This window comes from Opisthocomus hoazin, chromosome 6 (genome assembly GCF_030867145.1).
Source record: "Opisthocomus hoazin isolate bOpiHoa1 chromosome 6, bOpiHoa1.hap1, whole genome shotgun sequence".
NCBI lineage: Eukaryota > Metazoa > Chordata > Aves > Opisthocomiformes > Opisthocomidae > Opisthocomus > Opisthocomus hoazin.
In genome coordinates this window covers 73145574-73217662 of record NC_134419.1, presented here as the reverse complement: position 1 = coordinate 73217662, position 72089 = coordinate 73145574, and the positions used below count along the sequence as shown (strand labels likewise).

General features: G+C 38.9%; 1 protein-coding gene across 1 annotated transcript; it reads left to right on the top strand.

The window, feature by feature from the left end:
* The first annotated feature begins 21508 nt into the window (after window positions 1-21508).
* On the top strand, window positions 21509-54835 carry RAB11FIP2 (RAB11 family interacting protein 2). The gene is made up of 5 exons (XM_009937752.2): window positions 21509-22054; window positions 33422-33864; window positions 34557-35019; window positions 46417-46462; window positions 50184-54835. Exons 1-5 carry the CDS (start codon window positions 21702-21704, stop codon window positions 50409-50411), a joined length of 1533 nt encoding a protein of 510 aa, XP_009936054.1. The 5' UTR covers window positions 21509-21701; the 3' UTR covers window positions 50412-54835.
* The last annotated feature ends 17254 nt before the right edge of the window (window positions 54836-72089 follow it).

Here is a 72089-nt window from a genome sequence, read left to right as displayed (position 1 = left end):
TTCTTTTTGCCTTAAAGAATTTGAAAGGTTTATTTACAGCTTTTCAAATGACCCCTAATCTATTTAGAAAAACATAGCATGGCAAATTCATCTCGGGTGTAACTCCATTTGTTGACTTAAGCAGACTTGTGCCAGAAGGGAGCCTGGCCCAGGAGTTTCTCTGCAGAGAAAAACAAAGCATTTGAATACAACGCTTAATTGGCTTGTTGAGTCCCATCACAGACTGTCCTGGAATATATTTATTAACGGCAATTCTCTTATTCTGGTGAGATTGTATCAGTAACTGAAACTCATGGTATAGCTTTAAACCTTGTCTTGTTCCCCAGGCTTTGCTGCTCGAGGCTGATAATTTTCACAGCACCTGACAACATTTAAAGAGACATTGTATTATGTAGTTTAGTGAAATCGAAGACCATAAATAACTGGGAAAGTCGCTTATTCTGTCAAATATCAGCAATATAATTAATTAAACAATCCATCAGAGTCAACATTTGGGAAGGAGTATAAAAAGTTATTTACTGTGGTACTGCAGAATTTAGAGACGTGCTGGGAGCCTGTTGCAAAGGCACACAGAGCCCACAAGTAATACTAAAATAATATCTGCTACAGATAATTTAATCAAAAGATAATTGGTTTGTTTAAATTTACAAATTGCTGGCATTCTCCTCTTGACAAGGTTTATATATCGACTCATTACTTTTTTCAGTGAGTCCCAAACTGTGAATACTTTTATGAACACATGAACCCCAAGAGTGTGGGGCACAAACAGTCCCATTGAAAATGGTCACTGCCGCTTTCCGTGTGATACTGCCCCAAATACACAGCATGAATCCAGCTGTCGGAGCTCTCTCTAGGGGTTGTATACAGAGCAGGGGCACAGGGGGACAGTAGAAGGACGTTGGGAGAGAGGATTGGCAAAAAGGATAAGGAAAAGAGACAAAGAAGAAAGCTGGGAAAAAAATAGGAAGGGGGAAAGATAGAGATGTTTTGAAAAGCAGAAATAAGCAAATGAGATTGGGAGACAGAGACGGGGCCAAATCATCAATGGACACCCAACCCTCTTCCCTGGATAGCTGTTATACCAGTTTATAGGATGAATCCTCCCTGCCCTGTCCCAGGAAACAAGCCCTGACTCACAAACCAGTGATGAAGTCAGTAGAAAACTGGTTAATAGCTTGTGCATATTTTGGAAGAATCAGTTGCTTTGCTTTCATTTGGATGCTAACAATGTTGTGATTGCATTAGGGTAAGCTGGTTTTTGTTTTTCTCAAGTACAAAAAATTTTGTACAATCTCTAATTATTTTACTATGAATAACTTCACTTTAAAGAGTAGCATTTCATGTGGATTTGTAGAAGATTTCCACCCCTTTTTTTCTGACTTTAAAATAGCAGTGTGAGAGTTGGGCTCACAGTACTCTTCTGGCCTTTCACCATGACTTCAGTCACACAGTTCGAGAATTTGTAAGAAAATCCTGAGGGCACAGAGCATATGCAAACACATATCAAGCTGAACTGATGGAGACAGCACCGAGAGGGAAATTTGTTACAAAAATGAAAACGACCTTCCATGTGCAAGCAAAGTGATTTGCAGCAAAAACACGAATAAAGCAGAGTCTTTTAATGAGACATCCAGACAATATTTTTTCAGAAACCAACTTCATGCTAAAGAAGCTCAGTGGGTGTATGCACATGCATTGCTGCATGTGGTAAAACCAATGGTTTTACTACATAAGCTAATAATAGATATGTATTATTGGCAAATACATATGCTAATAATTCAGCCAAGGAAAAAATATTAAAGAAAAAAAGTAATATTCTGTACAAGGCTGGTTTGATATATCCAAGAAACTTCTGAATTAATACACTGCGAGAGAGAAAAAGAACACTTTTTCTCATATGAAACAACAGCAGATAATTTAAAAGCAGCACATATAAACAGTATCAAACCCCAAACAATTCTTTGGAGATAAAGTAAATAAAATGTCCAAATTATTTCTGTATATATATCTGATTCAGTGTCACTGGGATTTTAAAATTGACTTTGTGAGAGCAAGATCAAGCTCTGCAGCAACAATGACATTATAGACTCTATTTTGCTCTAGAATTACAAAATCTGAAAACTTTTGTTTTCGCTCTGGTAAGCTCTCCTGTACGAAGCACATTTACAATCCTTCCAGTGGTTCCAGGTTACAAACGACAAACCTAATCTGAAGAGAAACATTTATACGTTTGATGTTAACTGTAATAACAGCTTTATTCAGTTAGACCTCTTAAACCTTTTAATAAAGCAGATACTTGACACATAGCTTTTATTTTATTTTTATAATAGATGTACGCCCCAAAAGTTTGAAGTGATAAGTAAACTGAATATAAAGTGATATTTCTCAGTATTTTCCATATAGCTTGTACGGATTACTATTGCATAATAAATCGACGTTTTAAATATTTGTTCATAGAGGTCTTTCGTTGAACTTAAGCATAAGTTATCTAAACAGTTGAAAAAAGATTTATAGTTATGAAGAGGCCTATATGTCAAGTAAAGTTTTATGATATGTTCCATAATAAATTAGCAATAAATGGATACAGGTGACTGTGGAATTTATGGCCTTTAATGTTTTAATGCTTCACTAAAGAAAAACCTATTATTAAGGTCCTAAAGGGTAATACAGGAATACCATCTACAAATTGTCAAATTAAATAGTTGTTGCCAGGTATCTGAACAGTGGAACGTTTAGGCTTGACCAGCAGCAGGGGTAGACAGCAAAGAAAGTAACAGAAAACTAGATTGTTTCAGAAGTACAAATGAAGATTTCACCCTGCGAACCCTGCTCATGTGCGTCACCTCTGCTCCAGTCGTACTGAAAACGATGGGCCTGATCCTTTACCATCTCTCATTTGAAAAATCTTTAATAATCCAGGTAATCTAGGTCTACTTGTAGGGCTCTGAAGCAGGGCTCATCCCAGTTTAACAGATGGCTAAAAGCTGGTGAGTGAAGCACTGTGCCCCACTTTGCTTGGTGGAGACCTTTCCAAATGTTTCTAGCCACGTAAAAACTGTTGCTTGAATCAAAGACGTAACACACTGTGGGAAAGAAATGGACTTCACTGTCCTAACACTGTGACCTCAGGTAACACAGGAAATTGCCCTAAAACATTCAGACAAATGCCGAAACCTACCATGGAAGCCTGCGAAGCCTTTCTGCTAACATCTCTTGAGCGGTTAAACCCCATCAAAAGAAAAAAACATGGATAAAGCTGATGAGAATCTGACCAGAAGAGAAACCAAATCTTTGTGTCAAAACAGGGATGGCATTTGGTGGTGTAAAGGGAGAGACATTTATCTTTGAATGGAAATCAGATCTGGCAGTAAGGAGTTAAGATCCCAAAGCCACTTGGCAGCGCCTGCCCGCTCATGGGAAACAGCCCCCCTGCCCTGAGATGTAACACAGACCCAACCCAGCACTCAAGAAAAGACTGGGTCAAAATTACTTTTTAAGATTAGGCATATCCAAGTCATTAGCATGATGTCTGCGCGTTAACACATCAGCACAAAGATAGGGCAAGGGGGAGAGGGAAAGGGTTACGCAAAAGTGCTCTGCGACTGCCATTGGGGCAGTTCATCTCTAAAAGGAAACACATGTTACCCAGCCCTGCGCCGAACAGGCTTGGACAGTAATTAAAAAATATCTTTTATTTGGAGAGCTGGGTCTTGAAACTACCAACTCGCGCCATTAATCTTTTTGATCTACTGCAAAGATCTGCAGCAAGGGTCAGCGAGCAGGGTCTCTGCCATTTGTAAGGGACGAGCACCCTGACAGGACAGTGAACTGTAAACCAGATATAGTTGTTACGTACAGTTATTGATCAACAGTGATTGGGAAAGGGACTGTACGGTAATCATTACCTGATCACATCACCATCTGCTCTCATATCATTGGGCTGCCATTGGTAAATCACTTCAAACACTACCAGCACCTCCTCAGAAACAAAATTTAGTTGAGGCAATTGCACGGGGAAACCTGTTGGATCAAACAAGAAGCAAGAAGAGGGCGCAGGGAAAGGTATCGTTGCCCCCAGGTTGCCTTGTTCCGCTCGCCAGAGATGGCAGAGCAAAACCTACTGCTAGGCTGGAAATCTTGAGATTTGCTCGAGATGTGCACTCCCACACATGAATGTGCAAAATGGGTTGCCTAAACTTCAAGCTCTACCCTGTTAACGGTGCCGTAGAAGTTAAAACAGCAAACCCGCCTCATCTGTCCCATGCTATGTGCTTTCCTCCCAGCGTTCACACAGGTCTGCTCCATCAAATGCTTACATCAATCCGATTTGCCCCAGCTGGGGAACCCTTCTGGTCTAAGGCATCTTGACATCCTCTACCAGTAAAACTAAATCCACAGAGGGGCTACTACCGGTATAACCAGGCAGAGTTTGTGGTTGGAGGAAAAATCTATCCATAACCAGAACAGTCACCAAACAACCATTTCCTAGCAGAGCCTGGAGGGCAGTGTTTTAGCCAGCCTCTATCTCAGAAGACGTCAGCTTAAGCCCTGTTGTCATTCAATTAATCTCCTGCACGGCTTCAGTAAAGAGAGAAGCTCTCCACTCCAGATAGCCAGGATAATTGTTAATTAACCCATTAGTCTTGCTCACTTCACAGCTCCTTTCCTTTCTGTGCTCTACTGTCATGACACCACTAGATGTTTGTCCTTATTTTGACAGGGCTAAGAATCTCTCTTTGTTTTTTTTTTTTATATTTTGGGGTAGTTTTAAAAATAATTCGATGAACACCTGTGATGTCATCTGGAAGTTGTTTTTATCCTCTTGCTGTGAAGAGCTAACTTCCAGATCACCCTCCCGTCCATATGTCTATCAGATGTGTTCATGTTGCGCTGGGTTGGGCGGGGGGGGGGGTTCACTATGAACTATGAGTTGTCTGACCCTTAGCAATGGCTGCTGCAGGTGAGTTGTAAAGCTATCTGCTGTTCAGATAAAACTCAGATACTGTGCTACAGGTATGACCTCTGTTTCCAAGAGCCTTCTGCTGTGCTCTGCCCAGAGGGCCACCAGCTGCTGCTCCCCCAGGAAGGCTCCTTTGCCCCCAGGGAGCCTTACCTGCTACAGTAGAATGGAATATTACAGAAACTCTAAATAATTGCTATGTTTGCTTGTGCTTTTATTTGTTATTCATCACTTGCCCTACAAATTCTGTATCACTGGAAAAGATAGATTATTGAATAAAGATCACACGATTATTTCTTTGAATTCTCTCTCCCGCAGGACAGAAGAAACTGAGACAATTGTGTGAGCAAAGGATTAGTTTAGCTTGAGCAAGTGTCCCCAGATACGGCTCTAGGCTATAATTCCACTTTTCTGTTGCCTCTGAAGTACTTCCACTCAGGAAATACGGGGGAAAAGACACCCTCAGTTACATCTTTTTTTCTTCTTAGACAACAGAAGTTAGCAGACTTAGATCTAATCGTGAACCCCCTTAGGTTAATAGCGGTTTTATGACTGAGTTCAGGTGCTAAGATGAAGAGTCTACATACAGCAATATTCTGGAAAGGTCAGTTCACAAGAACACTCAGCTTCTGGGGACAAGGCAAGTAAAACAACCTTTGTGTAAAGACAGTTGATATCTTCTCCTAAATAAAAAATTACAAAAAAATAGAACTGATTTGCTGGTTCAAGCCAACATTGGTTTAATTTACACATTTAACTAGCATACTTGTGCACTACCACTTTACCGCAGGTAAGGTTCTTAATTATAACTACAGACTTCTGAAATATGGCTTTCAGGCTATTCTGCCTCTCTCTACTATTCCACCATGATAAATTTTTAAACATATTATATAGCTATGTTTCTTGAGATTTCCAATGTATGGGTATTTTAATGGCATCTACAGTAATGTTTAAATGAGTACAAAAGAATAAAATTTATGGATTTCAGATGCTTCTGAGCTTAAAAGCAGACTGAAAAATATGAAAGTGAGGAAGTGATGCAGTATAATGAACCACAATTGCTTTGCATTTGGGATTTTCAAACGTGTTTAAACCATTGGAACCTCTTCTTGCATTCAGACATATTTCAGAGAGCTTTAAAGATTCTTTCTTCATATAGGTGCTGTGCTTTGGGAACAGGTGTGAAGCCCTACTCTGGATGCTCCTGTCCCAGTCTGTGGCTCTGCATCACAACCTCAGCTTTGCAGCTGAGGTCCCTCCCTGTTACGTACAAGATTGCCGATTCTTGTAATACTTCAGGTAAGGAGGCGTTTCGAGTTTGAAAATTATATCTGTGACCTCTGAGGGCCACAGCTGGGAAGGAAGGACTGCTAACCTTCAGTGGCAGCCACCAGACTGCTGCTTGGAGACTGGACTGCAGGAACAGATGATGATTCCAATGACTACCAGTGGAAACTGCAGTATCGCTTCTTATGTCCTGCAAGATATGATTGCTCCTCTGCCTAAGCAGTGTGTACTGAGCTAAAAATCAGTATACACCGAGGTGAGTAGAGACAGAGAAGGTGTGTGGCTTTCATGCCCAGGTTGCTGGAGTCACTGTCAGAGTAAATGGGACTGGAGGGAAAGGGGAGCAAAGTCCACCTCTAGACACAAAAGTAAAGTAAGCTGGATAAAAGCAGGAGGTCTTCTGTCAGAAGGAATGGAGAAGGTGATTGCAGGAGCACAAGACAGAGCCATGTCCGTGTAAATACAAAGAAATTAAAATGGAGATTTTTTTTCTAGGAACAAGACAAGGCTACACAAAATCAGAAATAGCACAGAGAGGTTAAGCCTACCAGAAGGACGGGGTTGCTGTTTGCAAGATATGGAGGAAGATGCTGAGATAAGTGTTTGAAAGAGTTGCTGTAAAAGATGGTACGCGTACCATACTGACAAAAAAAAAAAAAAATAAAAGAAAAAAGGTGTGTGCCAGTTTGTACGATTTTAGATCTTTCAGGAATTACTGTAGAGTCTGCACAGAAAAAAAAGTCCAATTATGTTGAAAGAAAGAAAACTAAAACAAGACAGAAAAGTGAATGAATCAGCCTCAAGATCTATCATGTTGGTGATACTTTCCACATGCTCAGCAGGGGCTTCCTAAAAAGTAGACTGTCTTCTAATGCTGAAAGAGAAACATGTAAGAAAAGCACCAGTAACTACTACTGTATCTCCATCGAATTTAAATGTACACTTGCACATACAGCTTCAATATAAAGCAACAGCCTAAAGGGTTTGTTACTGTCTGACTTCCTGGGTTAATTTATTTATACTCTATTGTTTCATGTTAAATATTTCCAAGTTGGTGATACTAGAGCGTGACGCTTTTTTTTAGTTCTCCTCTCCTGAAGGTATGCAGCAAGCTGAGCTTTCTATCCAAATATATGTGTCTCATTTGAGATTGGCTTAAAGGCTACTTTCACAAATAGAATAATGACTAGCCTCAACGGCATTTCTACTGTGATTTATATAACAACCAAGTTCAGGGCCATTTCTATTTTTGTTCTCTCTGACAATATCTCCTTGTCCTTTTTTTTCTTATTTATTCCAACTTAAGAGGAACTCAGGGGGGGAAAAAAAGTAGAAGTAATGCTAATGAAATTCTGTGTTTCCCTTTTAAAGAATCAAGCATAATCTTTCACTAATATGCTTATTGCAAATTCAAGCACACAGGATCCTAATTCAAAATTATTCTCACTCTCAAAACAAATATGTAAAAATCTCTAGAACACAAATTAAAATCACAGCAGAGAATACCACATCTTGAAATCAATAATCAAGTTCAAATATAAACCTGAAATTCCACCCCTGAAGACACTGCGTGGTGAATCTAGCCCAAGATTTTGTCTGTAGATGCACTTTATCAAACACCCCCACCCCGGGACGGGGAGAATGAGGCAACAGCAGAGAGTCGCCTCTCCAGGAACCAAACCAACTGCAACTTGTCTGGAGTTGAATGTCTGGTTCTGGTTTGATCTCTACAAGGCTGAAGTTAAACTATATATTCTCGCCCTCTGTCACTTGACACAAGAATGTACTCAGCCCCCTAACATTTGCACTGCCTGTCTTGCTGCCATCGTTAAGAGAACCTACTGCCTTGTAAAAATGTAACTACACGTGTTTCATAAAAATGGATATAAAAATAACAACACTGGGGTACTTACATCTTTCTGGAACAATTGAATTCCGAAACAAGCATCTCTGGTTCTTCCTCCCGCGAATGGATCAAATTACATTTCACTAGGTAATAAAGTGTGGTACAATAGCCTGCCCAATCTGTTTTCTTCTTGTCTTCTACAAAGTCTCTGATATACTTGCTCATTATTCAACCTAATGGGCCTGTGTTTGGCGTATATCGAATGCTAGCGCTCTCCTTGGAAGTTGCAGAGGTTAACTGCTCCTAACAGTCTCTTTCCTTCCTCTCTGGGCATGTTTTCACCATGAATAATAGGAACAACACAACTGAATGTCATAATACCCTAGAATGAAGGTGCTGGTACAAACCACAGTGATGAAGTAATGGCAGCAATTTTTTTGTCTTAGTCCCTGATCATCCCAATGGAACCTAATCCATACTTGGAAATATTCTGAAATGTCTTAAGGAAGGAATCTGCTCCTGCCAAAATGCTTGCAGAATTGGAGGTCCACATTATTGAGCATTATTATCATTTTTTATCACTTTATTGTTAGTGTTTGCATGATTGTGGCTACGCTTGAGGAAAAACTTGCTGTCAGAAGGTCAACTGGAGATTTTACACCCTTCATTCAACTATCATTTCAGGAGAGGAAAGAAATCTTTCTAAATACAAATGACCTAGTTTATTGTTAATTATGACCTAAGTCGTGGTCATCGTAGTCCTGCAGGTGGTCCTGCTGCAACAAGTTCAAAACAAAATTACTTTTGAAAGCAGAAGCTTGAAAAATATTTGTATATAATTCACAGGCTCTACAGCAAGGAATTACTCAAATAGCTAATCGCACACAAAAATGAAAAAACTGTTGATACAGTTGAAATGTTTTCTTTGCTCTCATTCTGCATTAGAATATTTTTCTAGTCCCTGCACTCAAAGTAGATACATCACATTTTGATGTAGTTAGGCTCTTTTTAAGGTGTGAAATTGGTAAGTACCAACACCAAAGGAAAAAAAAAATTTAATACTGCGCTGTGCCACTTGAAGCGGTATTACCCTTTGGCTTCGAGCCAGTAAACTCCAGTAAGAAGTATTTTATAGCACATGACAATAATAAAAGATATTTAAACATGGCCTAACAATGGATTAAACTAGTAAGACATAGTTTGTGTTAGATCCCAAGGATGAATATCAAAAATAGAGGCAATAGTTTTGAAACAACAGCCAGCAGTGAAAAGTTTACTTCTAATATAAACCAGACAGTCCCCAAAATAATTTGTGGTTTATTTAATTCTTACCGTTCATCTTGTGTTCTTTTGAGTAAGCTCAAGTAAGACACCCGCCTAAAAACACCAGCTGGTTTAGATTTTGATTCTGGATCTCCAGTGAGCTGAAAAACTGTAATCTGCATCTGCAAGGGTGGGGAGTCACTTCTGTAAACAGGAAAAATCAGGATTTGCATGGGGAGGGGGAAGGGCAGCTTATGAGAAGGTGCATTTTGGGAGAAGAGAGAGAAAACAACCTCGCTAATATATTATAATAAATTACCGCTTTGCCATTATCTGGTTATATTTGCACAAACATCAATTGCATGTGAGCTCTGAAAAAGAATGTCTCATTGCCTTTAATATGCACTGCAGTGTGCACCCATACAAAATCATTACTGTAACAAAACCAGCTGCGTGTAATAGAAAGCAAATGATTTACAATGTTACTATAAGAAACTACTTTATTTCATATTATCATAAAAAGAACAGCACTGAAAATTTGCATGACAAACACAAGAATCCAGGAAATTCCAGATCTAATTCATTTTTAGGTTTTAATAGGTATTAACTTACGAAGGTGAATTGTTAAGAACATTTCTTGAAGAATATTTCCAGCGAGTTTAGCTGCAATATTGGAACTCGTATTTAGTGAAACGTGAACTAGTCCAGTAGATGAAGAAAATGCATAAGCCTTAAATAGTGGGTTCACTGCCGGATCTAAAAAAGCGCGTCTATTTTTGTCACCATCCTATGGCTGAAGGTTCGGGTCTATCAAGGATCTGTCTGAAGTCATTGGGACAGCACTTCCCTGAACAAAGACTGCTGGATTAGATGCTGTTCTTAAAATTTCTGTTCTGTTATCAACCGGCACAGTTGCAGTTTTCAACAATTGCGAAATGATAACAAACAAACATAAGCAGTTTCAGACCCACACTCTGCCTGGTCGTACAGAGTAGCTGGGTTACTCAAGTGATTTAGCAGATTACAAAAGATCAGCTCCCAACTCTCTCTCACCCAAGTCAGGAGGGAAGTTCCTGCTGCATCGCGGAAGGTAAGCCTATTTTATGTAACTATTGAAGGAGATAACAGCTGTTACCAAAAAGGTGGCAGGCATGTAAAACAAAAACTAAAGTCTTGAGCAAACGAAGCTTTATAAGACCCAGGCAGGACTCAAACAAATGTTCAATGAAAGTCACTTTTATGGCTTTACTTTGGTTTATCGCAAAGCAGTAATAAATGTGTCTCATTAAAAGCCAGTAAAAGAACACCACCTACACCACCAATTGCTGTAACTGCAGATATAGGAGATCTGGAATAGTTACCTAAAGACCCTCATTTCCTAGCATTTAATGCTTCCCTGTCCATATAAACTAGCCTTCTATGGATTTAAAGACTGTTGGATGCTAAAAGCAGCAGCTGTTGCTGGGAAAACGACACTTTCAAAGCCCTGTTTCTTTCTCAAGGTGAAGTTAGAGGGAGGTTGAATGAACGTGGAGCTCTCCTTGGCTAAAAAAAATTGCCAGAGGAGGCCATGCCAACAGAAAGACAAGCAATTCCCCCATTCTGGCTAGAGCGTAAGTGTTTTGCCTCAGCTTTATTGCTCAGCGGGTCAAATTCATTCCTGGTGAAATGGCAGTTCCCATGGTGAAGCTGCAAGAAATTCTGAAACCTTCTGGCACCTGTCAAGAAATGGGGCTGTGAAAGTGGGGGGAGGAACTGGCATGTAGAAGCTGGGATTAAGGGTGGGAGCCACCACATAAAAGGTTATTCTTGTTCTAGTTGTTAGAACTTTTTTATTGCGTAGAATTTACATACATGCTTATTAAGTGGTTTAAAAAAGAAGCCTGACAGATATTAAACAGCATGCCACACTCTTTATGCTGCTGCCATACAGATGTGTCCAAAGCATAAACAGACTTACAGTCAGCACTTGGTTGCTCTATGGGAGAGTATCTCTACAGTAAATTTCTCCAAACTTTTCAGGACAATTAACTTGAGAATTGGAAACTCCTCCCCTACCCCCCGATTTGATCCTTTGCTTGATCTCTCACTGCTTTCCAATTATGCAGGGAAAATATATAGCAAGTGTTTTAATACCCTAGATTGAATTTCCTAAACCTAAGCTAGCAGCAGAATTACTGGGCCAGGGATTCTGGCACAAGAAGTACAGCTGTGTGTGAGCTGGTGGGAAAACTACTGGAATATCATGACTAGTCTTGGTGTTCATACTTCAAAGAAGCCATGGAAAATTGAAAATAGATCAGAAAAGAATGATTGCAAGATCTGGAATATCTGTCTTGTAGGGATAGATGTATGCAGCCTAATCTGTTTACTTTATCAAAAAAAGGTTAAGAGACTTGATTGTGATATATTAATACCTACATGTGGAGAAGATTTGTAATAGCTCTGTAATTTAGCATATAAGAATGAATCAAGACCTAGAAGTCGAAAATGGACTAATTCAGATTATGGATAAAGCAGAGAGGATTAATAGCGTGGTTAATTAGTCACCAGGAAAATTTCTACAAAAGGATTGTGTGTTCTTCACCCCAGAAGCTTTTTAGTTGAGACTGGTGGCTCTTTGATGTCAGGAGAAACATTGTGCTTGACTTGTGAACTGGGCTGGGTGCAGGATTCCCAAGTGAAACGCTCTGGCCAGGGCAAGTCTGTTAATCGGGATGATCCCTATGACCAAGGATGTGCTGGGGCAGGTCTCACTCAGTTCAACTAGTTGGCAAAATCAACACCGGTATACGAACCACAGTAAAACTACAATCCGAATGGTCCCCTCTTCAAAGGGTCGCTGACGCTCTGGGAAGCCCTGTCACCCGTGCTTGGCCTGTTGCGCAGCTCCCTCTTTCCTTCCTGGAAAAGGAATGAGGGATGAGCCTGAAAAGGAATGAAGGATGAGCCTGAAAAGTGGTATCTTGGCTGGGATGATATTGAAATTAGCACTTAGAACTGCCTGTGAGTTTTGCTGAGTAAAGGTTATTGGCACAGTAATGTCAGTCTTGTGACCCTTTAGTCAGCACTCTAGGCATCATCATGCCGCTCAAACCAAGCAAAGGTGCAATTATTAATGCCTTACCTAAAAACTTTCCCTGATCCCTTGATATTGTCACTAGAGATGGAAGGACCCCGGTAGTGGCAGGACACTGTGTGAAAGTTCCTGAGATAAATTAATCACCTAGAACATCTAATTGCCAAAGTGAAGCATTTAATTCTGTAGCCTTTTCTGTCACTGTAAATGAAGATAGATATGCTGTTGCAGTCATATCAGGAGAGAAAAAAATGAGATTGAGCAGCAGCAAAGAAACAAAGGAGAAGCTGAAGGCAAGCAAAATATGGAGATGATTTAAATTCACTTATGAGACCTGTGCCTGCTAATGCATTTTTTCAAATGATTATGACTTACGCAAAATACATTCAGACATCTTCTTCTCATTAGAAATACTGAGTTGAAAAAGATATAACGGGGATCCCAGTGTGTTCCTCTTACATGAGCTTTTGAACCACAGCTACGAAGTTGCATCCAACATTGGTACGTCTTAACATCATATGTTGCTGGATGATGAGACATCTGTGTTCTTACATGGACAATCATACTTACTCCAACATCACTGAGAGTGTTTCTAGAGAACAATTGCTGATGTGTTAGCATGGCTTCTATTTTCTATTGAGGCTGGTAGCCTCCATCTTTGATTTGATATTTTTCTAGCAGATGGGAGTTTCAAAAGAGCTGCTATAGACAGACTTTACCATCATTCACGGCTTTTTCACAGTCAGATAGACAACACTGCCAAACATCGATGGAAAAAGAGGGAGCACCATTGGCTTAAGCCATGAAGATGCAGTGAAAACCCTCAGGTAATGACCAAAGTAGGAAAACAAATCACTTTTGCTAACGCTAGGTCCATTGAAAGTGGTGGGTGAGGAAGCTCAGAGGGTGACGAAGCTCAGAGGGTGACTTCTATAGCCTAACACTGTTAGTATTGACTTTTTTAGTGAGGCTCAACCAGAGATAGCTCCGGTGGCAAACTTCCACAGCAATTCCTCTCCTAGAAGCAAAGACAAAGGAGCACGAAGAGAAAAGCTATATATCCAACAAGACATTGTAACAGCAGGTAACTGTTCTCATTTTTGTTTACTCATACTCCAAAAAGAACTAAATCTGACTGCATCACTTAGTTTTCAGGCACAGGTACATTTTCTGAGCACAATTCTAAAGCAATAAGGGACAAGCTGACAGCAGAGACTTGGTAGATTTCTAGTGTAGGGGAATGGGCTTCAGAGCTGCAAATAATAATCAGAGGCTAAATTCTGCTCTCCGTCACAGTGGAGAAAATTCAAAGTAATTACCCCACTGACTTCAGTGGAGTGATCCTAGATTTATTTTACTGTAAGTGACAGCAAAAATTGGACCCAATATAGAAATAATTTATCTAAGGCCCTAAGTATAGTTGCAAAATTCAATCTGTAAATAATGCCACTAATGCACATATGGCGAATTTACATCCAGACTATGAGAACACATCCAGTGCTGATTTCCAGGATGCCTGAAGCACTAGGCAGTGCCAAAATAAATTTGCAGTATTCCCATAGCTCTCACAGTCCTTCCAAGTTTTGGCATTGGGAAGAAGATGCACTACAGACATTTTGGAAAAGTGAAATTTTATATGTTATATGACTGGGTATTGGATAATTCTTACAAAAAAAGGCATAGAAGGCTGTCAAGCAGCACTCCACGTCTACTTGCATGAGCTCTGCAAGCTCTTGCTTCTCAAGAAGTTGTTTTTATCTAATTTGTCTCTTACTGGGAGCAGAATTTTAGGAGCAGCTTGAGTTTTCTAAGAATAGACCATGCTTCAAAGAAAGCAGGGTTGTAAGTACCATTGGAGAAGAGTCCTTGGAGTACATACATTTAACGCACATAAAACTTAACTACAGCAATTTAATTTAGATTCCTTCTCTAATCACATATTTATATTAAGATCTTGCTGAAGCCAAATTGAAATTTATATTGCTAGGAGGCAAGGATAATATAAAACCTGAATTATTCATCAACTCAGCAAGGGAAAAAAAATCTCCCAAAATACCAAAAATTGTTCTGGGCTTTATACCAGCTCTGCACTGTGGGGTGAAGAGTTAGAAAATCCATGTCTTGGTTTATCAGGACTTGAAAGGAGACATGTTAAGTCTAAGTCTAACAAATACATCTACCCTCCTTCCTTCCATCATAAAATATTTTATGTTATGTTATTTTCTTTTTTTTTTTTTCCTATCATCAGGGAAGAAGGGTTCTCTTGTTACCAGCACGCAGGAGGTGTTGAGGCCCTGCAGTTAACTGCAGATCAATCACGGCTGACTCAGTGCTGCAGGTGGATTCCATTAGACCCTTCAACAACAGAAGAGACATGGGGTAGTCCTCTCATAGGAGAAAATCCCTGGGAAGAAATTTTGGGGGCAGCTAAGCCTGGGAAAAAGTCTTGGGAATAAGCAAGAAGTTTAAATGTGCTGTTTTAGTTAAGAGGACTAACTCTGAGGAGGACTTTTCACTCTTTTCAAGGAGCATGCTATGCTTTAAGGTGGGTAGACACTTTATTTGCTTGCTGCAACTGCTAACTTAGTACACAAAGCAATGAAGGAAGTATAACAATTTAATATTCTTGCAAAGGATTCCCTTTTGTCTGCTTTCACCTGGCAGCCTACTGATGCTGAGTGTGTAGGTCCTGTAAAGCGTTTTTAAGTGCTAGGGAGGAAAAAGAAGAAGAGAAGTTCAGAAATTCAATTATTAAAACTTTTTTTAGGACAAAATTTTCTGGTATTTGCTGTGATTCTCCTTAAGAGAGTTGATAACTTTGGATAATTCCTGAGGTAATGGTCTCTGAGATCCTTGGAGACCTATAAAGAGAGAGTAAATGCATGAGTTATTTAAACCCAGGAAAAATACCTCTGAAGAAACCTCATCCTCAGACAACGATAAAAATCTTTCTTTTTTTTGTTTTCCAGCTAGTTCATTAGGAAACCAGAAAGAAGGTCATAATTTTCAAGCCATTTGTTTTTATCGCTAATGTTTCTTAGGTTCTGTCAAGCATGAAAAATTACTCTCTGCAGAGATGGCAAAATTATCCTTGATTCTCTTTATACTACTTCTGTCCATTTCCAATGCATAGAAGTCATTTGTGACCTTCAAGCGTTGGACATGTACTGAAAACAAGAAAAGAAAGTGCATATGTAAGTCTGAAAATAGATGTCATATAGCCCACTTCCATTTCCAATACAACTGTTCAGTTTGAGCCTCTGTTTGTGTTTCTATGAATTTTGAATGGATACTTGTCCAAGGGTCAGTTTTAGGAGAGCCAGCGACAAATCTGAATCTAGCCCTTAGCAGTCAGTTTTAGGAGGAGCTGCATGCGACCGGTCTTGTCCCCCGCGGGGGCGTTGCTGAAGAGAGTCTGGATCCTACCGGGTCCCGGGCAGGGCTATGGCCTTTCGGTGTGCCTGAGGTACCCCACGCTAGTTCTGGCTAGAAGCGCTCAAGGAGTTTGCGTGGTGGGGATGCTTTGACAGAAGAGCGAAATGATTTGCCTGCTTACGATTTCTGCGAAAGCTGCTGAGAGCTAGGTGTCTTCATGTCTTTAAAAGACTGAGCTGAAATCTAACCCAGACACCTGACGAACATCTTGAGACACGGGCAGTTTGGGTCAAATCTGGATGACTGGCAAGTTTAATTATAGCGTTTGATGACTGTTTTACAGCATTTAAGACTCTTTGAACTTCACAATGGATGATAGTGTTGAAAGGCTGTGAAACAAGTTCAGCTAAAAATGAGCAAAAAATATGATGCTTCCAACACTTTCAGTGGTACCTGGTGCTTATTTGAAGTCTGATAAGGCACAAAATTCTAGTCTATCGGTGACACCAGGTTTCTGGTTGAAAAGTACCAGATTTCTATCAAAACAATGGACAATTCCATGGGTGTCTGCCTGATTTCAAGCCCCCGCTCCCCTCTTTAGTGACACATTTCCTTTGAAGTTTGTTGTATGATCCTGTTTTGTTGCCATAATGCAAGAAAGCCAGCAAAGAATGAGGCAGGGGAGACACAAATTGCCTGCTAAGCACAGTGGAAGATAAACCCGTACCTGGCTGGAGAGAACAACAGCAAAGAAGCGATGACAGTGGCAGTACCTGAAGACTCAGTACCAGTGAGGTGTGTGTAGGGCTGTCAAGAGCTATTGGAGAGGATTCAGCCCCACTGTTGAGGCCAAAGACAGCTGCAGGATGAGATCGTAATTCTGAGGAAACGTTCCATAAGAGTGAATGTAAAAGGTAAAAGAAAACACACAGAGCAGGACAGTGCCTAGCTCACTCAGCCTCAGAAAATCATGAACACTCAGGGGTGCAAAATTTGGGTTCAGGACAGAAAGGTGATGAACATTCATCTAGCTTTTACTATTTACATCAAAATACTTCCACTTAATGAATTCTTCTCAAACCAAGAGAGCAGACAAAAACAGTAGCCTGAGAAAAACGTTCCAATCCACAGTGGTGGGTTTGAGCCCAGCTATTTGATTTCTGCAATCAATTAATTCTAGTGAACTCCTGAAGAAGTCACTAATTGAAAAAATAACAGCAGCTAAGATAAAGTTAACAAACAATGTTCAGTCTCAAAATTTGCATAGCCTTTCCTGAAATTGTGCAGTCTGGACAGTTGCAACAGCTACTGAAAGTCAGAGTCCGCTAGGCAGAAAGCAGAAGCTCGTGACCTGTCTAGACAAAACCTGTGCCTCAACTACAGAACGTTCAAAGCAAACACATTGCTCGAGATCTGCCAACAAAGAATTATTTAGCAAATTATTTCAAAGAAGAGAGAGCATTTTCATAAAAAATAACAAAATGCTTCCTACTTCATAAACAGAAATTGAGGAGAAATTAAACCACCGAATTATCTGCTACAGTTTCCCACTGTAAGCACAACTGCTCTGATCTTCTTTAGCAAGTACACAGCTGGAAATGAGAAGCAGAAGATGGAACTGTCTCAGCAGCACAGGCAAAAAGATTTTCTGGAGTTTTCTTTCGCAAGGGCAGCCCGAATATCAAGCCTGATGTTTAATCAGAAGTACCATTGGCTCAGGAAGAAGAACTGAGAGGGCATTTCAAATTACTGAAATTGAAAAAAATCCACCATAACTCTTGGAATTCCCCCTTTAAAAAACAATGTCGATTTCCTGGGCCAGAAGTGCCTGGAAAAGCGTATAATAAAGATAGATGGTACATGTGAGGATTAAGGTTCCATGTTAAACACACCATAGATATCCCCTGTTGTTCTGTGATAAGCAATCATTTTTAAAACTTGCTCTCATCGCTGTATCATGTTTTCTGTCCAAGTCCACTCACTCTGAGGATGTTCTATGACGGATTCACCAGTTCTTGGTTTTGTTTCTTTTAGAGGATTTTGAGCTCAAAATGTTATGTTTGGAGCTTGCACTCAAAAGTAGCTCCCTTGAGCTCTATATTGTGGTAAAAAGGATTTCTCTCCGAGGATGGTAGCTCCTGTGTTGCTCGCTGCCTTGTCCCTTTTCGCTGTCCTCCCACCACCTGCGTAGGGTTGGAGAAAGGCAGCTGAGAAAAGCAAGCCCGGAATTCTTGCTGCTGAAGAAAAAACCATCAAAGCTGGAACATCTGGCCCCAGAAAACAGAGTCTATGTTTCTGATCTGCACTCTCTGTACTAAGCTCCTGGTGGCTGCTCCAATGCCCCCTCTCCTTGTACATAATGTGCCTCTCAGCTCTCAGGTTGTTAGCCCACTTAGCTCTACCTTCGTAAATAAACTACTCAAACTTCTGAGATTAAGGAGCATTTTGATGATGTGAGCTATCTAGAAGGAATATGGTGACCTTGATATGTAAAAAGCCGTGAGTCCTTCTCACAGAGAAAGCATGAATTACAGATCTTGACAAAACCCAATCTAAGAAAAATTCCGCCCTTTACCCATGAGACATCAGAGTTTTAATTATCTCTTTCAGAGTCCCTAGACTTTCCTTCTCTTGTATCTATTCTTGTCTGCTTATTCTAATCAGCGAAGAGACAGTGAAAACAGAATTTGTCCATCACTTCTGTCAGCTTCACGGTATCCTTCCCCACGTGAACTGTTGTTGGCTAGTGCCCACTTCAAATTCAGGCAGAAAAAATGGTTTCTCAAAGATTAGTCATCCTCATTAGCATTCCCACTGTACTGCTAAGGCAAAGTATTTAATATTAATGACCACTGATATTCCTGCACTGTTTGTCCTGCATTCATAGTGCCTGGTCTCAACATAGGGAGAAAAAGCAAAGGAACAGCACGGTCTCATAACCAAAATGGTGCACAGAAAACAAAATGGATTTTCTAATACAATATTCACTAAATCATGGAGAGTGATGAGCAAAACCTACAGTGCATGCAGCCACTGAGCAGTGGCAGTGGTTTAGTAAGCGGGAATCTGAGTCATTTCTGGATTAATGCTCTGACATAGTGCCAGGGGACACTGTGTTGCTGGAGATACCATTATTTCTCTGAGATGTTTTGTCATCTATATCGCATGTTACACTCAACGAGACAACAATGTCCCCATCCCAGAGAGAACGAAATCAAAAGGCCGGATTGCAACTTGACCCTAGAGGGGTATAAAAGGGAATAAAATATATCTGGTGCCCCTTTGAGCAGAATTCACTTCAAGCGCAGGGGTGGGGGAGTTGAGAGGGCATCTCCCCAGTGCCTGCTCCACCAGCTAAGCAGAGAGGAAAGACATGAGAAAGGCTCCACTTGCCTCTGCTCACATGCCAGAGTGTGCAGAAGGAATAGAGGACGAATAATCTGCTTATTTTTGACAGCAGGAAAGGCAGACTGGGTATTGTATGGCTATATTGTATGCGGAGGTACAAAAGTTCTTCCACCTTCCTGTGTTCAGCTGCATGCGTATGTATTCCAGGCAGAACCCATTTAGAAAGAGACAATAAGAAATGATAGAACACTTATAAAAGACAAAGAAAAAGCACAAATCCTGCCTAAGAACCCACAAAACTTTTCCTAAGACACAGCATGCAAGACATCATGTTTGACTTAAATTTCTGATTAAATAAATACATTCTGCCTACCTAAAATTAATCTCTTGTTTTGATTTGATGAATGCATCACTCTTGGTTTTGATTTGGTGCAATGAAGAAGATTCTATTAAAACAGAATTTGTATGTGGTAAAATTCATTTAAGAAATAATGAGATGTATGTGTGTCTCCCTAGTTTCCAAGAAGAAACCCGTGGCTTTACCCCTACGGCCTAAGCCTCCTGCAGAAGGCTGTTACCGTAATCCTGCCTGGCTCTTCCAGCCTGAAATGCTGCTACTCTTTCCCCAAGCACAGCAGTTCACCGCGGGAGCTCACTCAACAGCTGCTTGCGAAGCCTTCGGGAAGGACACCTGAGGATGTGGGGCACTGGCAGCTGGAGGGGCGGGGAACTGGTTTTCAGGTGAGGGGGATGGCGATTTATGCCAAAGAATTGGCGTGCAGCCTTACTTTGACCATTCGTATCTCACCAATACAAACCAAGGCAGATAATTGCAGCATTTATAACTCTTCAAGAAATTACTACCCTAGATAATCCATTTACATGCTTTTGTTTCAATATGATCTGAAGACACGTTCAGAAGTTATCACTTCCAGCTGGACCACCTATTTTCCAACATCAACAAAAATCAGACACAATGTGGAAGAGGAAAGAAGTGCCAGCGCTGCGTTCGATGTCATAGCACGCAGACAAGTATTGTTCCCAGTCAAAACTTCAGGGTCATTTAAGTAGTTATTTAAATTGCGTACAGAGATAACGTGAGCTGGGAGTCAGACTGATGACTATGTGTAGACTGGTGATCCCCAGCCTTTTCTGACCTTGGACAATAACTCGCTCAGCGTTAAGCGTTGTGGGCAGAATCATACTTTACTCTCACTAATGGCTTTCAGCTTTAACTTTTTAATTTCCTGTAGGTCTCAGCAGCACGAGAAGGTCTCCCAAGCTTTATGTTGCTCACTAACCCGTGAGCCGTGGACCGGGGACTCATGAGTGAGGGGTGGTGGATGAAGTATTACCCGAGTTGGCTGCTGATTTCCCTGCTTGTTATGGTTTTGGGGGGCGGGATACGGAGCCTTCCAATCCTAACTGCGTGTGGGCTTCTCTTCTTCGTGGAAACAACATTAATACTTATGAGCCTGCTTACAGGTGCGCACGTACACGCACACACAGCCTCCAGGTGTACCGCTGACAAAATTACGCGTCCTCGGAACATCTGACCGTTATTTCTGCTTTCTCATTTAAATCCAACAACATTGCCAGGATGGGGTGGAACGTGAAGAAGTTCCCGAAGCAGAACGGGCCAGCTGAGAGCCTCCCCCAGAGCAGCACGAGTCCGCGGCCACCCCCGAGCCCTAACAGAGAATATTAAATAATAATAACAACAACAAATGTCTGTAGAAGTTCCCTCCTGCCCGCAGCTCCAGCGGAGTTCCCTCTCCCCTCTAGAAATAAACACAGAGGTGAATTAAGGGGGGCGGGGGGGGGCGGCGGGCCCAGGTCTCCGTTACCCCCGGGGGGACCCCGGCCGCTCCCCGCCCTGCCCTCGGGCAGGCCCGCCGGGCTCGGGGGGGCCCCCTCAGCGGGAAGGGGAGGGGAAGGGAAGGGAGGAGAGGCCGGCGGCGGGGAGGGGGCGAACCCTGCCCTCTGCCCTCTGACCGCCGCGCAGGCCGCCGCCGCTGGCAGCATGGGGAAGGCGGAAGCGGCGGAGCCGGCCCGTCAGGCCGGGCGGCGGCGCGGGGGGAGCGCGGCGAGAGGCTGAGGCGGGCGGCAGCGGGGGAGAGCGGCGCCGTGAGGGCCCGACAGCGAGCCCCCCCCCGCCGCCCCGAGGCACCGCGTCGTGAGGGGCAGGGGGAGGCCGCCGGCGGCCTGCGGGGTCCGCGCCGGGCCGGGCCGCGCTGAGGGGCCGCGCCGGGCCGGGCGGCGGAGGGGCCCTGCCCGGGGGATGCCCTGGGGGAGGCGGGGAGCAGCGGCGGGAGGGGAGCAGCGTGGGTGCGGCGGGGGGACCCGGCAGCCCCCCGGCATGGAGCCGCGGGTCGGGCTGCGCGGGGAGGGGGGAACCTGAGGCCCGGTGAGCGGCGGCCGCGGCGGGGAGCGCGGGAGGAAGGGCCGCGCCGAGCCCCTGGCAGGTGCCTCCGCCGCCAGTGCCCCGAGGCAGCGGCTCGCAGGCTTCGTGTTTGTCATTGCTGCCGCCGCGACCTCCGGAGATGATGTTGGCAGAGCAAGCCCAGAAGTGGTTCCCGACTCACGTGCAGGTGACGGTCCTTCAAGCCAAAGGTCTGAAGCCGAAAGGTAAAAATGGCAGCAACGACGCCTACACCATCATCCAGCTGGGCAAGGAGAAGTACTCCACCTCGGTGGCCGAGAAGACCCTGGATCCCGTCTGGAAAGAAGAGGCCTCCTTCGAGCTCCCTGGATTGCTCATGCAGGAGAACCCGGAGAAGTACATCCTGTACCTGATCGTCATGCACAGGTCGCTGGTGGGGCTGGACCGGTTCCTGGGGCAGGTGGCGATCAGCCTGAATGACGTCTTTGAGGACAAGCAAAGAAGGAAAACAGAGTAAGTGACGGTTGGTTTTTTTGGTTATAGTTTGCGCTCTCGGTATGCTTGGTGGGGGGGGAATAGTAGCCTGATTATCAACATACTTTTAAATCAAATTGGTGTGTTTCTTTCTGCAGTGGTGTGCTCAAAGCCCCTAACGTGCACAGTTATGTCACTGCAGCCTGACCTCTTCCAGAGAGAAGTTTACTGTACTCACATTAGTCGCTCTGCACAGGGAAGGGCTGTCAATAACGTTAACATGGCTTTTTGACAAATTCTCGTGTGCAACATGAACTCGTTACCGTCTGTTTTTATAAACATTTTTCTTCTTTCTGCTCAGGGCCATGTCCCCGTTCAGCTCCTGCCTCAACTCGAACCGTGTATGAGACTCAGACCCCCTTAAGTCTGGTGTCGTTCTCTTTAAAAACGTTTTCCTTCTCTTGCTGCAACCAAGCGTCTTTAAATATTTTATATTTATGTGTTAGCGGTCAATGAACTGTGACTTAATGAAGGCTTACCAGGGCAGCACAGTACTTTTGTGATCCTGATTAGTCTTAGGCCGCGATCCCGCAGGCTGCTCTGTACAGCAGGCCTCAACAGGGGAGACTGAAGAGAAATTTCTGCTGCTGTAGCCTCCATCATTACCTGCATAAGCCTTTGGCAATGCAAATGCCATTGCCAGCAAATTCTGGCACTGGAACACAAAAAAAAACAAAAAAGAAAGAAAAAAAAAGAAAAATATAAGCATCACAGCAGTTTATTAGGCTGAACTGTAAACGTATCTAACTCTCTGGGTTTTTCAACTAAATTGTTTATAATTTCTAGTTAGGTCATGATTGCACAAAGATGTCTGGTACCAGTTTAATTTATCCTCCAAAGTGTATGGGAATAAGCTGTAGGTGCAAGTGTACTGCAGGCATGCCTGTGACTACGATTTGTGTTGGTTTTAGCTATGCTTGTCCCACAGAAGTAGTCCGAGAACAGCATGGAGACCTCCAAGCTAGCTGTATGTAGGCAACGATGTATCGGCGCTGACAGATCTTTCTGCAGTGGTTAAAAAGGTCCTGCCCCAGGTGCTTTTCCTCCTCTAGTGTGTCTTCGATAGAGAGGCTCCTGTGCCCAAATCTCAGCTGTTACAGGCTGGTATTTCTGCTGTTAGTGATGGTGGGTCTAGGGTAAGATGCTGGACTTTGCGTCGAAGTGGCTAAGGGTCTGGCATGATTTGTCTGTTACGGACTGTGCTGGGGAGGTGTGAACCTCCAGCAGAGCCGGGGTGGACAGTCAGAGGTGGAAATCAGTACAGCAACACCAGCCAGGTCTTGTTGGTCAGACAATTGCTTCTGGAGAAACCATCTCAGATCCTGGTCTTGCTTATGTGCAGGGGCTGAGGTTGAAGGAGCACCAAAAACAAGTCAAAGCTGCCTTTGCCCTGGTGTTTGGAGGGTTTTTTTGCAAATTAAATTTTCAGCAAAACAGTATGTTCACCAGCCATATAATAGGGAACAACGTGTCCACGCAGAATCTCTTGTGGGTTTGTGGTCTGAACTGTTATACTTTTTAATTGCTTATCTTTTTCAGGACAAACCACTTACCTTGATGCAATGCATGGTAATGCCTGTAGCCTTAGGGTCTTAATTTCTGCTTACACCCGATTCAAGAAGTTTCAGTGCTTTTTAGACATGCATCTTAAATATTCTTTAATCATCAGTTGTAATTATCTTGCAAGTCATAGGCAACTACTTTAGTTTAAACACCTTCTTCTGTTCTGCAGAAACGCTGCTGACTGTAAAAGCTGTGTAAGTCTAGGTAGAAATATGTATTCAGAAACTGGAGAATATATGTAAGTTACTCATGTATCACTGGGAGTAACAAAACCTCTTTTCCCTTTGGGGAACCATGCACTTTTGCAGCAATTTTAGCAAAAGTAGTGTTGGAGTCTTACAAAATTATTGCAAAAATTTGTAAGTGGGGTAATTAACATAGTCCTTGTGATAGTTAAATAAACATTCAGTTCTCTTCAGTGTATTTATGTGAAGCTGTGCTTAGCAGGGCTTGATAGGCGTTCTTTATTTTTTCGTTTCTTTCTCTGAAGTGTGAGAGAGGAACTCGCGCTGTGTAACCGTGCAGTGGTGCTTCCCTGGACCACCGCGGAAATTAGCAGGGCTCCCCGAGAAATCTGCGCTCTGCCTGCGAGCTCTGCTGCATAAGGTGGGGGCCTGTGGGGAAATTGTTACAAACAGCCCAAGTCCTACTTTCAGAAGTTACTTGAGCATTTAGGATTGCAAATCTTATTAAAAGTTGATGGGCGTAAGGCTTCTAGAGCCGAACAGCCCTACTTGTAAAAGTCTTCCATACGTGTAAAAGTGCTGACGGGCAGTTAGTGGGAAATTTGGCAGCACACGCTCACTTAATGTCGACTTAAATTCTTACGAGATAGGAGCCACTGGAAGTCCAGTTTTCCTGTCGGTGTGTGTAGGTGCTTAGAAACCTAGAAAATGTCCTTTTTGAAACTCACTTTTGAAAAAATAGTTCAGAGTCCTTAAGCCTTTAGATGTTTTCGGAAAGTTACCAGGGTTGTCTGCTTGTACGCCTTAGTGGAGTGCGTGTGTCTTGTTGCTGTCTCCGTTAAGCCTTAGGTGGAGATGTGGATGCAATATTTGTACGTGTATGTGGGAGGAGGGCAAACTTTCAAGAATAAATTTGCAAATGCGATCTCAAACAAAACGCTCTTTCTTATTCTCATTTTATTAAATCCTTTCTGATACAAAATATTCCTGGTCCTGTGTTGGCAGTAAACTAAGGGTGATATATTTGGACCCGAAGACCTTCTAGCTGTGACTATGGTGTGGGAACTGAGATACCCAGTGCCTTTCAAGACCAAGTCCAATGTCTTTATTACCAAAGCATTCTGATGGTTGAAAGCTATATTCATTGTTTCAGAAACACTAATCTGTTTTATTAAGCAATGTTTTTGCTTTCAAATATGTTCAACAGGCTTGTGGTGTTATTAAATCCAGAGTTATTTTCTCATGTTGATGTAACCTTAACATTTCTTGCTTTGTTTGGGGATGAATGAGATCCAGTTATTTGATGAAGTGTCTATTGGTAATATTTCTACTTTTTAATATATTTAATAGCTTCCTCTTTCCAACACAGCTGTACATATGGTGCTGTAAGAGACAGACTCAAGAGTCACCAGGGTATTGCAAAAAAGATATTTAATATTCTGCACAATGCTGAACCCTGTCAGCAATTCCCTGGTGCTTTTTTAGTAAGGAGGTATGAGAAGTGAAGGCTACCAGCTGATTTTGAATTCCTAGGAAGACCGTGGGGTGTGTGACATTCAGCTTTTTGTATTTTTTTTTAATTTAATATTTTTTAATTTGGAAGAAATAATTTAAAAAATACACTGCAGCTTCAGAAACATAATGTTAGGGAAAAATGATCCTTTTTTTCTGTATAGCTTTTTTTGTTGCTTGTCAAAGCTTATGAAAAATACTCTCTGCAGTGAAGTTTTCGGGCAGAGGCCTCATGATAGGATTTGCATGTCTTGTGTTCTAATAAACTTGATTTCACACAATATTTAATGAAACAAAGCAGTATAATTACTGTAACTTGATAGTGAAAAATTTGTACACGCTGTCACGCAATATCTTTTTTCTTTCTTTCTGAAACTGATGATTTTTCGAATTCTTACAAGTGAAAATTCCTGGAACGGTTAGATCCAGATGTGGCTCAGATGGTCTCTTACTAGGTCTCTTCCCGAAACCTCAGCCAAAGCATCTGCAGGATCCTAGTTCATTTTCTTTCTGTATTGGTGCAGAAGTGCCCATCACGCCGTGCTGGCTTTGTAAATTTGTGTCTCTGGCATCTCTGCTGTAGCTGGAAAGGGACAGGCTCCTTTTACTTCTTCCGTTCTTTTCTCCAGAGTGGAAGATGAGGCTCCAGATGCTGAGAGAGGTTTTACTGAGGTTTTTTAGCAGTTCAGAAAGCTTGGGAGATACTGCTTTACTGGAAGCATATTTAGCATAACTTTTCAGATCTTGGATTTCTGACATGGTTTTTTTTTTTTTGGCGGTAAAATCCTGTGGGGTGTTTTTTGACTCCTCCTGAGAAATATGTGACTTTTTTTTTTGGTCTACTGTTGCAGAATAAATATACCTCTTTTGCTCTTGCAATGTAAATGTAAATGATGATAAGTGAAAGTGTTGTTTTAAAGGATATATACATTTTTGTAATAATTCCAGTTCAGTTATAATTCAGTTGCCTTATTACTATTGATGATCTGATGTGTAACACCAAAACAGATTTTTGAATTATCATGGAGTAAAAAAATACTCATTTACTGACATGTCTTACTTTACTGAAGTATTTTCAGTAGTTTTTCCTTAATGACTGTGCTTAGTTTTTTTTTCCTTTGACCTAAATGAACAGAGCAATAGAAGAACAAATTTCCGTTAGCTTTCACCATGATGTTACTTATTTTATCGGCATTTGCTTCATCCTTGTTGTTCTCTAATTCTGCACTATTTATTGTCTATTGCTTTATTAGCTTTCTTGGAGAGCTAGTTTTATTAGATGTTCAGCTAATTTAATATGCAACACTTGTCTGGAATGTTACGAATTTGAGGGGGGCAGGCGGTAGTAGAGTTATTATTTCTTACAGAAATTTTGTTGGAGGAGACATTTTTTTATATGTAACGTAATTCACCTTCTCTCTGGTTTCTATAATACCTCAACACCCCACCCGAGCCACAAATTGCAGCAGTGTTGTAAAAAAATGCTTATTTGGGTATTATACAGTGAAGGAATCTTGGCCGTATCTAAGATATTTCTCCTCTGCTGCCATTGATGATATAAAATAGTCAGAAACAGCTTCTCAGCAAACAAACAGACAAAAAGAATTAACAATTGACCACAATCAGTACCCCTGTGTTTTAAGCACTTATTCTTTAGTGGTGCTGATCTTTCTGAAAGATACAAAAATTGTGTGACTTCCTCCAAATTAATGAGAATTCCTTCTTGGCAGCATTACTCTTGGACGTGGACAGGTTCCCCCTTCGCCTGCCTCTGCCGTGTCCTCTCTCTTGTCTGTAGCAGCATAGGCAAGAGGCAGGCGCTCGAGTAGGTGGCTTCAAATACACCCTAAATTATGAACAAGCAAACAACTACTAGTGACTGGATAGTGTGATTGTTGGGGACTCGGTGCTTGTTAACAGATAGTGCCCTTTTAAAAAGAATTCTACATAACATTTTATAAATATTATGTACTAATTTTGAGTCTTAAATTTAGTTTAAACCGGAAAAATGCATTTTAGATGATAAAACTCAATAGCAGTGGAAATGGCAGGCTGTAACAGAAGTTATCAAAATGTTGTGGTTAAAGTAAGAAAAAACCCTTGTTCCACGCTAGTCAAAAGTGGGAAGAGTAGTAACTGATAAATTTGTCAAAGGGACAGAAAGAACGAGCAGCCTGGAGGATCCATACGGATCTGAGCTGTTGCTTTCATAGTACCACTCAGTAAATGTAAAAAAAAAAATGAAGGAATGCTAGTAGTGAGGAACAGAAGAGAAAGACGGTTGAGGGGGAAAGAAAAACTTGAGGCCCGTTGTAGCTTTATGGGAGTATAGCAATATTTTTAAATTATCCAATAATATTCCCAGCATTTACATTTTGACAAGAAATGCAAACACTGACATGCAACAAGTTGTAATTCTCAGTCAGAGTCTGAGTGCCATCTGGATTGAAATACTTTTCCATTTTCTGTGCATACACACATGCTTATATACACACTCAGCTGAAACAACTGGCCTTAATTCTCATACCTTCAGTTACTTTGTTTCTAAAATAAAAGTTTTCACACATAGTCGTTAGCCAAAATAATAAGTAAGCTAAGACCATTTAATTACTTTGATTCCAGTTGATGTTAGCCTACCCCTTAGTAAGGGTGTTGTGATATGTGCCAGTTCCCATATGTTTTGTGGTGTTACGATGTCACTCTGTAGTATTTATTTTTAAACTCTGCTTTGTATGTCTCATTTCAGTTGGCTTCCAGAAAGCAATGATATTCATCTTTGTGAATGTCATCACTTATTTTAATAAATAATCTGGTTTCTTCCACATTTCCCCTCATACACGATGTAGTCTGCGCTCCACTCCTTGCCTTCATTTTCCTGCTTACTGATTTTTGGGGCAGTCTCTCGGTATGGTATCCAAGTGATTTATAACAAAACGTACTTCTGCATTTTTCAGAGTGCATTTGCTGCTAATGAAAAAGTTAGATAGTTCTGGACGTTCAATGTTTTTTTTTATCTGTTAGCTGTGGATGTTTACGCTAGTGAGATTTTGTGAAGCAAGTTTCTTCAGTGTATCTAGCTTGAACATAGTAGTCTAAGATGAAGAAGTACTGCTTCCCTGTAACAGCTGACGGACATGTTCTCTTACTGAAATTTTGACCATCTTTTTAGGGGTAATTCTCTAAGTACCTGCTGGCATAGAAAATTCTTCTCATCACTGGATAGCAGGCTGAAGTTGCTTAGCAGATCAGGATGCTGATTTTACCTGTAAAACAAGGTTAGAAGCCTTGTGGATGCTGTGATTGTGTGGCTTTTTGCAGAATTCCTTCAATACTTTCTGAATTAAAATCAAGATTTTGCAAAAATCTTTGGGTGCAATCTAATTATTTCAGCAAAGGGAAATTAGATCACCTCAATAGATATTTACTGGTCGAGTGAAGGCAGAGTGGCATATTGGAGAAGCAGCAAGATGAGTGGGAAAATTCCTCGAGTAGTTTCCATATTCGGCAATGGCAAGAAGACAGAGTCAGAAGGTCACCTGTCATGCCCAGGTTGAATGTGCTGGCTAGAAGACTTCGAATTCCTGTAGAAATTGGTAGACAAGTATCCTGGGGGTTTTGAAGGCTGTTAAAGTTTTTAGTATATAATTAAAATGTAATCAAAATTACATAGTGGCTTTTCTTAGCCATATTATTATTTTTCTTATCCATACTGTCAACCTGTCTGCTTAGTGTTACATGGTGAGCAGAATAGCTTGAGTGACGCTTCTTCAAAGAGAGAGGGCTAAGACTTGGAACTGTCAAATTCTGTGGCAGATTTGGAGGACAAGACACCACAACATCAGCTTCCTGCTATTAGGAGAAGAGAAACAAGATACTGTTTTCAAAATATTTGTTGATTGCAGGATGAAGGGTGCAATGACAGTAGCGTAGATAAGCAAAAGTGAGTTGGAAAATGAAGTTCATAGGAAACGAATGAAATCAGAAGAAGGGAAGGAAAGAACAGTTGAAGAAATTGCGTTGAAAATGTGTTTGTAGACCACTAGCTATTTAGATGGAGTCGGCAAGCCAGAGTTTTGTAACATGTTCGTTTATAGTTACTTAAGTTTTCTCCATCAGTTTTCCTGTCTACCTTTTCTAAGCTAAAAGGTTCAGTACTGCTAGTAGTGCACAATTTAATAGTATGCAGAAGATGGCTACTGTCTGTCTTAGAAATAAAGGAGTTTGCTTTTTCCATCCCTAATTGTGGGTGTGGCCAAAATTGAGTAATTTTGTCATGGCTAGAAAATAGCCCTGTTTCTTCAGACAGGGATTTAGTTTTTCAGGGCTGACTGGACAGCAGGATTTTTCCTATTCAGCCTTGAATCTTGATCTTCTCTTAATGTGTTCAAAAAAATTGTCAGCATACAGAGTGGCAATTTATGTAATACAAAATAAAAATGAACAGAAACCTGTGCAAGACAGGCCAAGCCCTTTAGCGCACTCAGAAACAGATGACAGAAAGAAGCAAGGGTTGTGCAGATGGAAACCACAGGGGAAAAGTCGAAATTAGAGGGTGTGTGGAGGACGTTGTCCTACAGAACATTTGAAGGTGAGAGCAAGAAGTATGAATGTGATTCAGAAGGCAATAGGGCTTCCTTTGAAGTTGGGAAAATTTGCCAGACTTTGTACAAGGTGTGTTTAAATAAAGACTGTCTGCAAGACTGGATGTAATATTTGGTTATTAAATAAAAGGGCATCTGCTCTCATAAAAGCCACCCTGTTTTGTTCGTATATGTTATTGGCTATTTTCCTACTTTGTACAGGCTTTCTATAGAATAAGCTCATGGCAGCCTGACAAATGGAGCATTTATTGTGGCTAAAAGTACTGTAAACAAAACCAAAATAGCAAGTTTTATTGGCTTTTATAATACATTACAATTTTTTAAATTTGCAGTGGTGTAGTGGAATTTAGCATTTTAGAACCCAAATGTTGTTATCTGAAAACAGTGGACTTCATTTTCCAATTCTTTTTTTCTATTATATACAGCACTGTTTTTTCTATTTGTTGCTCACACCCATGTGTTGTAAAAGCAGATTCTAATAAGAAACATTTACAGACTCAGTTGCTTGTTCACATGCAGCTCCACACAAATACGTTGCCTGCATTTGTTCTCATCTGTTTAAAAAAGTAATTATTTGCCTTTGAATTTGAAGAAAATCATGATTTGAGTCTGCTTCGCATATTGTCTTTTTATGAGCTGAAGCACGTGGAACTTTCATTATAACTAAAACAAGATAAAGTCTCCAAGGTAGCAAAGAAATCTCCTTGAAATGCCTATGAAGATTAAATATCTGTGTTTTATACAAAGATTTGATCCAGCAATCATTATTCAAGTGGGAATTCCACTGAAGTCCCAAGGAATTTTGCTGGAGTAAAGAGTTTATGATTAAATTCTGTTGGAATCGGTGGCAGTGTTGAACCTGGTCCCAGCAGGTATTAGATCCAGTCCCTTGTGCCATTATGTTCTCTTCTTAGGGTGAGAAGAGTTTCTTTGTTTTCCCAGCTGAACTTATTTTTTTTATCAAGTTCTCCAAAGTCTACTTTGAAAACAAAAGTACAAGCTGCAAAGGCAGTCTGTTAGTTGTGTGCTGGAATTCTCTCCTTCAGACCTGGCGAATGTCAAAATAATGCAGAGGTGCGCCCGTAGCAGGTGAGTGCTGGTAGTGACACAGAGTAGTTGTTGATTCATGATAAGTATGTCAATAATTGAGTTAAGTTTTGAAAGAAAAGGCTTTCTTCCACTCAGCAAAAGCTTAAGTATTTATGTCCATTATGTAAAACAAATTAGCAAGTTTTATCCATCAGTTTAAAGTTTCACTAATTCCCTAGTAGTAACATATGAAAATTCAGCAATCTTAGCAGTCTTACCAGAGATACAGTATTAATGTTTGGGATCTGTGAGGGGAGAGAAAGAGGGAGAAGGGGAATATGTTTTCTTACAGTGTAGGCTGAGCCATTAAATTTGAATGTCAAAAAGTCAAGTCCTCTCTGCCTACTAAGCCTCTTAAATCACTCATAAGCCTTATTTATATTGATGTTTATGTTTAGTGTCTGTCTAAGAAATCATGGTGAAGACTTTCTCAGTTTCAGGGTGGTTTTTGGTTTAGGTTTGTTTTTTTTTCTGCACAGGCAAGATATGTCTGAGCAAGGGCTTGTTCATTATGGCTGTGTATTTTAATTTTTTTTTAAGAGAATATATGAACATATTTGCTTTTAAAGAAGAGTTTTAAAGAAAGTAGGCTATCTAGGTCTTCCAGTTTTTGCGTATTACATATGACAAAAACAATTTACTCTTCTGTTGTGTGTTTTCTGTAACGACTCTATAGATGACTTAAAAGTGTTTCTGGAATTGGTTACAAGGAAGTGAAACATTATTAACTAGAATGAAAAATGATCCATCTTCTTCAGACGCATAACGTATTTCAGGTTTTACATTTCATTTAAAATACATAAATGAAGTTACCTCACAACAGAAGAAAAACTTTCTTCCTAGAGGATTAATTGTCCTCCTACCAGTTTGAACTTCTATATCTACTGGTCTGGATTTATGTTGTCCACTGCCAGGACAGAGGAGGTTTGATATTTCTTAATTATTCTGGTTTAGTACAAGATATAAAAGCTTTTAGACATCACAAAGGAACAAAAAAAAAAGTCATAATACTCTTTATCCTTTCGTTATTCCTTTGGTGGGTCACTTTTAGAAGTATTTTCTCAACTCAAAAAGTAGTATCTCTGCCTGAAAATTTAATTGAAACTGTCACCTTTAAAAATATTTATGAAATCTGAAAGGAAATTGCGGGTTATTTTTCTCCTTTCCTGACCTTGTTTTCTGTATTTGGTCTTATTGAATAATGCATGTATAACTGTGTAATCAATTTTGCATCTGTGCTGATAGGCAATTTAATTTCTTAGCGTCCAGTTCAAAAGTTACTTCATCGTGATACTCTGCTGTGGTGTTAGCACGTCTGCCTGCATTCCTCCTGACAGTGAGTTTAGAGCACCTCTTTCAAGGTGACGGATCTGAAATATGCCCTTGTGCCCTTTTTAAGTAGGAAAAGGCTATTGATGATGGGTATGGAGAAGGGATTGTCTGTCAGTCGTTCATTTAGGTGAAGGAAGATTAAGCCATAATTCTGCAGATGCTTCCGTGGCACAATGGAGCAGTCAGGGATGAGTAAGACACTTGGATAATGATGAAGCCTTTATTGGACCTGGCAAAGAAGCACACTTGGCTTTTTAAAACAGATGATCACATCTTTGATCTCTTTTCAAGGAGTAGGGCTTTATGTCGTGGTTCCAAAGCCTGTGGAAGTATTTCTGAAGTTAATCCTGCTAATGACCCGCAAAAGAAGGGACGGCTGCTAGATCCACCTATGCGCCCGCTGTTCTGCCACCAGTGCTTGTGGGGTTGCCATCAACATTAGCAGGTGTTGCAGTTGCAGAACTGAAATGATGGTTGACTTTTCAGGAGTCTTAGATACTTATTTCTTTGCTATTGCAGTTGATGTAAAGCTTAACCACTGATTAGAAGGAGGGGACAGAGGGGAAAAAAGTTTGCTAGCCTATAAACCTGACCAAACTCAAAGGAGAAAAGGTTACTAGAGGAAATATTTGCCACAGAGCATACATTCAGTTAATATACATCACTGCTAAATAAAGGCCACTTGAAAAATACCAAGTGTTCTTTTAAGTAGGAAAATAAAATCTGTTTGTATTTGTAATTAGCATTAGAAACAATTTCTCCTTTGTAAGCAGATATGAGGCCTTTAGCTTTGATAAACTTTAGTAAGCTTCCACAGAGTTGACTTTGGTTCTTAAAGCAGGTGAACAGTGCAAAGAGCTTTGTGCTTGCTTAGTTTTTAAGTTTTCTCTTCAAAAACAAATACAGACCAGAAAGTTTTTCAGTACAGGAATGTTTCAATTTTTGGTATGGAATTTGGTTTTCATGTTTTAAATTATACCAGCCAGATACATTAACCGACTAACCAGAGTTTAATGACTAGCCTCCAGAAAACGCGACTTAACGTGCTCTTTTTCTCCTTTAAGGTGGTTTCACCTAGAGTCCAGACAAGGGAAGAGAACTAAAGACAGAGGAGAAATAAAGGTCAATATTCAGTTTATGAGGAATAACATGACAGCAAGTATGTTTGATTTGTCAATGAAGGACAAAACCAAATCCCCTTTTGCTAAACTAAAAGACAAAATGAAGGGTCGAAAAAATGATGGGACGTTTTCAGATACATCCTCTGCAATCATCCCAAGTACTCACATACCTGATGCAAATGTAGAGGTATGCAGTGGTGAAGTACAAATGAAATCAAAACCAAAAAAACCTTTCCTTTTGGGACCTCAGCGGCTATCCTCAGCTCATTCGATGTCAGACTTAACGGGATCGCATGTCTCCTCGGAAAAAATGAAATCCAGCACAGTTGGCTACTCTCACCTTTTCAGGCGTCAGCTGGAATCTTTTGGTTCTGTTGATGAAGGTGGTAAGTAAAACTCATGACTTATAATTACAGTTCACTGCTATTAGAGCATTCAGAAGTCTGTTTCTTCAGTGTAGGAAGCAATTACGAGGCCAAAAAGTTAAGAATTATGGCTGGGCTATTTTTTTTTTCACTGCCATTAGTTAGTGGTAACTCATAATTGCTGTTTCTGGATGTATGAAATAACTTATGTTGGTCATAATGTATGGCAATTTGGCATTTTTTTTCTTATGTCCTCGTTTGAGAGTGTGTTGTAGTGAAGCATTGCATTCTAGAAGGAACTCTGGGCAAAATAGCATCTTGTGAAAAATAAAAGTCTGTTTAAAAAGCTGAAAATGATCACCAAAATTTTAAACCCAATTTATTCAAAGAACTGAAGATACTTTGCATTGTTCAAAGTTATTATGCAGCAATAGAATACTGTTGCTTTCTGGAATGGCACACTAGTCACAGCTGTCTTCATTGTGGAACGAAACAAAAATTTGCTGTAGTGTCTATCCATGAACATTTCTGAACCACGAGGTCAAGACCACAGCTGCTCTTTTTTTTTTTTAAATAGCTTAGTTACTCAGCAGTGTTTTGAACTGAGACTCAACTGCAAAGCTTCTGGACTTAGGCTAAAAGGGGTTCTCTGCATGTCATGAACTATGATATAGTGTCTTATTGATAATATACTAATGACAGATTGTTTGCAGGCAGTCTAAAGTCTCCACATAGAAGGACACTAAGTGTTGATACTTCTAAAATGAACCAGCTTGACAGCACAGCTGATGAAACTGCACTTCAAGCACAAAATGACCCATTTACTAATGTGAGTGCTTCGTTACCCCAAAAATTTGCTACACTGCCAAGACAGAAGAATCCATTTGAAGAAAGCCCAGTGACGTGGGATCAAAACATAAGTCTGTTTTCCAAACCTGTCGAAATCAGAAAAGAAATTAAAAAAGAGAAAAAAGAGAAAGTTAGTCTTTTTGAAAGAGTGACTGGAAAAAAAGATAGCAAGAGGTCAGATAAACTTAGCAATGGGGGCTCAGAGAGTTCTACTGACTTGAAATCACCTAGTGCGTTTGGCGAAGCTCATCAGGAGAGTTTTGATTATGATTCGACTAATCCGTTTATGACAAACTTCAAGCCTACAAGCATGTTGCCACCTTCAAGGTAGGTTTCTGCTGTATTTCAGTCTGGTATCTTGAACATGTTATATAAATGAAAATGTGAAGTGTTGAGGAACACGATCTTCGTGTTTTATATACGTTTATGTCATTGCTTATCTGTTTCTAAGTAAAAGTTATGAACTTTTTATATAGTTTGATCTTTTCTTACTTAATTTGGAAGTTTTGAAGGTTATGGTACTAATATGTGCTGTGAACGTTCTTGGGTACTTGCATTTGTGGACGACCTCGTTTGTGCTTCAGAATGGGTTCTTCCTGAAAGTCTTCTGCTTTCACTGAACACTCATTGCTAATTATTACAATGCCCAAAGTCAAGGTTTTAGAGGGAAAGGTTTCAAGTCGAAGGGAAAGTTGAAATGGAATAAATAAAAGGGTGAGGAAAATGTCAGTAATGAAGACAACTTCTGTGGATGTCACCATGTGGGGAAAAAATGGATTTAGGTTCTGTATGTTAGAGCACAGGAATTGAAGACCATTTTGTTTCTAAATGGGAGCACCCACATGGGCACTTATCACACTTGAATTCGTTTGGCTCACCGTAGCTTTGCTGACTTTCTGTGCATTCAAGTCATTGCACAAGAGAGGATTTGTGTTAAGCAGAGTGAATTAAGTTATGGGGCTGATAAAAAACTTTGATTTAAATAATCCTTTTGAATCTGTGTTTGTCTATCAACAGTTTACTTGTTTTCCTAAAAAAAAACCCCACAAAACCAAAAAACCCCAATAAACCAAAAGTGTATCCCACAGTTAGTTTCCTTTCTGGCTTTTGTTTTCTAGTGAGGAAGAGACACAGTCTCTTTCCGTATAGATATATATGCACACGCACGACATACACTGTTCCCAATAGAGAAATGTTTAAGCAGTTAAATAATTAACTTTTATTCATTTGCATTTGTGTTTTTTCTGTATATTAATGCCAGAAATTAACAGTCCTTTTTTTTCAAGGTAATAATTAATTTCTATTTAATGACTTAAATTTGGTAGAAATGTAATTTAAAATTCAAATGCTCCGAACTGGAATTTTGAGATTGTAAACTAAATCGCTGTTTTAAATGGAACACATAGTTCTAGCAAATTTGCCATTCCCTGTCTATTAATTCCTTAATTAATGACACAGTCATATTTCCTTTAAAAAAAAACAAAAAAAACAAAAAGTAATTTGATTGTTGTTATCTTGTTCTTTAAGGTTTTAGAACAGATTGATCACTTTGTATCCCAACTCAATTTTATTCATCGATTAGAATGCATGCATTCCTGATTTAAACTTAGTCATTTTCTCAGCAAAACTAATCACGGATGTGAATTAGATAAATGAACTGAAATGGAACTGCTAGACAGAAGTTTTGGCTGCTAGAAGCTCGTACAGACTTCAGTGATTTATCTTCTTAGTGTCTGCTACAAGTCAAGTCAGTTCCTAGTGTCTTAAATTACATGTTTACAGACAGAGCCTTAGAATATTATTTATTTAATAAAGGATTTCTCTAGATTAGTGTAAGGTTGGGATGTAGCTTGGTTTGTCAGAAGTTAAACTTCCATTTAAATAAGCTCCTTTAAAGAGTCGTAATTTAAATAACAATTAAAATTACATAGCATTTAATTTTTTTAAAATGAAAAAATGTATTCAGGCAGATGCTAGATATAAGTAGTGAAATCTTTTGAAGTTCTTGAATGCAGCAGATCTTGATAAACATAAATCTTTAACGGTAATCATGATGGACTTTTTTTTTCTTTATTTTGTAATTAAAAAGCTCATCACAGTGCCCATTCAGAAGGACTTAGTCATTTGTTCCCCCTCTTTGTATGAGTCTCTTTTAGTAGTTCTTGACTTTTATGTAAACATAAACTTTTGATAAGACAAATAGATACTCTGTTATTTTCAAAAAGCTAAAAATATTAAACATTTTGACCTTTTCTATAAGACAGCTACTATGGAGTAATATCTAGCATGCAGTAATTTAGGTTAGAAGCTCTCGATTTTTATATGCTGCAGTATTATGTTCTGTGAGAATCTTTTAGACTAAGTTCACTTTCTTTCAAATGTATCTTGTAAAATGATTATCTTTTGAAGTAGAAACTAATACAAAATGTGCATATTTAATAAGTTTACAGTTTAAGTTTACCTTTTATCTGTGGAAGATTTGTTGAATAGAATCCACTTTTAATTTTTCAGACTAGTAATACTGTGAAGAAAGAATTGTGTAAATCTGTGGGCACAGAATAAATGAGGTTGAGTAACAAATTCAGTATGCAGAAAGCATACACAGGGAATTTAAACTTTGAGTTGCTTTTTATTTACTCAGCATGCTATTAAGCTCTTTTGGATGGATACCGTTTGCATGAGTAAACCAGGCAGTATCTTTTAATTGAGGTGTGTCCAAAATCAGTGTTCTGGTGTGGATGAGGAGTTTGTTTTGCAGGTGGATCTCCCAGTTCACCCCACTGAGCTAAGCCTTTGAGTGATGGAATGGTCCTGGGGCACATGACCTGGATTCCAGTCTGATGTAACACAACCAGAAGATGTATTGCGGGAGCACACTGTAGCCACAGAAGGGTGCTCAGTCCATGGGACCAGGCTGGAGGTGGTGCAAAGTGGGAGAAAAAAACCCACATCAAAACCTTCTTCCCACTCCCCAACTCCTTCATGTGCATAGTGTGAAGGTCAGGTTCTTAGCACCAGTGGACCTGTGTCTGTAAACTTAGTGGGAGTCTTTTCAGGGACTGGTGAGCTTTGGGCCAGGTTTAAGTTTGTCCTAATTAATTGTGTTTGGTGATGTTGACTAAGCAGTCATGATGTGCAGGACAGCAGCTCATGAGAGCATCCCTAACTGATGGGTAGGTGAGTTGCAGAACAGAGTTGCTGATAGCTCTTCATCCAAACAGACATTAGGGCTAACGGGCTGTATGCGTACTCTGTCACTAATTACTCTTATTTACTAATTAGAAGAATGAAGATAAATACATCTTCCTCCTGTTTCTCAGCTGCTGATTCAGAAAATGTAGAATTGGTTCAGCAAGTTACAGGATTTTTTTTTTTTTTTTTCTAAACAGAAGAAGTATGCCGGGATTATTTGGAAATTATGATTTATTTTTATTATTGTTAGTTATTATTGTTCTTTCAAGAAGGTTTAAGAAATATTTTGGAAAAGCAAAACAAAACCTGTTTGTGTATAATACTAGTTGCCAGGGAATCACAAAATAAGGACCCCTAATTTCTATTTATCTCTGCTGTGGCAAAGGCCTCTTCTGTGGCTTTGACTAAATCACTAAGTCTCCCTGCTCCTGATCTGTAAAATGGGGATGATATTTTGTTACCTCTTACAAATGCTGAGTTAATAAATTAGTATTTTTAAAGGGTTTTATAGATACAGTATTACAGTATTACATAAGTGTTAAGGTTGGGTTTTTTTGTTGTCTGGTGTAGGTGTAATATAGATATTTATGAGCTGATTTCTTGACAATTTAAAAACACTGCAGTCTCAGAGTGAAACAAGAAATGCTGTTTTTGCAAATATTGGTAAATCTGTTCGTTCCAGAGGATTTATATTGTACAGCCAATGAACAGTTTTTAACCACACAGTATGTCTGGTATTTTTAGCCAGTACTTACCAATAATAGTTTTGTCTTTGTACTTCTTAATCCACTGCTTTGAAACTTTTACCTAATAGCGTCTTAAATTGCATTCATCCTTACAATTAGTGCTATTGTCATGGCTCTCAAGAGGTTAATTTGCAGCCAGGAGCCACGTGGATTTGGTATTGAACACAGTTAAAGAAATTGAGGGTGCTCCTGGAAAACAAAGATTGTGTTGTGCCATGACCAAACCTGGAGCATCATTTCTCTGAAATTGTTTGTGTTTAGGAAAATACACTACAGTAGGCTAATAAACTGATGTGAAAATTTCTCAATTTACACCACTTGACAAGTGCTAAAAGAAAAGCATCTTTAATTTTAATGTGTTATTAGGACCTTTTTAGAGAGATTGTACAAGTTATTAACAAGGTCCTCCGAGACAGGAGACGGGTAATTAACAAGACCTACAGAAAGAGAGTTTAGGTAATTAACAAGATCTTAGGCATTGGACACAGGGAAACAAATAGCCCAATATTTAAAGCTGACAGGTTGTTACTAGTCTGATCAAATTCCCGATCTGGGAAACTGAATTAATAGGTGTTTGGGAGCTTTCAAAGAAACATTATATATATAAGATATATATACACACATACACACATTATAAGTGTGTGTCTGTGTGCACATATATAGAGAGATACATTAAACCAAAATTTTTAAAGTAGCGCTTCCATGACCAAAGTATTGTTAAACTTAGAGAAAAGATAAAGCTTGTGCCTTCATACTGGTTACACTGTGTCTCAAGTTCTTGCAATAAATGTGTTACATTCTGAGCACTATGGAAGGTGGAAAAGTGGAGGAGAAAGAAATGTGTATCTTACTGGCATTCACTGCAACAGTTATATATCGATCTATATATTATATATATACATTATATATTATTATATATTTAGAACATTAGTTATTGGTCAATTGGAGCATAAAATGCAAAATATTTGTTCAAAATGTTGATATCTTAACAAGTTTATTACTGTGCTTGCTAGGGTAGTACAGTCTGTTCTGACATTTTAGCGTATATTTCTCTGTTAGTCAAAAAATGACATCAGGTGAACTATGCTGTTTTCAGAATTTTGTTTCCTCTGTCAGTGTTAGCATGCCATATTTTAAGAACAGCATACTTCAGCATTACTTTTCTTGAAATGCAAGGATTTTTTTCAGTTCTCTACTGAAATTTGACTTCTCTCCAGTCAACTGTGCTTATCTATAGTCTAGGTAGAATATTGATAGGCTACGACAGTACATTAATTATACTGTAGACTGTTAATATTTATTAATTCGATGCAGTAAAGCTGTCGGTAGAATATTATTTCAACAAAACATATACATTACAGGTATGTGGGAGGTAATGGGAAATGACAGAACAAGCAGAAGTCACACAAGGATTCTTAGTCTTGTGGTCTGCCAGGGCTGTTTCTGTCTGATTTAGAAAGATCACTGCATGTGATGGGAGAACAATGAAATCTTGCCCAAAGCTACCACAAAGCAATGGTCACAGTATTTGGGAGTTACTAGGGTGGTTTGGAGCAATCAATATCTCCTGGAGAGATATTGTAGAAATACTTAGTATTAATCTTGACTTTTGCAGACTCTTCACAAGCAATCACTTACTCCTAATTTGTTATCTGGTTTAGGAACACTGCTTGGAAAGTTCATCATGCTGGCTGCATAACAAGATTTTTTTCAAGCTTTCATTGTCTATTGGTGCACATTAGGACATGTGAAAACTTTTTTGAGTGGATGCTTGAGGCATATTATCTGTCCCAAGGGAGAATGCACTGCCTGTTCTATTTTCTTAAAAAAAAAAAAAAAAAAAAATAGTGATGTCCAGTTTCTGTATTAATTAATGCAGAAGCTATGTAAAATGGAGGGACTTTTTTTTTTTCCATGTCATGTTAAGAATTAAGAATTAGTGCTATGTTTTTAAGCATTCAGAAATGGTTCTAGAAGTTTCAATGACAAACTTTTACTTCAGGGTTGTGGGATGTTTGGTTAAATTATGGATCTCTAATAGGTAGGGGCTTTTAGTATTAAAGAACTTTAGTGGTCTCTTGAGGGTAAAACTTCATTAGTTTTTTAGCCATAGCACTACTGCCTAGTAAAAGCAGGAATATTGAAATGCTGCTTTTTTTTTAATGTAAAACTGTTGTTGTTTTTTTCCAGAAACTTAAATTATCATTCAGTTGAGTGCACTGTGTAAGATCACTTTGGAGTTTGGAATGTCTTGTAAGTCCTGAATAATAAGTGAACTTGCACAAGCAGTGTGCCCAGCAGAGTGCAAGGACAAGTGCCACTGTTTTAAGACACTTCTGTTTTTGGAAAGAGAAGGCTGGCATTCTGGTAGAGCTCGTGAATGCAGCTCTGTATGCCTTCACTTCCCTTGATCTGTCTCCAGCGGTATCAGACACCTCAGAATTGGTCACCAGCTGACTGTGGATCCAAATTCATGTCTGTTTTCAGAATGAAGCTGTTTATACATAAAGCCAAAATTTTGTTAAATTTTTCAAGTTGCTTTAACGGAAAGCTTCTGTGCTTCTGTATAATTGCATTGTCATGTTGCTACTGCACTAAATATGAGATGTCCATGAGCTACAAGAGACAAGTCTGCTTCCTTGAACCATATTCTGAATCAGTAACTTCTTTGTCTCATGAGGCTTTCTGCCGTCTTTAAAGGGCTCCATAGCGTGCAACAGTATACTCATGAACAGACCATTTCCAAAGTAGTCTGTGTAAGAATATGTGGCTTGAGAACAAATTATTTGCAAAAGAAGTGTGTCTTGCATCCAGAGTTCAGGGTTTTTGTTCCAGTTTCTTAACTCTTGGCATGAGACTTTATAGTAATATTAAGAAATGGAGTGATAGCAACAAAACCTGATACTCTTTGTGTCCTCCTGTGGTTACACAAACTCCAGGCAGCCTTGGAGCGTGGCTTGACAGCAGGCTAATTTATATAGTGAAGTGTCTTAAGTGATGTTCCACAGAATCTGATTGGGAAATAAATGGCAATATGCTTACTCCATGCTTGCATAGCTGCCAGACATGACAGTCATTCCTTCTCAGAGTATAAAGTCATGTCTGCATTGCCAGGCACAGCAGGCTAGTAATATTCTGTGGAAAGCAAAGTTTCTGAATTTCATTAACTGTATCTGATTTTATTCTTTTGTTTTTATAGTACATTGGTCATAACTTAAACTGCATCCTAATATTTCAAGGTTTTGATACCTGTTGTGAGAATCCAAAGAAAAATACGTAAGCAATGCAATAAGAATCAGTCCAAAAAATGAAAACTAGGAATATGAACAATCTTTCAACTCTAATGGAAAATGAACATGGTAGAGCTTTGCTAATAACTTGTACATAGAGGTTCCATGTTAAAGGAAAAAAAATGAAAGCTTATACTCCACGCATAGGTATTAAGGTTATTGTACAAAATGTCAAGTTAACAAGGAAGATTTCGGTACTTTGAATAGCAAAGATTAATGTAAATATTGTAGTTTCAGTTTCTAATCGTATACAGTGCAATGATCAGATAACTAATATGAGTAGCTAAAGATAGGTAAAAAGCTTTTGTTCCGTAAGAAAATACGCTTTCCATACAGAATAATTTAGGAGCCTGATTCCCATTCATTATGTTGTCAGAGTAAATGGTTCAAGCACTAAAATGTTTAAATCAGTTGTAGGAAAGATTTTTTTAAACAGTGTTTTAATCTCTAGGCATTTAGAAGCTAAATATTTAAGCAGCCACTAGACATAATGTTTGAGTTTTTAACTACCATTAAACTTCAAAAGACAAAATTACAAGCTCCAGTCACAAACTTGAGCCTGTGATACATCCTAAACTCAACTCCACTGTGGTGAAGTTTCTATACAAACTGCAAATAATCAGCCCACAATCTAAGTATTTAACTACCTCATAAAAAGTAGGTGTTATGAAAAAAAGTGAGAGTTTCCTGTAGTTCTAATGAAGTGTATTTAAATAGGGAAAATAACAAGAAAGTATAAAATAACACGCTTGTTATGATTATGAAATAGTCATCCAAAACACTCTACAGAATCAGCACTATATTATGTCTGTCTCCATTGTTAATTTATTCTATTTTTATTTCTCGTCACTTTTCTCCCCCTAGCAACATGGAAGTAAAGAAGAATTCTCATCTCGGATTAGCTAAAATTTAACTCCAAGCCAATAAAACCCCAGAGATACAAACTTTACTACTCAGTAAAAATGTCCCTGTAAAGAAAAAGTTGCAATAAAATAATGGATATGATTTAATCTAGTCAAAATATTTGATATAAAGTAACTGTTAAGGAAACTAATTGAATTCTCAGATGTGTGAAATGGTGGGCACAACTAATTTCTGTGCTAGATTGAAGACATTTATTCCACCTGTAGTGGGCTAGGGGCCACACAGAAGTTGGGTGGCTGATTTGGAGTCTCTGCCAGTGTGATTTACCTCCCTTTTACTAGTTGCTATGTTACTTGAAGGTGATTGGAGTGAAGGAAAGTTTATTAGCGCTAAGAGACAAACCATGGAGTTTCTGTTAAAAGTCATTATGGGTCCTTGACCTTGAGGCACATGAGACTCCACAGTAGTGGAGCAGGGGGCTTCTTGCCTTGTCTGGATGAGTGGAAAAGATAGAAAATTACTTGATTCCTTGAGATGATGAAGGACTCAGGAGCAAGAAGGTAGATGAGCTCTTGTCAGTGAACAGGAGGAGGAGTAGTCAAGCCAGTTTGTGTAGGTTGGCAGGTATGTCCGTTATGGAGGCGTTAGACTCAGGTGTAATGCCTGGGATATAACACACAGAGTGGCAATGACAATGAGCCAGAGGAACGTGGTTTGACTTTAGTTCTCAGGGTGAGTTGGGAGAAAGTCAATTTGTTAGAAAAGAAACATCTTTTTACGTGTAAACTAAGCAAATATAGTGTGGACATAATTGAGGAACAATAATTATGGAACTCCACAATGCCTTTTGTTTTTTTCCACTGTTCACAGAAAACTGCACTCAAAAAAAAAAAAGCTAAAAGAAAACTTTTTCCCAAGCTGTGAACATAGTTTTTTTTCATGCTTCCATAGCAAAAGTTCCCTGCCAGTTTATGAAACACTGGGGTAAAACCAGAGATGGGTCTATAACTCGCATTATCACTATGAACTGTGGTTGTAACACAGCAAAAAAAAGAAGGGCAGTATTTCTTATAATTACTTTAGGTCCATGATTTCAGAATGTTCTTGGGAAGTCAAGAGAATGGCTGCTCGAAGGAGGCTTAGGATCGTTGTACAGCGTGTGGGCTGCAGTCCTAAAGGCGTGTTTTCTGCAAGCTGTTACGAATAATCAAGTGAGGTGGTAATTTTAGGGGCATATTATTGTGATGAACTTTAAATTAAAAAACAAACACTTTAATGAATTTCAGTACACCAGGCATGCAACTCGCTCAACTGCATTTGTAATCTTACAGGATTTTCTTTCAAGGTGTTGCATGGTCCTCAGATAGTGAATTATGTGTACGGCAGTGAGAGCCTTCATCTGCTCACGCTCCCCTTGGGCTGGGAGTGCGGGCAGGAAACCCTGCGGGGCTCAGCCAGGCCGTGGAGCTCCCACCTTGCTCAGCAGACGGTCTGATTTAAAAAAATGTTCTATGCCATCTCAACACCTGTTTCTTCCTTGAGAAGCAGTGTATTTTCCACAGATCTCTTTAAAATATGAATAAGAGTATTCATGGGGTTTGGGTTTTTAGTGGGGAATATTGCAAGTATACTCAAATTACTTCATGTGAAATACACAGATGTGCTCTTCTGTAATTGCAGTTACAATGTCCGCAATGTTACAGAAATGATTGCAGATTTTTTAGCTAAAAAAAAAAAAATCAGTCAGTTTTGCTAGTGATTTATATTTCTGATTTTCAAATGCAACTTTTTGTAGTCAGAACTGCTGCTTTTCTTTTAAGCTACTGCTATGAAAAAGAGTCCCCAGAATTTATTTCACAGAAAGTCATTCAAGGCAATGAAAGATCTTGCTTTTTTAACCTTTCAGAAAGTCACTCAGTTGAGCAGTCAGGCCGTATTATTCTATATCTTGTCTAACATGAGGAAACAGTCCCAAAAGAAAGATATCCCAAATTAACGCCACACTTTGTTAAATAGAGACATTCTTGGTTTTCACCAAGCTAATTCGATCCAGTTCAGTTAACTCATTTTTTTTGTGCTCGGATCACAAAAGGCAGCCATGAATGAAGCAAGTTCATCATGTGTTTGACACATCAGTGTGAAGCTAAAAGGCGGGCGGTGAGGGAGGGTTCCTGCCTTGAGCTTTTTAGACAATACCCGGTGAAAGAGGCCCCTCATTCAGAACTGGTCTCCAGCAAACTGGGCAGGCTGCTGCGGATTGCTGTTACAGACAGGTATAATGGGAATTAGCCAGAACTGGATTCGTCAGACACCTCTTGCTTTCTAGTTGTGACTGTTCGTGTAATCCAAGCTTTATCTAATATCCTCTGTCCAGCAGATGGTTCACAGGATTTCTTTATAAGCAAAAGACTGCCTACTTTGGATATTAAAAATAATGTGCAGAGTAAAAAATTTTAATGTAAAACCAAAAAATTTTTGTACAGAAGAAATTCGGGTTTTACATGTTGAATAATTTCCATTTGTAAATTATGTCCCTTCCACTTTTTTACACCATGAAATATATGGCTTATAAATTCAGGTAACAGAGTGATGGATAGTCACAAAATACATGTTCCTTAATTTAAGTTGTCTTTTAAAATAAAAAAAAAAGTGTAGAGATATTTTTGTAACTTTTTGCATTACTCTTAGTCAACAAACGCTACCCTTGACAGCCAGTACATGCATAGATTCTGTGGTGTGCAGGAATGGTGTTTCCTGTGATGCTACTGAGTAAACAGTATTTGTGAGCCATATCCGAATTCCGAACGTGTTTTTGGAGAGTTAGTTTTCTCTCCAAACTTTCTGTAGCAAGTACCGAAGAACATAGCAGCACTGATTTTTGAAGATATTTGCTAATGATTGCATCAACCTCAGAGACGACTGGACCGTTTCTTTGGCCTGATGCTTAGACCGTGGCTGCTTTTATCAATAGCAACAGCACTTTTGCAGTTGAGGCAGAAAAAATCTCAGCACAACAACATCATGAAATAGCTTTGCTTTTTGGATACGCGGGATAATCACTAGGTTTTTTAAAAAGTAGATTATTTACTCAATTCTAAGTACGAAACAAATGTTGCTGACAGAAGATGGCTTTTCAGCTCTGACTTAAGCTGGTGATCTCACTGGAATTTCTAAAGGACCTTTCTCCTCTGGCAGCTGCCCTGAAAGCTGGGAATCCGTGTTAGTCTGCAGGGGTTTGTTGCTGGTTTTTAACAAGCTCGTCCCAGGGACCTGTTTCCACAGTATTTCACTTAAAGTATCTCTTTTCCCTTAGAAGCCTGAGGTAAGTCAAGAGAGAAGAGAAGAGCTAGTGGAGCCCACTCCGTAGTATTCTTTCTTGCATTTCTTAAGTACATACTCAGATTTTGTGACAAAAAGAATATGAGAAATACAAAAAATTGTGAACAAAGAATATATGAAAATTTCCATTAACTTTGAAGATTTTCCTACTTTTCCTAAGTTCAACTAATCAAGAAAATAAATAATGTTAAATATTTTATAGCTATATACCTAATTCAGTAGTATCTTCTAGTAGGTGTTTTGGTCAGATATGTACACACTGCTAATACTTGGGGTTTTGGTTTTTTCCACAGTTTTAATGTGAATCCTCCTGGCACTGAGGACCTCAGGAAAACAATGGTGAGTTATGAAGTGTTATGGAAAGCCATCAGTAAGTGCCAGCTATTCGATGCCTGACGCTATATAAGCTGATACTCTTGTTTAATGACTTATAAGGAAATGTTGGGGGGGGGGGGGGTGTTCTTCTTTTGACATATCCAGAAAATCTGATTAGAAAATTACAGGCTTAATATAAATTCAGTTTTGCACTCAATATGCAGTGTACTTCTGGTATGGTGATGTAGAGAAGAAGGGAGAAATTAGCGTTTGCACAGACATTGAAATGAATATCGCTTTGGGGGTATTCAGATGACTCTAGAGAAGTGATAGTCAGGTGAGGAGCTCTGCATTAGGCAGTGATGTATTAACTGACATAGCAGGAGTTTCCTGTCACTGTACTCGGAGACTTGAGGACAGTCTTTAGGCAGCAAATCAAAATGGAAGTAATGAACTGATATATGATAGGATTAATAATACAAATAATAAATGAGCAGCCTCTTGGAAAATACTAAAAATAGAAATACTAGAAGTTATTATTAAAAATAGTCTTTTGACTCTAACAGTACCTAGAATAGATTGTGTACTAAGGAAAGACCAAAAAAATCCACAGATGTCCTGTGCAGTGTCTGTCTTTGAAGGAAAATGTGGTCTTACTAGAATTTGTTTTGTGAATAGATGAAATCTTTAAAAGTGGGTTTGTTTTCAGTCTCTAAAATCTATAGAAAACAAGTTTGACAAGCAAATATGACTTTGTGCTGGTTTTTGCTGGTTTATGTAAATGATTTGTAATAACATTGGATGTTATTGTAAATGCCCAAGTTTTTACAATGTAAGTAACTGGTGGGAGATGTCAGAATATATGAAGGCTGCCTTTGATCAGATAGTTCTACCAGGCAGTTACTTAATCTCTGAAAAAAAGCAACATCAAAAAAATTGATTTAACTTAGCAGCTATTGTCTGTAAAGTAACCATAATTACAGTTTCTATTTGCTTGAAAATGTACTACTGCAAATCATGTAATTTATTGCTGCTAAAAGCACTGGTTTAATTCTTTTAAGAAAAAAGATGTGAATTGTTTTAAATAAAGGATTTAAAGGTGACAAAAGAAATCCTTGATGATTTTTCTTTTGGAATACCAGCTATCCTAAATGTCAGTTGTAGGATTATGAGGTGGTGCTCATTTAATACAAAATACAAATTAGGAGGAGAAGAAACTATATCTCGACCATAGGTTTGAATGAAACCATTTGATTTTTTTTTTTTAAATATTCAAGATTGCTTTCTAAGGTGTTTGAAGTAATTTATTATTAGGTTCTGCAATAATAGCCCTCACCAAGTTATTATATTTCTTGTGCATCACATTTAGTAATTATGTTTGTATGTCTTCTAGTCTGGTGCCAACACCTGTCTCTGAAGGCAGTGTTTAAATGGGAGCAGTAGCCAGTTGAAAGGGCAGTGTGAGCTCTTTAAGACCTAATTAAGAACAGAAAGGAAGATGAAGTAAGTAGGACAAAAGATGTGAAAGTAGCTTAGATGATATTCCCAGAGCAGAATTCCTCGTTGGAACAATAAAGAGATGATCAGAGATTGCCAGGACTTCATTTTATCTAATTCCATTTCCTCTGGCTGTCAGTGTGTACCCCAGTAGTATTTTGTAGCTGAGACAATAATTCTTTGCATAGCTTATTATTTAGACTCCTAATAATTCATTATAAGATTAATGTTTTGTATTAAAATTGTAGTATCTGTTTTTGTCAAGATGCAGTTGTTCCTTATGCATTTCAGTATCATTTGTTTGCTCAAACTGAGCATTTAAAATCGTCTTAACTTTAACAGTATTTCTTTCTAAGTACTAACATCCTCTAATTAGAATTTTCTTGTGTAATTAATGTGATAGATTATTCCCCCCAAAGATCTATACGGAGCATGTGTATGACAAAACATCTTTAAAGCATATGTATTACACACGATTTTCCAGTAAGCTTTATATAATAATTAAAGACATCATTGCATCTTAATTCCTGTTCCTTTGCCAAATCAGAAAATCAGGCAAGCCCTATATTTTAGACATGGAAGTGTTAATTATGTCATTTCCAATGTGTACAATAATTTAGTACTGTAAAGAGGAAATTTTCCTTCCTTCTTGTAGAAGAAAATGTATTAAAAATATAATGAGCACAAAGTGAACTTATTTTCTCTTCTATACTTGTTTGAAATCAATTACTAACCAATTTAGAAATTGCATCAAGTTAGCCATTTTAATAAAGTGGAAGTTATTGATCACTTACAATCTTGTAACTTGAAAGTTCAAAATACTGAATAGACGTACAAAAGAGTGACATGAAATATCTCAAGTGTAGTGAGAAAGCCTTAAAAGCACATATTTTCAAGAGCTGCTATTAGAATATAATTGATGGAGAGAGGCTGATTGATCTGTCGTACTTCAGCCTATTTGCAGTGCACCATCACTTTTAATTAGGTTTATTTGAAAACTTTGGCCACCTGTGTATTTTAATGATTCGACATATGCCAATGTGCAAATACGGAGCTGTATGGAAAGAAAAGGAATGGAGCGTGGAGAAGGAATGAATATGACATTACTACATGGTGTGCTTCCTAGCTGTGCAGGCTTTATCGTTTTTAATGACAACTTTCTACTGTAAACAACAACGTTGTTCTCCTTCCCTGTTAGAGGTGCAGGATTTCAGAGGTTAGATTATTTTACTTAATTAGAGGTTCCATGTCTTTTAAATGTCTCCATTTCTGAATCAGACAAAACTTACCACTTGGCATGTCTGACAGTGCTAATGCTTTTATAAATCGACTCTCATGATCTTTTTCTCAGTTGTACATTTCCAAATTTATGATTATCTTGTTACTTAAGATCACAGCTAATTCTTTTTGACACAGAACAAGACATTCAAATTTTGGATCACATGTTGCCCTTTGTTAAAGGAACTAATTTGTCCATCTTTGCTAATACCTGCACTTACCGAGTCATCAGAAATCATTGCAGAAACAGTTCTGTTTTCCCTGCTCCATAATTCTGGGCCCCTCCTGCTTTAAGGCAAGCAAGCAGACAAGCAAGGTCTTTTAGTAGTACACAATGCTGTCATAAGTGCCCTGGTGCTAATAACATGCAGCCTTTTAGCTTCACCTGAAATTTAAAATAGAAGGTTTTAGTATATGATTCAGAGGCCAAGGCCTGGAGAACCACTGATGACTGAAAATAGAATATGAAAGACAGGTGAGGGCTCATGTAATGTAGAGCTAAGTAAATGTTTTGCTTTGATAGGCTCAGAAGGTGAGAGCTCAGGAAAGTTACAACAGGACTTGAATTCTCAGGGCTCTTGCTCTTGTTCTTCTCTAAATAAGGTTACCACAGAGCTGATGGTCCAAAATGGACCTGCTAACTGTTGTTGTGGTTACTGCTCATGTGGTCATTAACTCTGTATGCATCTTATTGAGAATAATAATTTTTCTGAGATAACAGAGTAGGAAGCTTCCTTCAAACTGAGCGGCCTATCTCCAGTTATCTGCTCTGGTGGAGGTATTGGAGGGCAAAGCTCTAGAGAGATGGAAGTATGTGGTCTAAGGGAAGTTGCTTCTGTCAAGAGGTGCATGAGAAACATATGAAAAGCAATAATCCATCAATTTGGTCAGAACACTGAACAAATAATAATAAAATAATAATAATAAAAAAAATAATAAAATCTGGTGGTTTTTTTATACTTATCTGTAGGATGGAAATCCTTTTGACGCCACTGCAGGATACCGTAACCTTACTTATGAAGAGGTTTTGCAGGAGCTGGTGAAACATAAAGAGCAACTTAAGAAGAAGGACACCCATATTCGTGAACTTGAGGATTACATTGATAATCTTCTTGTACGAGTCATGGAAGAAACACCTAGTATTCTCAGAGTGCCATATGAACCTTCTCGAAAAGCCGGCAAATTTTCCAAAAGCTAAGATAGAGATACTTGATGGTACTTTCTGCTGAGAACAGTAGTGGAAGGAAATCACACTTCACCATTTTGACTTCTCTTCATTCCTTCTCTCCTAAGAAACTCCAGGAATCAGGGGAGGACAGGACTATGGCGTGGGGTTTTTTTGTTTGTTTTTTACTCCAAACACTAGCAGGAACTGCCAAAAGTAATATTCTGTTAGATTAACATTTTGCTTCGTTTTTGAAAACATCTTGAGGTACAGAATACTTACAGTAGAGTTAGTAATACACATTAAATATGTCCATGCAGTTTATATAATAACCTAGTGTTCGCCATGTGGCAGTTTCAACTGGGAAGCCTGTGCTGTGATGAATGTGTTCTTGAATGATTCTTGGTATTATGCAACTACATCGATTCTGATATTACAGCATGTGATCAAGACCACTGTTTTCAAGCCAGAGTAGTACGCTTTATTAAACCTAAGTGTGATTTGTTGCAATGGAATGTAGTTTCTTCTACACATATTGGAGGAAAACAGTGATGCACAGTCTTTGCAGAGTAAATGCTGTATTCTATACAATGTGCTTTTTGTATAACGATGTAAAAAATACCATGCCATTTCAGTAATGGTACATGCTGGAATCAGTTATTTTACACTTAAATGCTGAATTTTGTGTATAATGATTGAACTTTGGTAGTGAGCTCATGACAAAGTTGTTTTGAGGATCTTTTTGTATGAAGTTATTGCATGCTTTTTTATATGGTAATATACTTTGAACAGTATTAATAGTCAGAGGTAGGAATGGAGAGAAGTATGGAATAAAGATAGGAATACTTTGTTCAGTCAAGGTCTACTATGGTGAAAATGTAGGAGAAATGAACAGACTGACTTGAACAGACATAATTAAAAAATGTAGAACTGACTCAATTTAAGGTTGAGTTTTACATGACATATATCTGTCTTAGTTTTTTTAAATCTTATGACAAGAAAGTATATGCCTTTAGAAATAGGCTATGTTGCTTAAACACATATAGAGTACTTAGAAAGGCTTTTCATTAAAAAAACAATCTGTATTCCTTGTAAGTACTTCTAAAAATGAGTTTTCATTGAGGCAAATGAAAGAAGAATGTAGTAAATGTCTTCCTGATCATTTAATAATTGTCTGTAAAATGATATATGAAAAAGGTATATGTTGTTCAATAAATTGGCAAAATAGTGATGAACTTATAATGGGAAAATACTGTAGGAGAAGAATCCTCACAATATTAACATAAATAGAGTTTCATTTTTATTTCCTTTATAACAATCTCTGTTGGATTGTCTGTTGCTGTGAAACAGTAAGATGATATTAAAAAGAAGTGCAGAGAATATTTTAGATTTGGATTTAAGAACGCTGACTGTCTTCTCCTTCTCCTCTTCTTTTCCTACGCCTGATCTGTTTTTTTTCTCACGGTACCATGTAATGGCTGTTGCTGAGGAGGAAAAAAAGCTTGACATTGAATTTCAAATTTTTGTCGTTGTAAAAGATCTAAATATGTTTGTATTTTTAAAACTGAGAAAATTAGTAATATCTTGAATAATTATAATCTGAAAAAGTTCTAGGAGCTGAATGCTTTTGACGGTGTTAGTATTATTATTCTTGTTAGAAAAAATTCCACTTTGTACAATTGTTCTCAGATTTCATTTCATTATTTTTGGCTTTTGCTTCTCTTCTTTTCTTCTTCTAATTTTCTTCTTTTTTTTTTAGCAACTACCTCCCATCCCCCTAGTGCTATGTCCCTAAAATGTGTGCAGTTTGAGTGTTCCCAGCCCACCGTTGGGATCCGTTAGCATAGGTCATTGTGCCTGGATGGAGCCGGAGTGGTTCAGGCCCTACCGAATGGTGGTGCCCTGCGTTAGGGCGGTTGTAGCACAGAAACGGGCCCGTTTCGTCAGGTAGCCTCGCTTTTCACAGCCTAAGGATTTATCAAGTTCGGTACCTCATAAGCCACATGAATGTTCTTTTGACCCACTTAAGCTCTAAATGACTGTAAATTTGTTGTAATATATTTGAAGTGCCAAAGGTTATGTACTAAGTTATGGTACGTTTACTGTTGGAAATTAGGTTTTGCACTCAATTAGATTTTAATTTACTAATTGCACCACGATGTATTGCAGTTACTCAGTATTTCCGTAAAAGTTCTTAAACATTTTCAAATGTTTGGCTGAAGCAAGCGGTTTTTTCATATTGTTATGGGGAAGCATTGTGTAATTGTTTTGAATTCCACGGTCATTTTCAAACTAACTGGTAGGAGACCATCGGTAGTATCTACAATAATTAAATCATACACACCAGTGGGCTTTAACTAGTAAACTAACTAGAGAATATGCTGCAATGACTTTTCACTTGCGAGCCAACTTATAATTATTAAAATGAAACTCTACTATATTTAGCACCTCTGAAATCACTTCTTTTAGAATGTAAATGTAGAATATCAAACTGCATAATTGACTAAAAGCAGATCATTTGACATATTTGCATACCAAGAACGATAAGCAGATTAAAGGTAGTGAAAAGATCAATTTTTGTGCATTAGTGAAGAAATTTAGTGAAGCTTTGAATGTGCTATCTAGACTTTATCTGATCTGTAAGTGAATAAAAGCACCTTTTGTTTCTAACAGTTTGTCAAGAAAGAGGGGAAAACGACAAATGCAATTTAGGAAAAGGTAGAGTTACGGAGAGAGGCTGAATGGGACATTTACAACTATGAAAATATTTTAATAGAATTCTTATAGCTGAAGATACAGGCTGATTTTGGAGCAATTCTGGAAAGATTGCATGGACATCATTTGCTGCTTAGAAAGAATATTTTAACATTTTTCTATACATTGAGATTATTTTTGAAAAGCATCTTCACCCTACATGTATTTTTTGAACGATGCAGCTTTCGAATGAAAACGTTTCATGCAGAGTAATGTGTATGTTGAAAACAAAGTAAGTTTTGTTTCTCCCATAGGGTAAAACTGTAAACTTTCTTGCAGATCATTTTAAAACCATAATAACTTGCAACTTACAGTCAGTCCTTCTTGCCCTTGAAAATGTAGGGATTAAAATTTTGGATATCTCCACATTGTTCTGATTTTTTTCTCCCAAAAATTAGCATAGGAGTTCATCCGTGCGCACACTATACTTCGAAATTATTCTTTGAAACAGCTCTGCTCATAGCCATATACTTTATTTACTTCAAAGAACAACCATCAAGGCCATGCTTTAATGTTGTAAGTAACAAATTTAAACTTTCTGCCGTTCCAAGAAGAATGTTTAATATTTATATATGTTACCTCTTGCTGCTGTATTTTATGGTTAGCTTGGTTTTCCACCTACTCATGAATGTAGAGTTCTCCTTAGATTATACATAACTACATTTATTGCTTTTGGCTCAGTGTCAAGAACTGTTTGTTTCCAGCTGTGAAAATGTTGCCTTGCATTTAGAAAGGTCTCACGATTTGAGGACCTATTGAAACTCAGGCTCATTAGGTACGAGTCTGCATTTCTTTCTGTACAGGGTGCCCTTTCTTAGATGCATCTTAAAACAAACAGAACTGCTGTCTTAATATGTTTACTGCTGCACTGGAGGTTTATTTACACTCCCAGCTTTAAAGAAAAATTGTTGTTCTACACCAAGTGTGTATAGTAAGCTCATGCTTTTTTGCTCTTTATGTATCCATTACAGTTGTAGATATGATAGAGACGTTAGCTGTGGGCTTTTAAAATGGTGATATTTAAAGCATGTTGACCAGCTTCCTCTATTTGAAGTACCTGGTGAAGGATTATAGCGCTGCTGTGTTGATGATGCTAGATATAAGGGTCGGTCAGCACTTTTGGTATGAAACCCTATTTTCAGGGATTTGTAACTTCTAAATGTAGATACGGTCACTGGAAGTATTTAATATGCAATAGGTAGCACTTTAATCTGTTTATGAAGGGTTTTGAGATTTGTTTCTGTTGAAGAAGTCATGGTCTCCTAAAGCATGGTGGGCATTTGCTTTATCTTTCGTAATTTGTACATTGGAGAAGCCGCTGTATGTTACAAATGGTAGAGCCATTCCTATTCGTCTTAGAAGCTTCCAGGTGTCTTGTATTATTACAATGTACTAGAAAAAGCTGAAGATCCAGGTTCTATAGGAAGTCTGTAAAAGATATGAACATTACTTGTGACTTAAGGGTTGATTTAATCTCGTGCAATCAATGGTAGTTTGTCTACATTTAATAATGGTACAGAATCACAACTATATGCAGATGTGAGAACTATAAACTTAGAACGCATGAAAAACTTTATTTTTGTTTCATTATTGCAACTTCAACGCCTTTAAATTGATTAAAATGTTATCTTAATATTTTAATTTCTGTTCATTAAATAAATATTGCATGTCTAACACTAATAAAGCACCACAATGCACTACCACAGTATTTCTTGACTTGTGATATTAATCTGTGTTATGCAAAGCATGTAACTCCTGCGCTGCTCTTCAGTACGTGTTTGTAAGAGCAGTGCTGTTAAGACTCTCAGACCAGAGAGAGGTGTGTTTCCTTAAGGACAACGCTGAATGAATATCCCAGCTGTCTGCAGGGTAGCCAGTCAGGGAAATCTCTTCATGAGTGTCCAAAAGTTATAACTGGTGAAAAAAATGGGATGTTCTTGAATGTGCTAATACATGTGTCTTTTTCTATATGACAGCGGCAGTCCCTTTAAATGCACAGTTCCCCTGATTCAGTGGTTGTGTGAATACCACCAGGAGATCTTTGGAACTGCAGGCCAGAACTGCATTTAGCAAGAGGACAAACACTCGGCAAATTTTGATATAGAAAACGTGATGCAGATTTCTCTTCATGCTTGACAGAATAAAACGCAGCCAGAATGACAGAAAACCAGAGCGTTCTCCCCCACCTCCCTGCCCCATAGGTATTTTTTTCAATGCTCCCAGAAGATTTTAACACATTTTTCTCAGAAAAAAAATGCTTATGCCGTTCATCTTTTCCTTTTCCTTGAGGCAGCCAGACAGTGAAGTCTGTCCCCTGCAACAGCAGACTTTTCTGGATGCTGAGGAGATAGCGAGAGTGGCCCTGTCTCAGGAGAAGAGCGTTGTGAGTAGCTCACCCTGTTACTTGGAGGCTGGAATTTCCCTGGGATGCAGTCCCATTCCTTGCAGTTAACTTGCTTTGTGACTGGGTCCTTTGTCAGACAGCTATGGACTTAGGAGGTTTAGAAAGGGTTCCTCTCTTCGAGGTATCCGTGAAATGTGGTGGTTATGGGAAATCATAGTCAGTTTTTGAGATGTACATGTACTTACACATGCTTTGTTATGGAGGTTCCCATCAGCTGTTTCACCCCATGTCTCACTGACTTGGCAACTGTCCTGATGGGTGGGTATTGAAGGAATGAGGACACAGGAGGAAAGTAGGTTTTTGAAAGCACCATGCTGCATATTAAATACCAGTTTCCATCTGTAGTTCACATCTGGTAACTTTAATCTCGGTTCCTATGCCCATTTGAAAATGGAGCCAGTGCAATTTCCCTTCCTCAGAGGCGTAATGTTTGTTAGTTGATACCAACTGTATTCTATTGACAATGTAAGACCTCAGCTAGATTAAATAGCTTCCAGTTTCCCCAGCACGGGGTTAGTTTTTGAGTTTTTCATTATTTAATATCTCAACCCCCTAATAAAGGTTTTCAAGGATATTTTTAAATATAGTTTACCAGTTAAAGAGCTATTGAAATATTCAGATGTAAACTAGAAGGATCATTAAGGACAATTCTCTCTCCAGTTACATTTATTAAAGTTAATTCTTTATGGAACCATACAGTGTAAAGATCAGGATTTAATTTCCATATTTTAAGTTGTTTTTGTGGGAGTGTTGTGCAAGCTCTGGCTGCAGCTCATTTGGGATACATTGCCCTTTTGTGGAACACTGGGCACGTCAGTAAAGTTATAAATAATGATGATGAAGAACAAATTCCATCTCTTATTCCACATTAATAAATGAAATGTTGGATTATTTTGTTGGATAATTTTGTAATAGTTACATTTTATGAGAGATAGAATATCTGCTAAAGGAAGCTGTTTGTTTTGGTTTTTTTTAAAGATGATAGCAGGCTACCACACTAAGTACAGCCCAATTTGAAAACCATGTGGCATTTTCTGTGTAATGTTTGTATAAATATCGGTATATTGAATGCTGGAAGCCAATGGCTATTACATGGAGATTATTGCCATGTATTTATGATGTTTTTACAGCATATATCAACATAGATCAGTCTTTGACAAACGGATGGTAATTTAGGACAGATAAGTACCCTGTGTGCCTAATACTGACGTGTCTGTAGTTTAGAAGTGAGCAGTTTAAAAATGTTTTGGGGACATGCAGCATTTAAATGAAGCCAGATATTAAAAGGGAAAAACTTCCTGGGATGGTCTTTTGTTTCAGTCTTAACAGTATCTGCTGTGTGACACAGAGGGAACAAGTAGAGAAGGCTGACAGGGGACCTTATAAATGCTTATAAGTATCTTAAGGGTTGGTGTCAGGAGGATGGGGCCAGACTCTTTTCAGTGGTGCCCAGCGACAGGACAAGGGGCAATGGGCACAAACTGAAGCACAGGAAGTTCCGTCTGAAGATGAGGAAGAACTTCTTCCCTCTGAGGGTGACGGAGCCCTGGAACAAGCTGCCCAGAGAGGTTGTGGAGTCTCCTTCTCTGGAGATATTCAAGACCCGCCTGGACAAGGTCCTGTGCAGCCTGCTGTAGGTGACCCTGCTTCGGCAGGGGGATTGGACTGGATGACCCACAGAGGTCCCTTCCAACCCCGACCATTCTGTGATTCTGTGAGTAAAAGCAGCATTGAATCCATTGCTGGGATTCAAAAATACCGACAACAAAAAGTTAATAGGACCAGGGTTCAGATTTTAAGGTATCTGTTTGCCCAGCATGTGCCAGGTTCTTTTTGTAATAGGAGAAGTTAACACAGCTTCCTACCCTAGCAGGATCAGTGTCAGGGTGAAAACCCAAAATAAAAGCGGGAGTTTAAGGGAGGGAGTAGTCCCCAAGGTGTTAGGCATGCAGCAGATGTCAGGTGGGAGCACAGTGCTTTAGCCAGCTGTCGCTTCTGCTTTTTTAGTCCCTCTGACATCGTAGTATTAACTTTAGGGATTAAACGAACCGCTTTTATAGGAAAGTTAGGAAACGTCTGAGGAAATCTGGTGTATATGGCAAGTGGCTGGCCAGCTTGCCTCTGTTGTTGCTTCAAGTGAGTGGCTCAGGGTCTTGTGGAGTCTAACGAATAAACCACCAAAATGTGTCATATCACCTCCTTCTCTAAATGATTCATTCGGGGCGTTCTTAGGTGATGAATGTCTCCTTCTCCGATAACTTGCTGCTTACATTATGAATTCCTTGAAAATTGACTCCCTGGGACATCTTTACAGGAGACATCAAGGGTCTACATTTAAATTTAATGAATATTATGTAATTTGCCAAGGAATTCTACAATGCATTAAGAAAATCTGTCTCTCAGAGGCCAGAGCTTTCTCAAAATAATGGCAGCTCAATGACGTCCTTTAAAAGCAGCTGCTCACTCTCCAGCTATGAGTATTTTCTATTTCCTAATAAAATGTTTTCCCCATTAAAGCAGTTTATTTCATTAACTTATAATTCATAGCTTAAACATGCTTGTTAATTTGTTAATTGTAGATTGCTTAGTACTTATTTTTAAGGAACACTGAAGCACAAAGTGCGTTATGTTGGGTTTTTTTTAAGAGAAAAGTCTTGCCTTATGCATAGCAATTGCATTTGGATAAGCTTTTTTCAATACACTATTTTTAAGGAGCTTTTACATGCTGTTTTAAACTAAATCATTAAACATGTATAACAAGAACCAATTTAAAGTGTTCATGTAATTTATAATTTTAATTCCTTTATAGATATGTGCTCCAATATTTTATAGGTATGATCAAAAGCTACCATGATTACATTTTTTTAAATTGTAAGGTAATATTGTGATATCCCACATTCTTTTTTTGCAAAGTATATACAGCCAAAGTATCTTACATGGTGTTTTGTGTATTGTAGAAGTTCAAAATGAGCTCTGGGAGAATTGAGGTTTTCCTGCAAAACTGTACAAGCCTATGTGTTGAGCTGCAGTGCAGCTAAACTTGGGTGTGTAGCCTCAGGCACTCCTTTATCCAACAGACTAGAGTCAAATTTGCTTTCTTTTCTTTTTAAAGTGGAGGACAAGAGAATCGGAATCAGATTGCAGCAGGTGCTAGGTCCTGCTTTTATGGACCAAGGAAAAAAATATTGGCACTTTCTGAGATGTGGTCTTGACTTTTTTGTGTGTGAGAAGCGTCCATACCAGGTTTATGCGTTTCCAGGATCAGATACAGAAAACTTCCTGTTTCTTGCATTTCAAGATTCAAAAGCTTGTATAAATAACTATTTCTTTATTGTTAAGGGCCAGATTACTGTTGGCGACAATAAATGTAACAGTTTGCTTGATTAACATTCCTACTGTTTTAGACCTGCTCATAATTGGCCTCCTCATAATCCACACAGGAGTATTGTGAAATAGTGTGAATTTTAAGTTGAGACACTAAATGGAAGGAACATCCAACAGCAGTGTGGAGAAATAAAATAATCCTAATTAAAAGCAAAAGAATTGTGTGATCTGCATTAAGATTCAGTTGGTGGATACCAAAGAGCATTTTTTCTGGAAAGTATTTTTATTATAACTGCCCAGTATAATTGCTTTGGAAAAAACCTCATCCTTCATATTTGATGGTGTAAACTTTACTAGCTCTTTATAAACCAAATATTAATTTAAGGACTGGTGCTCAACCTTTGTTTCATCAGATATGATTTCAGAGACATGAAGCAACTTTTTATTGCTGGAGTTGATCATGACAGAGTTATATTTACTAATGGGGTGTTAGTTGTTCTTTTATCTGTTTTATGATTTTCTGTGTAGTTTTCAGTTCTGAACATTTCACCACAGTCTATTTAGAGCATTATTTAGAACTCGTTCCAGTTCTCTTCATTCTTACGCACGCCGATGTGCTAAACTACTCCAGAAACCAGCTCGGCTCTCACCATATTTGGAGGCAGTTCCTCTTCTTTCTCTTGGACGGTTTTGGATGGGGACTTACGTCTAAAGTAACAAATTAAATATGTGACGAGAGGAGACTGCCAAAACTGGGATCTGAGGGGCTCATTGGAAAACTATCTTGAACTTTGGAAGGATAAAAAAAAAAAACCAACTCAAAGCCACCGCCTAAATAGAGCAAAACACAGTGAAATAAGCATCAAGGTGGGAACAGAGTTCTTGAATACAGGTGGGGGGGTTGTCACCCTCAGACTAGACAGTCACTTTAGTCTTAGGGGAAAGGGAGCAAATAGGCATTTGGAAATTTGTCTGCTTATCCGTCATGATGGGTTGGTCTGGGTGTTTTTCATCTGCAAGCCCGCAAAGCTTTGCAGTTTCTGTTTGGGCTTACTAGACCGAAGTGCGTTAGCCAAAGAGTGTTCAAAATGAAAGGCAGCATTTGTTGATAAAGTCCTTTGGCACAGCATTAACTTGTCTGAAAAGCTGCTAACTTGGAGGTGGTTTCTAATGTATTAGTGTATTCAGTGTCTTTCTTATCTATCTTAAAAATAGGAGAATATTCAGCTTCGATTCATTGGTTTCAGCCAGTTCATCTGAGTAAAGAGGAGACCACATTTGTTCCTGTATCCCTCTAGGAAACATGTAGATTTGCAACAGACAGCTGCTGTAACGGAGCAGGTAGATAGCTGTTCTTTGGGGTTGTAGATGTGTGCTGGAAAAAAGTTGGCACTGGATAAAGTTCTGTGAGGCACCTAACCAAAGCCCCTCTCAAGATCGCATTATCTTTCAAAGTCCCAATATTTCAAGGTGGTCTGAAATAAAGAAGTAGGAGAAAACCGTTCAGCAATGATGGTCTTTAGCAATTCGGAGTTGTGCGTGTAGGTAAAAAGTGAAATGTTAATTTTAGAAGGAGAAGACTACAGTTTTTAGATAGTTGCTGTACTGAAGATTGATCAAATGCTAATGTATAAGGTAGGTGTAGAAGGGAACAGCATCTCACTCAGAATATAAAAGGTGAAGAATGAGCTGGCGGAGGTTTCCTGTGGTAGGCATGAGAAGCAATAACTGATTCCTTACAGGAGGCAATAACTGACTAGCTCCAGCAAGCATCACACTTCAGGAGTGTGCTAGATGCTGTGAACACAAACGGTAACAGATTTCTCAGAGTTTCCTAGTGCCTGCAAAAAAGTACACAAGTTTTCCCCAAAAATAAATTGTTTGAATTACAAGCCCTTGGTTTTATTTATTTATTTGCTACCTGAAGCACAATTAGCAGATGATACACAAAATACTAAATCTTTCACTGCTTTATTTGGTTCCTCCTTTGACTTGTCTTTGAAAGAAAAATTATGGATTTTAGTCTAACTGAAGGGTAATGGAGTCAATGCTTTGTTCAAAGACTGACATAAACAAGGAGTGATGCAGTTATAAGGGAGATATATTATGCTAGCAGAGTTCTTTTTGCCAACAAAATCTTTCAGTGAAATGGTGGTGTCTGCTGGCAGGAGCACTGGTTGCGATGTCCTGGGAAATATCCTTCCCTCAATAAATCCCCATACAATGGAGCCATCATTCTAACTTGGGAAGAGTTGCTTAGCGTATTGCTGACCAGTTGAAATAACCACTCACTGCAACTCTGATTGCAGCGATACATTTTCTGCAGTGTTTCAGAAGCCAATGCTTTCTTTTCAGAGCACTAGAGAGGGATAAGATCATCACTTACTATAAAATTTCCAGGATTTCACCTTCTTCTCATTGCTAACCTAGGACTGGTGCTTGGACAGCTGAGTCAGTGCCGGAAGACCTTTGGGCAAGTTGGTTGTAGCCCTTACAATTTTCATGGTAACAGATCTCAGCCTGACATTTGGATTATTGTGATCCTTTTGCTGTGGTACCCAGTGGCACCACTGAATATGTCAGCTTGTATCTCTCAACTGCTGTATATTAATTATTTACACCATTGGAAAACTGAACCTCCCTTGCTTCCCACAGGTATAAAATGTGTTTGTTTTAGATGTGGCCCTGGAGTACACACTCTCTGTTGCTGCCTGTGAGTAAAGCTGGCAGCGTATCTGCCAACAACCATGAATCTCTTGTTCTCAGAGCACGTTGCGTGAGCAGCAAAACTCAGGAGGCTCATTCCTGTTTAAAACTTTCGTTTTCCTTTTTTTGTCTTTCAACCCTTACTAAGTAGAAAGTTGCGGATTTCTCAGTAACTGTAATTATTTTTTTTTACTTTATCATTAGTGCCAAAATTTGGCCTTATACCAGGTCAAAACTGAGCTTAAAAGGCCACTAAATTTCAATGTTAACAGTTATTCCCACTTTGCACTGGCTTTAATGCCTGTCTTAGATCCAGGGCAGCAGACCCTTACCACAGCTATTTTCAAAGTAGCAATTAGCTTTATGCTGACATAGAAGAAAATTTAGGGTTGAGTATAAATCCAGGTCCTTAGGAAGGAAATACTTTGGCTTGTCTTCTGGTGAAGTTACACAAAAGCTAATGTGTTTGTAGCCCAGGATTTTTGTGAGACGGCAGTAGCATCAGTCTGCTTCTTTCTTTTCTTCCTCTGGTACACTGAAGCTAAACAGTTGAAGACATTGATTTACACAGCTTCAGTTCTGAATATAAGCTTTTTCTTCAGCTATTGAAATACTTTCTCATGTGTTGGTGCACCTGTACTTTCAATTTGGCTTCAAATCAGTATAGAGCATGCACTTTGGCAACTTGTAAAAATTAGTTGAAGAAGAATAATAAATAAAATGGCATACTGCCCAAGCACGTTGTGTTTTCTTTACTAATATAATTGCTCATTGAACATATTTTCCAGATACAGTTCTGTGTATTTAAGTATGTATCTGAATAACTGCACTTTTAAATTCAAGAGTCAAGTAGCTACTTTGTATGCTACGCTTATCTTAAATAGAGTTTGATTTAAAACATTTATCTTACTCGGTATCATCTCCTATGTCAAAGCACATTTAAATCATGCTCTGTTCCTAATATCACTCATGTTTAAATTGGTATCCGAGTACAAAAAAGTTTGATGAGCACTCTGTTATTTGCCCACTTTGTAGTTAGTAGCTGCTCTGTCATTGTTTTGAGTATCACTGAAGTTAAGCAGGAGAAGCTTCAGCAAAGTAAACTTTTAAAAATTAAAGCCAAGGTCAGACTCCAGGGTTAGCAACACTAGAAGACTGCAATTTAAGATGTGTCCAATTATGCAAAATCATGTGTTGAGTTACAGCCTCAAGTCTCCATTGGGATCGGTGAGGTTGCCTAGGTAAAAATATCAGAGGAATTTCAGGATGGGTTTTCTTTGTTTCTCCCTTAATCGACAGAGAATGATGCAATTCTGGCAGTACTCATCATTTTTAGATCAGTAAGTCGAAAGGAAAACTTACTTCAGGAATGTGTGATAAGCGCATCACTTCAGCGAAGGCAGCAGAGCTGGCACGGGACTTCGGAAGCGTTTGGCACCTTCTCGTGTTTGTTGGTTTGCACGGGTAAAACATTCAAGCAGCCCCTCTGAATCGAGAAATAAATCGGTCGAGGGACAGCAAGTGACCCACTATAGCAGAGCAGATTTTACTGGTTCTAAGCTTAATAGCTAAATGCCGTCACATCTATGTGGTTTTTTTCCCCAAGTACTTAATTTTTACTTATCCTTAGTTTATCTTTTCCTTGAGATGGTTGGAAAGCACAAGTACACAGTGGTGCCAAACAGTGGCTCCCAGAAAAACTGGAATGGAGAGGTCAGGCTCAGTTTACTTGTATGATTTGTCTGGAAGTTAGGATAATTAATTTGCCAAAAAATATCTGCTTTACTTCTCTTTTCTGGGTGAAAGAAAAGTATCATGTGCTGTGCTTTTAAAGTACTTATCCCCAAGCCAAAACACTGTGATCTTCCTACTTTAGAAGACATCAAAACTTCCCACCATTACATTTTCTCAACTTCTGTGTGAAACTGAGGTATAGAGTTTCATAATTCTGATCTTTAGTATGAAAGCATTCTTAATAAGAGAAACAGACAGATTATGTTCAATAAAAACAGAAACATAGTTTGGAATATGTTTAAACAAGTTTTTGCATTGATAAATAAAACTACTGGGTATCTTTTTTCAATCATGCAGACACAAGAAAAGTCATCAGTGCTTACTAAAGAATTTATACAGTGCTCAGGGCAAGTTACAGCTGGATCCTCTTACAAACCTCAATCTTTTCTAATAGATGACTCACAAAACTATTGTAGCTATGAAGCTTTTCAGAAAATTTATATAATTCAAAAGGTTTTTCACCATTTGAACAAATGTTATCGTAAATATATGCTTGTAATAGGAGGAAAAAAACACGCGCTGCTTTTGCATAGCATTTCTCCTTCAAACAGCCCAGAAATTGAGTTTCTAAACCAACAAATTTATTATAATTGTTCAAATGTTTTTGACAGAGTGATGCTTCCTCCTAGGCAGGGCTAAGGCACCTGGAAGGAGAATTTTGTGCATCAATCTGTGTAATTAGTGGAGTACACAGGAATTTGCTGTCCAATTAAATCTGTAACAGTTCTGTTGAGCCAAACAGCCTTTTATTTTCTTATGCGAGGAGAGTGTATGTATTTGTAAATACTACTCAGATTCCATGAAGTCATTGACAAAGGAAGCATATTCTAAACCCTAGCTGCTTCTGTCACCCTCTGGGATCTGCTCTCCTCCTTTGACGTTGTTTAGCCCCCAAGACATCTCTTCTGCCTTCCACAGCTTGCAGGTGAGATCCTGTGTTAAGCTCTTCCTCCCATCAGTAGCTCTTCCTCTGGGATCTGCCACATCACCAGCACTTACCTCTACTGCCTGCTCAGCAGCCATGCAGCGTCTGGAGAGCGCCTGGGGAGACATTAGGAAAAGGCACTGCTGAGAAGATAGTGACACTGCCTTAGAGAGAAAAAGTTGAATTTAAGCATCTTATGTTCTGCATGTCCACTCTGGAAGAAACAATCTGTGCAATAAGGGTGTCTGCAAGTCTAAACATGAAGGCTGAATTATTTCTTCATGACCAAAGCACTAGCAGGAAAGACATTCCCAGTCAATTTTTAAAATATCTAATGACTCACTGGGATGGGACATCTCTTTTCACTAGGTGCTATAGCGACATATTTATCGTAGAACAACTCAGGTTAGAAGGGACCTCAGACTGGATCATATAGTCCAGCTTCCCATATCTTCAGGCAGCATCACCTTTCCAGGAAATATGTGGTAGTTACATGGTTTCTTCACAGGAATGTAACCAGCTCTCAAGTTCTTGTCTCCTGAAATGCAGAACTGAACTGGGTAGCAACTTCTAAGATGTAAAAACAAAACAGAAAAACCCCATTGCAATCCAGTATTCTTCTGTATTGTTCTATTTATGTTAACAGGACTACATTTGTGAGTAATGGGTATGAGATTAGGTCATCTTCTAGTCAGCTGAGTGGTCTGACAATGAAGAACTCAAACTGACATTGTGAAACTCCCCGAGATGAGTAAAGGTAAGTATTGTCTCTATGCTGACGTTAAAAGTGAATACAACTTCTAGGAATCTAAGAGCAACCTTTTATAAAACCTAATGTGGACAATAATAAAGGTAATATTAAAAAGTACGATTTTATTCTGATAAGACAAAAAATATTCAGTCTACATTAGCAGCAAAATTATTAGTGAAGCAATAAGAGCAACCACAAGCTTTATAAAAAAATATTATAATCCTGTATATGTATTCTCCAATGGCCGTGTTAGAAAGCGACAGCTTGTAAAAAGGATAAAACTATCTAAATATACTGTCAAATAAAGTTCCCATTGACAATGAGGGAGAAAAAAATCAATAACCACTTAGGGCCTATAAACATTTAGATGTAGAATAAAACATGGAATGTTCAGTCAATTGATTTATCTACTGATATTAGAGAGATAAAAATTATAATAATCTAGAACTTGGCAAAGAATTTAAAATGTTGTGAGGTTACTATTAAATGGGTATTTATCCAAAAATCGGAGGATGGAAATGGAGCTGGGCTGACAGAACTGAGATAACATCTATTTGAACATAAGTGAATAAGTAAATTCAGGAACCGAGTTGGACAATCATATTCTGGTATCCCGTAAAGCTTTGGATATAATGTAAGTTAAGCAATTCATTCCTTAAACTGGGAAAAATCATGTTCATATAAAATTCATGTAAAAATAATATTACTAAACCCAAATTTGACATACCAAATACTCAAGAACAAAGTCTGTACAGCGTAGTTGACGTAGGACAGCTAATGAAGTTAAAGAGGTAAAAATGGAAATCGTTGCAGCAGGAGCAGAATCAAAATGAAGAGCTTAGTGCTCTTAGAGCACTTAGGAGACGTGCTCTTAGAGCTCTTAGGCTTGCAATAAAGCCTAGAAAGACCAAGCAAGCACTTCAAAGATGATACATCTTTTCTTATTCTCTGCAGCTTTCAATTCAGTGTTAGAAGAAAGCACTTTTTTTGGGCATGGTCACCACTCCAAGACACTGCCCGTTTCAGGACAGCATACCAAGAGACCTCCAAGAGCAAGCAGCTCTGAAGAGAGATTCAAGCTTGCCAGAAAACCTAACACAGACAGAGATGCAGTATGGACACGTACATGGATCGATTCAATGAGTACAGAGGTTGAAAACACAGGGTAGGTTTTTTTTGGGGGGGGGTGGTTTATGGAGCAAAGAGATCCAAGGAAAGGTAAACCTTTTACAAACAAATGTTTTGATTGTGCTTATCGAGCTTATCCAAGATAACCCAACATCTTTTGTTTTTCTAAAAAGGAAAATTCTATGAAATTAATCTTTTTTACCTAAAGGTTGACAAATACCTACCCTGAGATTAGACCAAGCTACAGGAAAAAAAAAATGTTTTTGTGAGCCAAGTTAAGCTGATTTAAACTAAAATAGTAAAAAAGTGATTTAAATAATAAGCATAACACCTTTAAGGCTGCTATAACTTTGTCTTGAGTTTGCTTATATGAAGGACACACTATATCTTGTATCTATTATTTAGGCACTTGTATAGACTTTTTTATATTTGCATTTATTATGTGTTGGATAACGATTGTATCCTCATTTGTATAGAAATTATAATTCCAATGGGTAAAAAAATCTAGGAATTAATCTTGTTGATGCTACTGAAATAAATTACCCTAAGTAGGCTAGATATATAAGAAAACAATATAAAATCATCTAAATTCAATTATTAAACAAAGGCAATATTGCATTTAATTAGAAAATAGAATCAATTTACTTACATTCATCCTTCTTCAAAATTTTAGAGATGATAGATCTCTTCCTCTTACACTCTATTGTTATACGCAGACAGATAGAAGAGAATAATCTCTCTTCCATTTTTCAATTCCTGTTTGATTTTTTTCAGCTATGGATGATCTAATTACTAATCAGAACTAGTGGAATAAACTGAGGCAAAAAAAGTATTCTTATGCAATAGAAAAGGATAGTGTTGTCAAAACCTGGCCTAAGACTTCAACAGACTGATACAGATGTTTAGCCAGGGCTTCAGCTAGCTCAGTGGCTTGACTTTCTTCAAAATTTAGAGAACTTGTAAGAAGATTTCTTAATTTTAAATAGTTGGATAGATTACATTAAGGTTAGAACTAACAAAAATTATTATGAATTTATTGAAATGCAATTATTTTTGAAAGTTTTTTAAAAATCTAAGTTTTGAGAATTGTTTCTGGTAGTCACCCTAATTTATAGTGGGTGAGTGGAAAACAAAGCACAGAATATGAAGCTAGAGATGATACCTAATCCAGCTGTTAGAGACTTCTTTCAGTGTTGGAGTCCAGTGCAAAGTCTCCTCAAGCGGAAACCAGAAGATCAAGCACAATAAAAGATAAATGGGGAGAGAGACAAACCAAGCAGGAGGGGGACATGAACTGTGCTCTGATTTCCATCTAAGCAAAATCACAGTTTTCTCAGTACTAAATGAAAATAAGTGAAAAGCATTTTATCTTGGTTTAAGAGAGTAGAATTTGGCCACAGTACTGATGCTCATAAAACAGAAATCGTGTTTAATCCTCACATTTTGTCATGTGTTTATCACTATTTAACCCCTCTGAACTTCCCTAACGTAAACTGATAGAGGCTTAGGCTGTAACTTGTAATTTATGTTTGAAATCCCAAGTCACTGGACCGAAGCGAAACTCGTGGTTCAAAAAGGCACAATGTTTTCACACAAAGCAAGCAAAACAAATAGAAAGGAACAATTTCTCTTGAATTTCTCTTGAAATTGTATTGTTTGGGTTTGTTGGACTTATGTTTTTTTCTAAGGGAAACTTAGGGTACTTAATGTTCAATAATTAAAAAATTGAGGATTTATTATGATACTTCAAGATATCGTAAAGGCTTATGCAAACCAGAGTTCAAATTACAATTGGTCTAGTTCCTTGGAGCTGTTTAAACTAGAAAGAACTCATAAGTTTTGCAGTCTAGGTTTTCATGAAGCGTATTATCCCAAATGGGTCAATCTGAAAGTCACCGTAGTGAGAGCTTGTTGTATTTGGCGGGGATCTGCAATTGTTAGGAGTCAGTCCAAAATTCAGTCAAGTCATGGATTTTCATCGAGTCAGTATAGATTAATACGGACTAGACCTGTCACATTTCAGCTAACAATGACCTTTCTTTACATGTGTGTGCATTCCCTTTCTGAATTCGATTACCAAGATATCTATTTCTTAAACCCTACAAAGTACTTTTCTTGGGAAAAATACCTTGCCTGTCAATTTTTCAACCAGTGATTGTAAGGAGTCACGGTAAATCCTGTGAGCTACACTGAGACTAATCCTGGGAGAAAAGGACCTGTGCAAGTATCAAGAGCACAGGTATCCAAATTTGCCAAAGAAATGCAAGTGTATTTAAGCATTTAAATCATACATGAATATTGAAAAAGATGTACCAGTAAGTTTACGGAGTTTCTTTGCATTACTTTTCCTGAGAAACTGTTGGGCTTGTTTCCAGCTGAATTTATCATCACATACAAAATTGCTGCAGTTAAGAAAATCACTGTTTGATGTATAAGGGGGTGAATTGTTCTTCTGAAAGCAAGATATTATAGGCTTTGGCAGTAGTTATATTAGGGTTTATGAACAGTGAATGTTCTACAACATTCTCCTGTACCTAGTGGGGTCAAACTGTTGATACATCTCTCAATTAATCTTGTAAATGGTGCTCCCATGGGTGCACTCCAATTCTGGAACCTTTGTTAGAGCAAATGGAATAAAGGTTTTGATAATCAAGTAACATATATGCTAACTACAGCATGTAAGTTACACCACTTCTCTTTCTCTAGATTCACTTTAAAACTGTTTGACTGGCACCACACACTTTGTATACAGTTATAGAGTTTTCTTACATTTGCTGGCATACGTGGAAAAGTTTTTTTCAATACACTATGGTTTATTCATTGATGCAAGTGAATCTAAGGACAGTATTGAGGTATTTAAGATGGCATTTTTATTGTCTGGGCCACAATAATGTGTATACTTCACTGAGCTAGACTCTCTTCTGTAATTAAGATGTTTATGTAGTTCTTTTAAAAAATGGAAGCGATACTGGCCTTTTTTAAAGTTTGTTTTAATGAAAGGAAAGAGATGCCTGAGCAGGATAAAGAGTACATTAGTGATTAGAGGGTTTGGCCAAGCTGTAAGAAATTCAGGTTCTCTGTCCTCTTCTGCATGAATGCATTAGGGTCCGAACCATCTGCTTTCCAGGAAGATGCTTTGCCACAGGCTGTCATAGTCCTGGGCTCAAGGACGCTCCACTCCTGTAGCTGAAGCTTTGCCAGCATTGCAGAAAGCACACGAAGTGTGGGGCTGGGAAGGGAGGGAGCCAGAATCTCAGCTCTCTAATTCAGTAATGACAGTATCTGGTACCTTAAAGCTACGAGAGCTGCTGGTGAATGTTCAGTGCTAAGACAATGCCGCTCGTGTTTCAGCATAATGTTAGAGCTAGGCCTGGACCCTCAGAGGATGATGGTGGTGCTGGGCAATAAACATTGAGGAAGTTCTACTGTTGAAAATGTCGGTGCGTATGGGCCCTGAGGAGTCATACTGTACTCAAGTGCCTACATTTTATTTTTGTCTTGCTTTTTGTGCTTGTGTCCTTTGGCAGGTGAGGGCTTTGGCAACGTGCCACAGACCATGCAGAAAGCTGCAACAGAGAAGGAACCTGAACCAAAGCCACCTGTCTTTCAGGCTGGTGATACAATCAGCAAATCATCCTCTGGCCCTGCTGTTCTGGAGAAGTCTGAAAGGCGTAATTAGGACCCAGTGGTGTGACCAAGCAGCTATTCACAAATAGCTGTGGTAAAAACCCGCAAGCCCAACAGAGCAGAGAAGCCCATAGGGACACTGTCAACTCTCCCAGAGGGGCGACATCCACACAGACTGGCAGAAGTAAAAAAAAATTCACAGTGGAGACGTGCTCCACAATCCTAGTCACCTGCCTCAAGAGCCATGCTCTCCCAGTATGACAGAGCCTTCAATTACAGGTCACACACTTTTCCTGCAGAATCTCTGCTGCATTCCTCCGTCGGAACCGGCTGTGAGCTCGGTGCTTCCACGCCAGCCGCTGAGGCATTAGGGCCAGTTCATCTCACACGGATGTTGTGAAGTCATTAGTTAACAAGTATGAAACATATCGGATGCAAGACAGTTGCGGGCCTGTAAAAGCCTTTAAGAAATGAGTCTTTAAAGCTCGTCTCTTCTCGTTAATTGAGAGGGGGCAGGGAGAGAGCGAAAGATATAATTTCAGTTCTTAACGTAAGCACAGTACATCCTTTGGCAAAAATTAGATACCAATAGTAAGGCAACCCTAATTCTGTTATTTCTCAATTTTGGAGCATTTGACTTTATAAAATTATATTCCTAATATTTCTTAATCTATAATTTGATATAACTTTAACATAAGGCTATTTTCTACTGACATTGGGAGAAGGTATGAACCTACTCTCCTTTAATGCAGGTGAATAAGCTTACACCTTTGGAGAAACACCCAAAAGTGACCTTATTAGCGAATTTAAGAGTGATGATGCTGTTCATCAGTGCTCCAGCAGACGTCAAGGTGTCAACAAGGTTGGGGAATCTCATGATATATGTTCTGGAGCAGCCTGTTCTTACAGCTTGAGAGACATGAGGTGGCAGGCATCTCTCTGCCTCCGGGGCTTTCTGCTGGAGCGGAGCGCTTGGCTGGGCTCTCCTCAGAGGTCTGGGTGCTGCTCCAGGGAGACTCTTCCCTGCGTGGGGCGAAGGTGCAGTGCCCAGCCATGCTCTGCTGCATTCCAGGAGCGCTGCCCGAGCCCAGAATAGAAACTCCTAACAACCAAAGGTGAGAACTTTGTTTTGTAAATCAAAGAATAGTGTTAGTTACGAAGCTGGGGGAGGCCGCAGAAAAAAATAGTTATTTAGCAGTAGATCTATCCTGGAGCATTAAAGAAATGTGCATACAACTCATGAAGAGTGGGGATTATAAATTTGCATGGTTTAGATCAAATTCTGTTCTCAACATCAAGAAGTTCTGTGCAAGCCCAAGCAACACCGACGAAAGCAGTATTGCTCTGTGGTTCGTCTGATTGAAGGGGTCATAATTTGCCCTCAATTACCTTTAGCTAAGCACGGATCTAAACTAAATCCTTGGAGCTGACCCTTCTCAGATTTGCAAAGAGTTCAGATGAGCTGTGGCTTTAAAAGGGGCACACAGCTCCCATCTCATACTGTAACTGCAGTAAATGTACCTTTGGAGTTTACCTGTGCATTTGCAGTTGGAGAACTTCAGAAGATAAAAGTTAATAAGATATAAATTTAGGGCCGACATGCTTGCACTGTGAAGGCAGGTTAATCAGCCTCTTAACATCCTGTATTTCCTCTGGCAAGTAATGACATTATGCTTCAATCACATCAACCTTTTTTTAACACTGCCCCCGAGAAAGATTTGGAAAAGATAAACATTTCCCGTAACATTTTTTTCCCCCTTGACTTGCATCAGCTATATATGATTTATCTTTTAATGTGTTAAGGCCAGCTCAGTACTCCCTGCCCAAGATAATCTCTCATTGACTCCACCGGGAGGTTTTCTCATGGCAAGAACATTAAACAGAACACCGATTTTATTTTATTTTTAATGTGCCTCTGACAAATTTTTTAATTTTGTATCTCTTTTTTAATTTTAATTTCTGCCTCAGTGATGCCATAGAGATAATTTATTGCGCTATAGTTTCTACACTATTGTTTCAGCCCCACTTTAACTCCTGCCATGGATGATAAATGCCTGGCTACTGGGGTAAATTATGGAAGTGCAAGTATTGCATTAGTCTTTCTAAAACATTGTCAGCCACAAATTACTTAACGGTACCCAAAGTTCATAGGACGTTAAAAGTATTATTGTGGCCATTAAGGAACATACAATTGAATGTGGGGCAGGTGTTTGCATCGCAAGTGTGTAATATGCTATGCACGAGTATATCATGGAATGGGATTCTTCCTCCCGTGCTTTGCTTCTAACTTTATGTATT

What these genes read in the sequence shown, in the direction of transcription:
- RAB11FIP2 (XM_009937752.2), top strand. Translation starts at nt 21,702, where the DNA reads ATGATGTTGGCAGAGCAAGCCCAGAAGTGGTTCCCGACTCACGTGCAG. An exon ending in AAGCAAAGAAGGAAAACAGA is followed by an intron (nt 22,055 to 33,421) that starts GTAAGTGACGGT and finishes TTCTCCTTTAAG; the next exon opens with GTGGTTTCACCTAGAGTCCA. An exon ending in TGGTTCTGTTGATGAAGGTG is followed by an intron (nt 33,865 to 34,556) that starts GTAAGTAAAACT and finishes GATTGTTTGCAG; the next exon opens with GCAGTCTAAAGTCTCCACAT.